Source organism: Camellia sinensis, chromosome 7 (genome assembly GCF_055761805.1).
Source record: "Camellia sinensis isolate YWXY chromosome 7, ASM5576180v1, whole genome shotgun sequence".
NCBI lineage: Eukaryota > Viridiplantae > Streptophyta > Magnoliopsida > Ericales > Theaceae > Camellia > Camellia sinensis.
Window position 1 is genome coordinate 106,571,731 of NC_138967.1, and position 72,089 is coordinate 106,643,819.

The 72,089-nt window shown below is 37.2% G+C and overlaps 1 protein-coding gene and 1 long non-coding RNA gene across 3 annotated transcripts; both read right to left on the reverse strand.

Annotated features, from left to right (window-relative positions):
* Positions 1-17,100: 17,100 nt before the first annotated feature.
* On the reverse strand, positions 17,101-50,014 carry LOC114300064 (protein ACCELERATED CELL DEATH 6). 2 transcript variants are annotated; one of them, XM_082878971.1, is made up of 4 exons: positions 49,155-50,013; positions 35,418-35,950; positions 17,577-17,792; positions 17,150-17,392 (listed from the first exon to the last, which is right to left on the reverse strand). In XM_082878971.1, exons 1-4 carry the CDS (start codon positions 49,906-49,908, stop codon positions 17,381-17,383), a joined length of 1,515 nt encoding a protein of 504 aa, XP_082735097.1. In that variant the 5' UTR covers positions 49,909-50,013; the 3' UTR covers positions 17,150-17,380. The 2 variants fall into 2 exon arrangements, with proteins under 2 accessions (XP_028100717.2, XP_082735097.1); XM_028244916.2 differs by having other exon boundaries at positions 17,101-17,792; positions 49,155-50,014.
* LOC145795240 (uncharacterized) lies at positions 43,179-46,992 on the reverse strand. Its single transcript, XR_014335831.1, has 2 exons — positions 44,196-46,992; positions 43,179-43,755 (listed from the first exon to the last, which is right to left on the reverse strand). It is a non-coding gene; the product is annotated as an uncharacterized LOC145795240 (long non-coding RNA).
* Positions 50,015-72,089: the final 22,075 nt, after the last annotated feature.

Consider the following 72,089-nt stretch of genomic DNA (forward strand, 5'->3'; position numbering starts at 1 on the left):
AAAGATTTGAAATCCCAACTCTGATTTGTCTCCAGTTGAAGGTTAAATCATCAACTGAGAAGGGAAGGTCCTTGATGCTTGCTTTCAGCCATAGTGCAGCTCTGACTTTGATAGTTTCACTCAAATCTGAAATATTTGGTTGAGCCTCTTCGAAAATACATTCGTTCCTACACTTCCACAACGACCAAAGAACAATGAGCGGGATAGCTCTCCAAATTAATCTATCAAAGTGATTGAAGTTTACTCTCATCCACCATTGAAGAAGGCCATCAACTGAATCTTGAATGCACCAAGAAAGCCCCCATTCTTGAATAATTGAAGACCAAATCTGCCATGAAAAGGGGCAGTGAAGCAAAACATGTGTAGCTGATTCAGATTCAAAGCCACAGAAGGTGCAACTGATGGAAACAGATGGGTCTAAAATACCAATTCTGTGCATAAATTCTGCAGACTTAATTTTGTTCTTCCAAGCCAACCAACAGAAAAATGAAACCTTAGGAGGGACAGCTCTGTTCCAGATATGATTACAAATTGGAAGATGAGAGCCAAGTGTGGAATTACTCAAAGAGTAAATTGAGGAAACAGAAAACTCACCTCTGTTTACAGTAGCACCAACCCAGAAAATACAGTCAGCTTTGTGTGGAGACAGAGAAGGGGCTGACGATAGGACTTCAATCAAACTAGCTTCTTCCTCCAATTCCCAAGAAAACATCGTTCTTCTAATGGGAAAATTCCAAGTATTTGGGCTGGTTTTCCTATCAAAGTATTGATGAAGAGAACCATCTTTATCAGTTGAGAGATTGAAAAGGAGGGGAAAATCATTCTTAAGGCAAGTGTTGCCACACCATTTGTCATGCCAAAACTTGATTCTGTTTCCATCCCCCACTTTAATTTGACAATTATCCACATAGAAATTGAAAATTATATTGCAATGGTTCCCAATAGATAAGATGTCTTTCCACACTCTAGAATGTTTGTAGGAGAAACTTACCGGTGGATTCCAACAAGCCTCATCTATCTTGTATTTGCTACATAAAGCCCTCCTCCAAAGAGAATTAATCTGAGTTCCAAATTTCCACCACCATTTAAGCAATAGACATGCATTTACATCTCTTATTCTTCTAATGCCTAAGCCCCCTTGATTAATGCTTTTTGCAGCCTCCCCCCATTTCACTAGATGGACTTTCCTTTTTAGGTCGTTTCCACCCCATAAAAAAGATGATTGAATCCTTTCAATTTCTTTGGCCACACCTTCTGGCATCTTAAATAAAGAGAGATAATAAATTGGTAAACTAGATAAGGTGGACTTGATTAGTGTTAACCTGCCTGCAAAAGACAGCAATTTTCGCTTCCACCCCGAGAGTTTGGATCTGAATTTGTCAAGCACAGGTTTCCATGTAGATTTTCTCCCGGGGTTGGCTCCAAGAGGTAGACCTAGAAATTTCAGAGGTAGGCTGTGGACTTGACAGTTGAGGAGCTTTGCAAAGGAGGGCAAGAGTGAATCATCCACACCAACACCACATACCACACTTTTGTGATAATTTATTCGTAGACCAGATAAAACTTCGAAGCATCTTAGAACTCTTTTAATAAGCACCATCTGATCCCAATCTGCTTCAGAGAAAATAATTGTGTCATCCGCAAATTGCAGATGAGACAAAAGAACATCCTTTGACCCAACAAGGACTCCTCTAAGTATTCCAAGATTAATTGCTCTGTTCAAAAGCATGTTAAGACCTTCAGATACAATATTGAACAGAAAAGGTGAGAGCGGGTCGCCCTGCCTAAGACCTCTTTGTGGTGAGAATTCAGTAGTGGGTGAGCCGTTCACAAGAATGGAGATCCTGACTGAGGTAATACAGGTTTTTATCCAGGAAATCCATTTGTTCCCAAATCCAAAATTGGACAGAAGGGAAAATAAAAATTCCCAATTCACAGAATCAAAAGCTTTTTCGAAATCTAGCTTTAAAATTATACCGAGCTTCTTGGACTTTTTCCATCCATCCACCACTTCATTGGCAATGAAAACCCCATCTAGGATATTCCTCCCGCCTATGAATGCAGTTTGTGTTTCACCAATGATGGAGGGAAGAATTGGCTTCAATCTATGTGTTAGGACTTTAGCTAGAATTTTGTAAAGGGAACTTACCAGGCTGATGGGTCTGAATTCAGACAGGCCAGTGGGATTGTCCACTTTGGGTATCAGACTAATAAAAGTGCTGTTGATGCCATAGGTCAGTTTGCTATTTGAATGGAAGTCTGCAAAAAATTGCATAATCTCGGGCTTCATGACCTTCCAAAATTTCTGATAGCACAACAAGTTAAAACCATCAGGACCTGGCGCTTTATTGCTATTGCAGTCCTTAATTGCAGCCAAAACCTCAGCTTCGCTGAATTCTGAGATCAGGTGTTGAGATACATAATCTAACCCAATGGTCTTGTAAACCCCTTCCAAGACAGGTCTTGTAACCCAATCCTCCGCAAACTGTTTCTTGAAGTGTTGATGGACCTCAAACTTAACCCTGTGAGGATCCTCATAAGATACCCCATTAACTTCAATAGAGTTAATCATGTTTTTGCACTGTCTGGCATTGGCAAAAACATGGAAAAACCTAGTATTCTTATCCCCATTGAGAGTCCAGTTCAATCTGGATTTTTGGTGCCAAATCCACTCCACCATCCTATGAAGCTTCCACATCTTGCCTCTGACCACTCTTCTTCTTGCCAATTCAGCTTGAGTCAGAGGTCTTTCTTCTGCCAAAATATCAATTGCATGAAGTTCCTCTTCGAAAACTTTAAGTTCAGATGAGACATTACCAAATACCTCAACATTCCATTTCTTCAGTGCTAGTTTCATATGTTTTAACTTTTGAACAAGTATGTAGCCAGCCCATCTAGTGACCAAAGAGCTGCTCCAAATAGCAACAAAAAGTTTAGAAAAGCTTGGATGAAGGGTCCAGGCATTTAGAAACCTGAAGGGTCTAGGTCCCCAATCTCTTTCATCTTCCATCATCAATAGTGGACAGTGGTCTGAAATTAATCTAGGCAGTCCCCATAGTTTCATTCTGAAATTAATCAGCCACTCAGGTCCAAGCAAAATTCTATCTATATGGCTCCATTTCTCTGATTCTTGGGCATTACACCAAGTGTATTTTCTTCCATGCAGAGGTAAGTCATTGAGCTCACATTTTCCAATGAACTCATTAAAATGATGCATCCCTCTATCCCTCCTGGAGCAGCCTACCCTTTCTCCTATATGCCTTATTTCATTAAAGTCCCCACCCATGCACCAAGGAGCAGGGAAATGGTCTTTGAGCTTGAGGATGTCAGCCCAAAGAGATGATCTAGCGCAGATATCATTTGGTGCATATATGTTAATTAAGACACACTCAAAAGAGTTGTACAGGGAACCAGAAAGCAAGATGTACCTCCTATTACAACAGCAACCAGAGAGTTGAAAAACGGCAGGGTCCCAGATACAAAGAAGCCCACCAGCAGTGCCTTCAGGATCCACAGACATGTATTCCATATTTCTGCAACCCCAGAGCCTTCTAACAGCATTATCAGAAGTTACTGCTTTCTTGGTCTCTTGGAGGAAAACAATATCAGCATGCTTGTCTTTTATAAGACTTTTGATTCTGCCTTTCTTCTCAGGTTTGCCCAGACCCCTAATATTCCAAGATAGAAGCTTCATAATTAAACATATTAGTACACTCAAATCACCCATCTGCAGTGACTTATTTCTGAGTCGTCCCCTCCTTGGTGATTCTGGCTTTATCCTTCATCTCAAGTTCGATTATCTTGTTTAAAACCACATCCTCCTCACCGTTAAAATTAACACCCAGTGATTTCCCCAATTGTATTGTAGCTTCGGCTTCATCCAGAAGATAATTGTTAGAAGATGATCCACTTTCAGATAAATCAGACTGAGCAAAGGTAGAAGCTGCCGGTCTAAAGATAACAGATTTGGAAGATTTCTTGAGAGCTGCTGCGGTTCTGAATCCATGGAATCTAGCAAAGCTGTTAAATCCCTCTATGTGAGCCTTCGTCTTCCCTTTTTTCCTCTCAGTTTGCAGTGGTTCTGTATAAGGAATAATAGATTTACCTTGGCCTTTTGGATTGAGACTTAACAAGCTTACTCCATTTGGCCCCAACCTTTTTGATCGCCCAGCAGATTGCAAAAGGGCCATATCACTGGATAGGGACTGGTTTGGTACATGGCCCAAATTAACCTCCAAATTGATACCAGGCCCAATGCCAGGCCCAAGGTCTCCAAAAGGTTCGTTGGCTAAAATGACATCCAGCTTAATACCCGGCCCACATCCGTCTATAGGTTTGCCTGAAGGAGCTTGCTGAATACGCTTCAACCTGCCATCATTATTTTTTGAATTTTGGTCTGATCCTTCCATCAAAGTCCCCTCAACGCTTGCTCCCTCTGACCTGATGGAGCCTCCAGGACAGAGAGTCTCTTCAACCACAGTTCCTAATTCCTCCCCTATGAGACTGCAACTAGGCTCTTTCCTTTGTTTAGTCTCGTTAGTGCAAACCAGATCAGTTCCGAGCAAAACACTCCATTGTGCCACCTCATCACCATCGTTTTTGACCCTTGCAGCTGCCTCTGGAGTGTTGCTAACCTCCTCACTGTTGCTGGCTTCTGTGAAGTCGGAGTCTTCCATTCTTGATGTCTTTATCCCATCAGAATCTGCTAGATGGTCTTCGCATACAAGAATGTAATAAGAAAGGCCCTTACACTCCAAGCAAATAGTTTTGTTTATATATTCCATGGATGCAGTAGCTACTCTGATTCTGGCGTGAGAAAAAGATTTAGGATGGCAGATATCACCATCTAGGCTGAGGATGGTGCCCCAAACCTTACCAATGCTGTTGAGTGTATTTCTATTCCATAGATGCAGGGGTATACCATAGCATCTCAACCAAACGCACCTCTCCTGCTGCAGATGGAGATTTGGCTTCCAAACCATCACAAATTGACTCCAGTCCTTCAGCCACTCTGTAATCTTTCCAATGTTTGACTGAAGCTCAACGGAAGATTTGAAGGATATTAATATATCACGACCTCCCCCTTTCCTGACTTCAACCTGCTCCAAACCTTGCTCTGCCAGAGCTTTCATAATGCTGTGTGTGGTAAACTCTGCATTAAATCTGACTATAACACTATCATAGAGCCAGCCATTGCCCTCTTCATGGACTTTTAGAGTTATATTTGAGTTCCCATCCACGATAGAGGCATCTCCTTTTAGTACTTCAGCAAAAGTTCTGTGGCCTACGTGTGCACCACTGCCCCTGATATTAGTTTTATCCATGCTCCTTTTAGTATCCTGAGGCTTACGGTTGCTCTGTTCGGGTCTGGTATTCCTTTCGTAGGTAGCCATTTTAACCACGAGCATCGTGTCATCCACAAACAGGCCATTCGCTTTTTGGATGGCAACAGATGCTGAGACACAACAATCATAACGGACAAACCCAAACCTTGTGTTCGTCGCTTTCCTTCTTTTGAATGGGATGTAAGCATCCTTCACGATCCCGAACTTGGTAAAGAGTTTGTACAATGCTTTAGCATCCATTATTGTAGGAATGTTGTCAACAAATACAGTGAAAAAACCCTGGCTTCGTTCCTTACTCTGAGCACCACCGCCTCTCCACTGACTCATCACCGGAGTCCAACCACCGGCGTCCAGCCGCCTCTTCACAGCCTTCTCCATAACTAGCCTCCCTATCTCCCAAAACTCTTAATAGTTGATCTCACCAAAAAAAAATGAAAAAACTATTCTGTGTGGATAATACATATAACTGTCTGGCATATCATATATTTATATATATAAGAATTGTTTCGTTGCTTGAGATTTTTTTATTTTATTTTTTATCCTTTCATTTTAAATAATTTATTAATAGTGGCCTATTTGTTGAGTGAATATTTTTTTCGTAATTATGCGAATATTCTTGGTCAATCATAAAATAGATTTTTTTATAACTACGAAAATATTCTTAATCAATTATGAAACATAAATATCTTATTGTTTTAACAAATTACAAATGCACCCATAAGGTTTGTTTAAAATATGAATCGGTTCTATAATACTAGAAATTACATCTATCGTTTATTATAAATTTTCATTTAACACAATAATAAAAAATAAAAATAAAAATAAATAAAAAACCAACTCTCCTATGTGATAATAAGTTATCAAAATTGTTTATTAAAAAATATCATTAAAAATTGTTAATTTACTTATTAATAAAATTAATCATTTGTTATGTTAGTATAATTTATGTATTAATAAAATTAGTTATATATATATATATATGTATTTTATTTTACTTCAATGTATTATCTTAATAATAGTATTTTTTTTAGATAAGAGAATTATCTTAGTATTTATTTTATATTTATCTATTAAGAAAAGTTACACACCATAATTTTGTTTTTAATATAAATTTGGAAGATATGTTAATAATTCACACTAATGCACAGTGAGGTATGAACAAACAACCACAATAACTGCACCAGACAAACATTATCATAATTAAAAAAGAAAGCTACCAATGCACCAGACAAACATTATCATCATTAAAGAAGAAAGCTGCCAATGCAAACATTATCATCATAATTATCGAGCTGAGGTATAATTTTCTCCGGCACCATAACCATTCAATTTAGAGCAACATGGCATTTTTCGTTAGGAAATTTGATGGCAATTGACAATATTGAACTTTTTTTTAATAGTTTACAATTCAAATTCAAAAAATTTAAAGCATGACGACCAAAGTGAAAATTGAGTAATACTTTAAAGGGTAAAAATTATAATTTATCCCAAAAAAACTTAAGGACTTAAAACTTCAAAAATATTTTGGTGTTTAATTGATGGGAGTTGCTATTATATCTAGTCATAAAAATATATATATATGGTATGCGTTTCATAATACCATCTCAAAATTTGGTAACATAAATAAAACTATGACATAATTTTGCTCACTACAAAAAGTACATATCACCGCTTAAGATTGTGATCCTCTCCATTGCATATTTGTAACGGAGAGGTTACATTCTATCATCCAACGATGAATATAATACTCTTTTTTAATGAAAATTAATTATAAATTTGCTTTCTTATTTTATAGTGATTAGTTATGTAACGGAAATCTTCTATTACATATAGGAAATGGATAGGAACAAAGTCCTACTGATTACCATAAAAAATATAACTTTTATTTTAACTTACACACCATTAATTCACCATTTGTAGTTTTTATTATAAATTGACACAACATATATTACAAACGTTTGTAACATTCACCACTAAAAATCATAAATTTCTTCTCATGTGGTGCACATGATAGATTTTCCCCTTAATTTACACAAGTCATCTAATCCCATATCAGATCAGGTTTGTTAAATCTGGTCATTATCTCCTCCCACAATTCAAATATTTGGTCAACCTTACAACTTAAGGTACAATTAGCAGCACAACACCTATTCTCAACTAAACAGAGTTACTACAAATTGAATTACACATACATGTGCATTCACAAAAAAAAGATTAGTTAGATCTGCTATATCTTTTTCATTTCCACCTTTTTCAATTCATATTATTATCTGTACACTAGCAAGTCATGAGGTAGGATTTGAAAATTGTTTCATGTTGGTTTGATTTCTTTCGGGTGTGTACATACCTTAAGCTGTTCCTGAAGGTTTTTAATGTACTCAACTGCCAAATCTAACATATCTTCTGTTTTTGTTTGCTGCCAATTGAAAGACAGTGAAGAAGATTATTTGAGTTTATAATTATGGACTACGTTTCTAGTGAAATCTGCATGGCTACTTGAATCTAGAAAGCAGCAGCTGGACAGTTTGTTTGGTTGAGTTTTGAGAAAAAAAATATTTTTTTTTTGGAATTTAAAAAAAAAATATTAACCAGTTTGACAAAATTATATTTTCAGAAACTATTTTTAAATGGATTTTTGTTTATCTTTATTGAACTTTTTTCATATTTTAGTCAATTATTTTAATTTTTTAGATGCATCTAAAAAAGTAAAATGTTTAACTAAATTATGAAAAAAATTCACTAAAAACAAACGAAAATCCAAAAAAAATGCAAATAATAATCAAGACAGAAACGCAAATGGAATTGAAAACTACCATCGATTTTCAAATTAATCCCGGATGGGAAAAGAATTGCTTGAGACATATTTGGCAAGTGCAGAATCAGAGCTCCTTATTAAATGCCATTTTGAATGAACTTAAAAACTTCTCTACACATGACACACTTCCACTACCAAAGGCATTGTATAATGGGTGGGCTTGGGGATCCAATTCTCAATCTTGCCCAAACATGTACGCCAACATGCGTAAATTCAGTTTACTAAGATCTCCATCATTCATTCCCATAATTTGGTCTTCTTCTAGCTGATTTTATTTGTTTTCTTTAAACATTTCTTTTTTCTTTTTCTTTTTTTTGGTTTTTTTTCCTATAAATTGGCAACTACCATTCCTCCCGTCTTCAGTGCAAAAGAAAAATGCATAAAAGTTGCGTGTTTTTTAAGCATGGCTATTCAGTATTTTCCATGGCATCCTTCCCTCAGATCCAAACAAAAGCTCAAAGTCAACTCATCTTGCCAAACAAAAGTTCCGAAAATCCTTGATACTTTATTTTTTTTTCCAGCTTAATTAATCTGTTTTGTTATGTAGTACCAATTCAAAAGTGTGAACAGAAACATTCAGGACCAAGTGAACACAACAGAAATAGGAAAAGTAGAATAATAACTAAAGTTAAAAAACAAAGGATGAAGATGTAGAGAACAATACCATTTCCAGCAGCAACGGTCAAGTTGTTGCATAAATGTAGTCAGTGTACCATAATTATTTCTGATAGTTGGCTTCCCGTCCCTTGTATGTATTTTTTTCAGGGTGTACGCTAAGTAGATTCATATATCTGCCCCTATCCCAGTGGGAACGAAGGCAAACTATAAGTTGAATAATTGTGTTTCCGTTTCTCAAACGGGGTATATCACGTGCCGGACAAATTCATATATCTGCCCCTGCCCCGGTTGGGAATGAATGCATTGAGATCGGCACAATGACTCCTGCTGAGTTACAGGCAGGGCAATGTGTATGCTGAGTAGATTCATATATCTGCCCCTACCTCAGTGAGAACGAACGCAAACTGTAAGCAAAATAATTGAACGCGATAGGCAGCGTGTTTTCTGAGTTCGAGTAGGTTCATATATCTGCCCCAGCCCCAGTTAAGAACGAAAAAATGATATGCCAAAAATGGACCGACCACGAATGATACGTATTCGCGGCACACTAATGAATAAATGGACGGAGCATACGTGGAGTCATTTGGATGGCATCGAAATTAGTGCCTCTATAATGAATATAAAGAGGTATGCTCAGCCAACATATAATTACTCTGGTTTCTTTAAATAGATTCATTACATTCGACAAAGAGGTTCAGGTCTTACGAAGGGTTCACCGGTGTAATAGCAAACGTAGAAAAACCCTTTCTGTCTTCAAAGCTCGCAGGATCATATATGTCAGGAAGGCTATTCTTCAATAGCAGAAAAGAGGAGAAAAGTTTGGTGGAGCTGGACAGGGAGATGAGTCAAGAAGCGCCTAGCGATTCTGTTCACAAGGGAACCGTGGGACTGGAGGAACAGAATAGACGTCGATCGCCCAGGCAACGAAGTAGATCTCCCAGAAGTGGGGTCCAGAAAAGAGGGAATAATAGAACCTCCAGTGGTCATGCCCCACCTCAGAATGAGCCGAGTAGGCCGCCACGTCCATTAAGCTTCTCATTTTTTATTGGGAATAAGCCCATGACCAAAGCCGATTCGATTGTCCACGACCCAAATGTGGCAATTGAATTCACGTAGCAAATCTTTCCTCCTAAAGTGCACCAATCAATGACCGATCGGGGAGACTATGAAGTCTTCAGAGAAGGGCTCCACAGAGCCATCAAAGGACTCTACAGTGCGTATGAAGTCGGCATGCGCCTTTTTGGCGCTTGAAAGAGGTTGAACAAAAAGGATGGGCATATTCAGAACTTGGAGAGCCGACTTGAGGAAGCCCAGGAGCGGATAGAGAACGAGGCACGGAAAGCCAGAGTGGCTGAGTTGAAGTCAGCGGGGACAACACCAAAAGACACAATTACACAACGCCTCATGGATTGTGCGATAGCCGATCGTGATACTGCAAGCATTTTTGCAAGAGAGGCCATAGAGACCTGAGCTTATAATAGGGGCTTCTTTGAAGGAAGAAAGATTGGTATTGACAAGATGATGGAGAAGCTGGCCGACAACGTTTGCCGATGTGAAAACCGTGACTTCAAGCACGGATGGACCAAAGCACTTCAAGTGGCGGGTGTAGATTCTACATCGCCATTATACCAGAGTTACGTAATGCTATTTGAAGCCTACAATGTTGAGAAAACAGACGATGAGGAGGAGGTCGCGAACCTAGAGAAAACATAATCAACATAATAAACTCCAGTTTGATTCTTGGGTTCAACTTTTGTAACTAGGATGCCAATCAGCCTTAGGATAAATGTACTCGTAATGTAATGATGTCTTCATAATAAAAATTCAATTATGTTTGTTTGCATTTGTCAAACCAATTATGTCTCTAAAGTACATACTATAAGTAAAAATGATGCTTTATAGGATGCTCCGAATTTGGAGGCTTAGATGATGGCGCTTTGTGCTGAACACAAAAAGCGCTCCGAATTTGGAGGCTTAAATGATAGCGCTTCGTGTCGAGCACAAAAAGCGCTCCGAATTTGGAGACTTAAGCGATGGTGTTTCATTCCGAGCACAAAGAGCACTCCAAATTCGAAGGCTTAAATGATGATGCTTCATACCGAGCACGAAAAACACTCTAAATTTGGAGGCTTAAGTGATGGAGCTTCATACCAAGCACGAAGAGGGCTCCGAATTCGGAGGCTTAAATGATGGCGCATCGTGCCGAGCATGAAGAGATCTCCCTCCGAATTTGAAAGTTGAATAAAAGTAAGGCAATCCAATTAAATAAACAAGAAAGTAAAATAACGTCTTGTATCATTGATTGACTATATGTATACAAGGTGGTAATACACACAAAAGTCGACAAACATTACTATGAGGGTTGAAGAAATTAACTTAACCATCAATAAAAATGATAAAATTTGCAAAGATAGTAGTATTCCAGGACTGGGGTAACTTTTTGCAGTTCATGTCTAAGAGTCGATATGCCTCTGCCCCGGTGATGGAATCGATCTAGTATGGGCAGTCCCAATTCAGGTCGAGTTCACCGTTTGTAGGAATCTTAGCAGTAGGGTAGTACTTTTTTAAGGACCAACTCTCCGGGAGTATACCGACGTAGATGCACTTGTTGATTGTATGACTTAGCAAGTTACTACTAATATCGTGCCATAGTCATAAAGGCTTGATCTTGGCGTTCTTCAATTAAATCCATAAATAAATAAAAATGGATTTTTGGCCATAACTCCTTCTTAGAGCTCATTTTTCTTGAAAATGACAAACTCTTAAGTTTTTGCCTTGTAAACTCATCCAAAATAAAGAAATCTTGTAAAAAAAACAAAAAATTTCAAATTTATATTTTGTGTGACAAATTTACCCCTTCACACACACATACACACTCTCTCTCTATATCTATCTCTCTCATCTTTCTCTCACTCAGTCTGTCTTAACTCTCTCTCTCTCTTTTACTCTCTTCCAGCATCACCACCACCACTACTATGACTACTACCGTTTCCACCTCTTCTACCGTCTCCACTACCACCGTCTCAACCACCGGTGTCGTTCGTCATCTCCACCACCACCATCTTAACCATCAATGCCATTTAATGTCACTATCATCGACAACCACCATCGTCATCTTTTGCCTCCAAGACATCAGATCTAAGATCCATCATCTGAGATCTATCATCTCAAATCTATATTCTCTCCCTCTCTTTCTCTTTGTCTCCTCATGATGCTCTGTTTTTCAGACAATAAAATTTTACTCTTATTTAAACCAAATCTGAGGCAATATATGTGTTTTCTCTATCTTTTTCTCTTTCTCTCTATATGTATATATTTTATTTTAGTGCATTTTTTTTTATCAATACCAGTTTGAATATTGATTTTGAGATCTCAAACGAAAATATTACTTTAGTACATTCAATAGCAAAATAATAAAATTTTACTTTAATATAGAGTAAAATTTTACTCTATGTAAGAGTAAAATTTTACTGTTAGCATTATTAATTCAGTATTCTGACTAAGAAAAATGGTAATAATTATAGTAAGTGCGGTGGTTAGTGATAACAATGGCAAAAAATCATTATTTATATGTTTAAAGTAAATCATAAAATTTTACTGTTCAAATTAACAGAGTAAAATTTTACTCAGTAAAATTTTATTGTCACTTGAGAATCTTGCTAGAAAATTTTTGGCCGATCGACAATGGTCGTTAGGAAATTGTAGCGAGGGTGATCAATGTTGGCCGGTGGTGGTCAGTGATGGCAGACAATGGTTGGTGGTGGTTGTGGTAATGTAAGAAAATGATAGAAGTTGAAGGTATTATTGTCATATTTTTTTAAAATATTTTGAACTTTGTCCTTTATGAATTAAATATTTTTAGCTCGTCCTTTTGGCAATATAGTTTGTCCTTTTGGCAAGATTCTCTGATGACATAAACTTGTACTCTATTAGTTAGTAAAATTTAACTCTGTTAATTTGGACAGTAGAATTTTACTGCTTACTTTAAACATATAAAAAATGATTTTTTGCCATCGTTATCACTAACCACCACACTTAGGCCTCGTCTGACAACTATATGTTTTAGCCAAAAAGTCAAAACACTATAAGTTGTCACATCACTCTCTCTACTTTTCTGCACATCTTTTCGTAAAATGTCAAAAAGTTATTAAAATAGCTTGTTCCTAAATGAGGCCTTACTATTATTATTACCATTATTCATATAGATATTAATTGAGAAATTCGTTGAAACATTGAATTAATAATGTTAACAATAAAATTTTACTATTTAGCTATTGAGCATACTAAAATTACATTTTCATTTAAGATCTCAAAATCAATATTCAAACTGATAATGGCAAAAAAAATTTCTAATATATATATATATATATATATATATATATATATATAGAGAGAGAGAGAGAGAGAGAGAGAGAGAGAGAGAAAGATAGTGAAATAGAGAGATAGAGAGATCACATATATTGCCTCAGATCTGGTTCAAACAAGAGTAAAATTTTACTATCTAAAAAAAGAGCATCATGAGGAGAGAGACAGGAATAGAGAGAGAGAGAGAGAGAGAGAGAGAGAGAGAGAATATAGATCTCAAATTTGACGTCATCAATTTCAGATCTGAGGCTTTCGAGGCGAATAATTACGATAGTGGTTGTCGGTGGTATAGTGGCATCAAATGGCGCCAGTGGTTGAGACAGTGATGGTAGAAACGTGGTAGTGGTGGTGGTGACGAACAACATCGGTGGTTGAGATGGTGATGGTGGAGACGGAAGAGGTAGTGGAAACGGTAGTGGTCGTGGTAGTGGTGGTGGTGTAGACGATGGTGGTGGTGAGGAGAGAAAGAGTGTGTGTGTGTGTGTGAAGGGTAATTTTTTCATACAAAATATAAATTTGAAATTTTTTGTCTTTCTTACAAGATTTTTTTATTTTTGAGGAGTTTACGAACCAAAAAAATTAGAATTTGTCATTTTCAAGAAAAAAAAAAGCTCTAGGAAGGAGTTATGGCCAAAAATCCATTTTAATTTATTTATGGTATTAATTGTATCTTCTAAGTTTTTAATAAGATATAAATGTCATAGAATAAATCGCAAAAATTAGATTAATGATAAAATAAAAATGCATTATGTTCTATAAGTTTTTTAATTTTAGTTTATCCCATGTCAAATTTCGCCCAAGGATAAAAATATTTTATTACATATAACTCACACCTTTGACATAAATTCAAATCTTAATATAATAATAGTTTTGATATTATGTGACTGTTATCATGACATTTTTTGCTTAATTTTGAACATAAATTAATTTTAAGCGTAATTGGGATAAACTTCAAATATAAAGAATCAAAGTAAAAACATACAAACTTTAAGAGACAAAATATAAAAAGTGACCAAACATAAAACGGATAAAATTTATCCAAAATTATATGTAATCCACATTGAGTAGTCAATTAAAGGAAAAGTTGCAACCCCCAAGATGGGAAACTTTTAGAAACAACGGTATTAAATTATGAGTCTGCTATTAACACCCCATTAATTATTTTGAATCCTCATTTTTTTGTATTCCTACTTATAAATTGTAAAACTCTTAAAATTTCTTTTCTCTCCTCAAATAATACTAAAATTATCCTTGTAAAAATATTCCACCCATTTAAATGCACACCCTCACACCCCAAAAAGCCTCTCTCTCAAAGCCCTAACAAAACCCACAACGATGGAACCTCTCAAAATTAGTAAAAAAAAATTATGTGATTAAGAAGTTTTTTCTTTACTTCATTACGAGGTTTGTCAATCTGTTTAATTTTTTTTTTTTTCTATTACCACTTTTTACACACACAACACAATCTACTTTCATGATTCTCTGGCTAGTTTATATCATTCATCCATGATCTCACTGTACTTGCATGCTATCTGTATGAGCAAAATTTGGTAGGATTTCACCCTCCGGTCAACCGGCCAAGGGTGGTCCGACCTTCTTTGTTTGCCTGCTTCTGCTGCTACTGCTACTACTGCTTCAGTCATTAGTTCCTGAACAAATAAGAAATGTTCGGTTACCTATTCCTGAACAAATAAACAATGTTCGGGTCTGTATTCCCAAAATTTTGGTCATACATTCGGGAGTTCAGTCCCGAAAAAATGACGAATAGTTTTTATTATTTTTGTCATTTTTTTTCAAGAAACTTCACTACAAGAAAAAACACTTTTGGCGACCACCTTTTTTTTTTTGGTTGCAAATAGTGCACTTTTTGCGACCAAAATTTAACTTTTGGCGACCACAATTTTTTGGTCGCGGAAAATCACCTTTTGGCAACCAAAAAAAAAGTTGGTAGCGAAAAGTATACCCATTGGCGACCAAAGGCTTTTTTGGTCGCGGAAGATCACCTTTTGGCGACCAAAAAAAAAAGTTGGTCACAGAAAGTATACCCTTTGGCGACCAAAAAAAGAGTTGGTCACGGAAAGTATACTATTGGCGACCAAAGGCTTTTTTTGGTCGCGGAAGATTAGTCTTTGGCGACCAAAAAAAAAAGTTGGTTGCGGAAAGTATACTATTGGCGACCAAAGGCTTTTTTGGTCGCAGAAGATCACCTTTTGGCGATCAAAAAAAAAAGTTGGTCGCAGAAAGTATACTATTGGCGACCGAAGGCTTTTTTGGTCGCGGAAGATTACCCTTTGGCGACCAAAAAAAAAAGTTGGTCGCGGAAAGTTATGGCGGGATAAATTTAAAAAAAAAATGATACTACTATAATTACATGCTATTTTTCTGTTTAGGCATTAAAAGTTTTATAAAATAATATATAACCGAATTTTTATGGGTTATATATATTTTTTGCGAAATATGAACAAGAAGCATGATAATAGTAGAGTGGATTGAGTGCATGGTGACTCCTTGGTCAGGAGTTCAAGTCCTAGGAAGCACAAAAGAATTATTTTTTTTGGGTCAAGGCGTTGACTTTTGGCGACCAACTTATCTTTGGTCGCTAAAAGTTTACTTTTGGCTAATATGAATTGGACTTTCCGCGACCAAAAAAGTTAGTCGCGAATGGTCACTTTTAGCGACCAAAGGCTTTTTTTGTCGCAGAAAACTATCTGTGACGAGGCTTTAGCGACCAACTTGCGACCAACATATTTTGGTCGCGAAAAGGTTTTAGCGACCAAATATGGTACTTTTCGTGACCAAAATGTTGGTCACGGAAAGTGTTTTTTCTTGTAGTGCTTACTCTTACAAGGCTCATCTCATCTGAGTTAACAACACCATCAAAACTATGAATCTCTTCTAAGCTTTTATTGTTGTATTCCTCTCGTCTCATGGAGTTGTGGTTGTTGAAAAAATTTCACTCATTATCATTGTCGGAGAAGTGTATGTAATCAAATGATTGCCACCGTTACAGTCGGAATATTGTCGCCAAAGGATTTTCAAAGTTTTGAGGGTGAGTAGGTTTTGAAAGTGTGATTTAGGGAAGATGGATAGATGGTGATGGATGTGAGTGCTCTTATAAATCCTAACTCATAATGTAATGGGTATGTGAGCTTAATTGAGAGATGAGATGTCCCAAAATTATTGATGTATTTTTTAATAATTTCACTTGAGATTATGATTGTAATAAAAAATAAATAAATAAATAAGTAAAAAAAAAAAACACACTAAAAAATAGGGGTCCAAAATTATTGATAGGGCTAATAGCAGCAATCCAAATTATATTACTTATATATTTTTATTTACAGTCAAAATTGGAGTAATTTAGATAAAGTTGACTGCTAGTTATTTGTTAGGGGTAATTATTTGAAGGAATAGTTAGCACGATAAGGTCCTACCCATCTATGCAAAAGCAGAAATCCCTCTTATCCAGAAAAATTTATTAGATTTTAGGCCAGATCATGATTGTATGGTTGAGGTTGAAATGATATTGTGTAGTGTCATTTATGAAAAAAAAAATTAGAACATAAATTGATAATTTTGAATAAAATTCTGAATTTATATGATTACTGATTTAAAAGCATGGGATAGGAAACTCCCAATACATCATATAATTTTGGGAGTGTTGATCAATAAAATTGAATGCTTAAACAACATGGTTTGAGATAATTCATGTTCCGTTGCGATAAATAATACATAGATTTGATTGGTGCAAAATATCAAGTTCTATACCCAAAAGACCCCACCCAAATGTATATATCGTACAATTTTTTATCAGTCACAAGTGTGTATTGTTTACGCACTCTGTTGAGTGTTTGAACAAAATCAGACTCAACACAATTCTCCAAATAGTTCTAGCACAAAATGTAGACAGTATATCAAACAAACTTTCAATACATATATATTTGAAATAAATAATGGAGTGCCAAAAGGAATGATGTGGTTGTTACAATAATTTTACATACTTTTTTCGTTTGAAAATATTAAAAGAGAGTCTTCCAATACCAACAGACCAGACATCAACACCACTTTTTGCTGATTAATAGCAAAAGAGAAAATGGATAGTAGAAGATGTAGCGTAGCATGCGATGGTTCAGGGAAGTTGGTAGAAAGAGTAAAATCAACAGCGTGGAAAGGGCAAGGACAAAGATTAAGCCCATGATCAAAGTAAGATAAGAAAGCCAATTAAGGTTGCTCACCACTAGATAAACACCTGTCATGAATGAGATTGCGATAAGAGCTCCTCTGAACAATGGCAAAGCCAATTTCAAGGAAACACGAATGAAATTAAGATCTCCCAACTGTGCCCATATGAGCGAAACAGCAAGAATAATGGAACTATACATAGCTACAGAAGCATTAGCAATCACGAATACTTGAAATGCAAACTTTTTTACCATAAGTGCCATGCCCTTGTGAGTTTCAGAGTAGTCATATCCACCTGGAACAGTGATGCCAGCCGCAAAGGTCACAGTGATAATGATTGTTGCCACCAACAGGAGAGTGTTAATCCTATCCTTGTAGGCCGCAACAGTCGAATTTTTTTTCGTTTTGATGGTCTTTGGCTGCCCTCGTGGTGCACTTGCATGTCTCAAGGCTATCCATGTTAGCCGCTGCAACATTGGAGAGGGTTAGATTCAACTCATGTGATCACTCAACAATGATAACATGAAAAATTCAAAATAACTAATTTAGTTCAATATCATATGGAAAGTTTGTTATTAAAGTGGAAATAGAATTTCACGTGAGTTAAGAACCTTGAGATGTTTAAGTGGATCATCAGTGAGTGTAAAAGAGAAAGCTCCTAAATAAGAGGATGTGAAAATATAAAGCCCAAGTGAAACAATAAGGAAAGTAAGGCCCACAAGAGTATAAAGCCTAACCAAAATTCTTGTGACAAAAATTAAACAAAAAATATCTGAGAACATATGGAAATTGGACCGGCATGGTATTAGAGTGTTTTTGACCATATATCGAGTGTGAAATAGAAAGGCAGCAAAACCTAGAGAAGAAAAGTTTGGGATGGAATAAATAAAGAAAGCAAGATTTGAAAATGAAAAAAAGAAAAGAAGGGGCAAGTGACCATGTTTTGTGTCTAGCAACACTGGAGAAAGAAAAAATAATTTTTTATTGATTCATTGCATATTATAAATTTTCAATTTTCGAATGTCGAAACTCACATAAGTATATAAACTTTGCCGATGGAAAAAAAAAAAAAAAACATAAGTATATAAACTTTGGAAGCAATTGGAAGGTATAAATCTCCAGGTTGGGCATGGATAAAACTTGAATTTGTTTTTCAAATTGGAGGCAATCTTTATCTAATGAAATATAGGTTACAAGATTTAGATGAATTCAAAATGAACAGGTTGAATAAAAGTTCGCAAAAAATAAAAAGAAGAAAATTATATGGAGGAAAATGTTGAAGGTGTATGTGTGGGCAAAAAATCTGTCACACTGGTCGAAGTGACAATAATTGGAACCCGCTCCTTTAACTCTCTTTCACTTTCTAAACTTGTAACAAAGACGGTGAGTCCTTGCCAACTAGGGTATTCAATCGGGGGCATTATGATACTTAGTAGATTATTGGTGCAAACTCTTAAAATAACAGCATGAATGCTCAAGAATATTGCGTACTTCTACCCTTAGGCTGAATTTCCTTCTTGTATTAGTTGAATTATCCGTTGAGAGAAGGATTATGCAAAATATCGTCTAATCTGTTAAAATTTCCTAATCTGCATCGATTCACCCATTAACCATGGGCTAATTTGATCTGTAGTTTAAAATTTATATTCCGCCTTCAAAATCAACCAAACCTGCCATAGTTAGTACATATATATATATATATATTTACTTTCAATAAAATATCAAAATAAAAATTACTGTAAGAAAATCTAAGATGTGAAATTTGGTAATTATAGTAGGTTGAAACCGTCAAACCTCCCAAACGACAATTTGATTACGAAATATTAAATTTGTCAATAAGTTATACACGATTTGATTTTGATTTTTTTCTCAAATCATACCGAACTACACCGCGCATAGTTGAGAGTTTTTCCTAGTCACTTGCACATAGTGGCGGAGCCAGAAAATTAAATTAGAGGGGGCACTTATTAATTACAATATCGAAAAAATTTACAAAAATATTTCACGCAAGTTTTTACGATTGATTTCGAGAAATATCAAAAAAATAATTTTATTTATAACAAGTGCATCATGGACAATATAAAAAAAATATGGATATAAGTCTTAAAATAAATTATAGGGTAAATTACAAATACACCCCCTGAGGTTTGATTAAAATACGAATCGCCCCCTGTAATTTTGGAAATTACATTCCACCTGTTGAGGTTTCTAATTTCATAACAAATCGCTCCTTTTATTAATGAATCATTAAGTCAATTAACAGTTTTTAATGATATTACAAATATGTTTCAGTTAATAATTTAGGTAATTTTATTATTATATATAAGAACAATTATGAATTTCATTTTTTTAGTTAATTCTGTTATATAAAAAATACTAACAAAGAGGTATTTTTAATTTTCCAAATCACAGGGGCAATTCGTATTTTAAGCAAACCTCATGGGATGTATTTGTAATTTACCCTAAATTATGTAATGATAAATTATTTTTTTATGCAAAATTTGATTAAAAATTCAATATAATGGTAATACCACGTCATCATTAATATGTGATATCACCAACTAATAGTAAATAAACACATAGAGAGTGGATCTCACATGTCAAATATAACTAACAATCCAATAAATTTCATATTTTTATAGTGAAATTACTTATACTTGCATGTCAATAATAATGATATCACCGTTACATTTAAAATTTTTCATAAAATTTTCGTAGATAATATAATTTATAGTAGTCTCTTCATTTTTAATCAAAATAACTATTATTGTTCTCATAATTTTTAAAATGTCATTGACATTTCACTCTAATAATATTTTTATAATTTTTTTTATTTAAAATATTTTTTTTATATTTATAAAAAGAAAAAAAAAATCTTAAAATTCAGAGGGCATGTGACTCCCCTGGTCCCCAAATGCCTCCGCCACTGCTTTGCACACATTGTTGTGCCTTTGACAGGATCAATGTCGCTTATCCACTGATTTTCTTAGAAGAGATGGCAATGAACCCACACTATGTGGGCTCAACTTTGACTTAGTCCACCCCCTTGCTTGCGCTTGGCCGTTCAATCAGCATTAGGGATGGCCACGGGTGGATTTGGGGGCGGATTTGTCATTTTTCGCTCCGCTTTTGCCAACAAATTCTACTTCTGCTCCCATCCCACCCTTACAGGTGGAATTTTTCAACTCCACCCCGACCCCCGCGAATGCCCGACACTCACAGATATCCGACCACATTTTAAATAGTCAAAAAGAATTAAGAATCATTTAAATTCTTAACATACTAAATAATTTTTTTATTTTCATATATATAAACAGTGAGATTTTTAAGATTATTAGTTATTTATATTTAAACAAGATCATAAACTTTTAATATTATTTTCTTATTTCTAATTATATTATATATATTATTTATATATTATTAATTATATCAGGTCGGGTTTGGATCAGGGGAAGCGATACCTACTGCCGCCCCACCCCGTTGTCGGTGACCAAAATATAATCCACTCCCGTCAGTATCGAGACGGATAAAATCTGTCCTATTTAAATAGGTATGAGTGACCCCACAGAGTAGATTTAAATCCCTAATCAGCATACTTGTCTGGACACTTGACCGAATGCATTGTCTGGTCATTTGGCTGCGCTGAATAACATTCCATAAATGCCCTCCAACTCCGACTTTCCATTTGTTTCCAAGCAACAATTGTAGTTTTTGTGATGGGTCATATCTAATTATTCGAGCCTTTGTTTGCAATTCAAATGTTATAACCGAGTATCCAAGCGTTTGCTTGGACTTCAAATGTTTTTGAGTCGTTTAAAGATACCTCTTTAATATTTGCCCTTTCAAGTGATGCCTTTTTGACTGCCTCACCACGCGGCAACACACCATTGGCTTGCAACTGTCATTTTCCCTAAAAAGATGCATTCCATCAATAGAGCTGCCAAAATTTGACTTTGAATAATGTTATATTAGTGTGCTAACTAGTATATCAATTGATGATGTATCATAATTTAAGAGATTTTTAGTATTTGTAATGTAATTAATGAGTGAGATTAATAATTGTGTGGGTGAAAATCTGACCACACTGCCTGCTCAGTGATCAACTGGAGAGCACAGGCAGAATAGACGGCTTCAGTAACCTGTAACAAAAAGAGAAGGCTCCGGCGGTGGTTCTTCCACCCGGGAGCACTCCGACGATCAAGTCAGTATATCTCTCAAAGATAATCAAGTGCTAAACTTAATAGTCAAAACATAAATTACATCCCTTAGACCCACGGGGGTGCCTCTCTTTTATAATATACTCAATCCAAGTCCCACTAGAAGTATGACTTCTATGAACTCCAATTCTGTGCTTACTTTGGACTCCTCAAGAGATAAAGATAAACTCCCTAAGAGCTTTATCCTTATCTTGGTTAAGTCCCGTCTTCGTCTTAGGACTCTTGTCCCTTATTCGTTAATCTCGGACTCCGATATCTTCGGAGATAACCTCGGCAACACCGAGATCACCTCGGCCTAACTACCACGACACGTGGCACCTCGGCTGACACGTCGGCGTCACCATGCCACGTGTTGGTATCAGAAAATATATCCCCACAACTGCCCCCTAGGTTCTATTACCTCGGCATTCTGAGGTGATGGAACCTATTTTTGATATTTCTTTCTGCGTTGTGGCCAAGAAACTGTTTGGCCGAGATAATTCTTTTCCAAGCCGATGTGTTCGCTTCTGAGAACAAGAATTCAAATGTACTCCATCACGCGCATGAGCTGTCATGCACATCTAACCGTTCCTTTCACGTGTTTTGTTTTCATTGGAGCGTGTTTGTGACGTGCCTGAAAGCTGTCTGTCATTTGTCTGCGCCGTCTGACGCGTGCGTTGCTCCAGGCATAATAAATGCCCTATTTTTGCCGCCGTTTCAAGTTTTGATAAAACTTTTCTTTGCCTCTTTCTTGCTTTACCTTTTCATTCTGATTCCTTGCTCTTTCTCTCTCCGAAAGCTCTTTTTTCTTCGAATCTGTCATTGCTTCAATCTCTCTTCTGCAACTGTCTTTAATCTTCCATTCTTGCGAAGCTTTCTTTGCTGTCACAACCGACATTTGATTTCGGCGAATACTGCTCCGGCTTCATTTGTTCTGCTAAGATTCTGTTCCTTTTACTTTTAGTTCTCTTTATGTGCTTTCGTCTGCCTGTTGTCATTATTGCTTTGTTCAAAGCCTTGGATTCGTTTGTATCTTGAATCGTGGCTACATCTTGAATACTTGTATTATTTCACCACTTTTCTTGCCATAATTCTTGACTTTTAACCCTTTGTATTCTTCGTGTTTCTGATAGCCCATCGTTGTTCTTGAATCTGAAACTTTGCCATTGTTTTCTTGTTTTCTCATATCTGTTTCAGATCTGTGCCTTCGATTTTGATCTTTATAGTTCTTTGGCTTGGGAGTTTGTGTGTAGAACCTTCAATTTTTTTAGTGAAAACTGAAACAAGCCTTGTCAGTCCCTCCCTAGGTCTTTGCTGAGGTTCTTGCAACCCTTCTTTGAACGCCCATTTTCTGAAATACATTCTTCTTTTGTTTAAGTCGACGTAATGGGTATGTGGAGGCATAGGGTTAATATCCTAACAAAACTCGAATACTTTAGGCAGGAATTCTCTATCCCAGCCGATGTTCACCTTAAGCTAGCTGAGGATAATGATATCATTATGCCTACAGACCATACGATGCCCTTTCCTATAGTAACCTTCACTGAATGTAGACTTCGGCTTCCACTGAATCCCCTGTTTCGTGAAGTCCTTTATTTCTACAAGCTGAACCCCATGCAACTTACTATCAACTCCTATAGGGTGATTAACGGTATTATAGCTTTAGCTAGACAAGAGAATCTTAGGATCACCCTGGCCGACCTTCAGTACTGTTATACAATGTGCCCCCTCAACCTGAAGGAAAGGGGCTTTGTTTATTACCTTAAGCCGAGGTCTACCGAGTTCAAAATTGTGGCCGACCTCCCAGACTCCAACAAGGGGGCTGGGGATGACTTTGTTATTGCTTCGGAAAATTGGGAATTTGGCCCAGACGAAGATGTCCACTTCTACCTTCTTCCTCGAACAGTTAAAGAGGGCAAGGGTAAGAGCCCAGTGCCGACGCTTAGTTGTTTTTATTTAAGTCTTTAAAATTTGGTCTGTTTCTAATGTCTGTTTTCTTGTCCTGAGATCTTCATCAACCACCCAAGAACTTTCGTCAATCCTTCTTTCCTGGAAAAGACTTAAAGAAGTTTCTTGGTCTTCCTATCCATAAGCGCAAGGCTCCCTTGTTGCTAAATTTTATTCCGACTTATAAATCCACTTTACCAGACGTCCCAAAAAGGAAGAAAAAGAGCCTTTCTCCACCTTCTGCCACAACTCCTTCCATTGCTTCTATATCACGAGCAGACGAAGGATCCTCTTCTGATCCAGCCGATCTGCCATCTACTTCGGCCCCCTACTTAATACCAATTCCAGAACGTAAACGTCGACAAAGACTTGTGAAGACTGCCGAGATGGTTCGTCCTAGGCCTGTCGCTCAAGATCTTCTTGCCGACCTTCCAACCGACGCCGATGCTATACCAACGCATGCGATGCCCCCACCAAAGCCGAAGAGAGTAAAAAAGGCTCAGCCCAAGGCCAAGGTTACTGATGCCGAAGCTGAGGATGCTTTGCCTATTTCTCAGCTGGCAGAAAGCAAAAAATCAACCTCTGCTTCCACCAAGAGGTCTGCTGAGGCCCAACCCTCAGGGTCTACACAATCAAAAAAGCCGAGGTCATCGTCTGTGACGACCTCGGCGTCCAAGAAGCCCGACGTTCCATGGGCCCTTCAACTAACTCTGGAGGATAGGCCTATTATGGCCAGCGAAAGTGCCGACGATATCAACGTTGGTGTCGCCGTCAGCACTGCTCTTCTCCTTCTGAAGGATTTGGAGCGAAATGCTAAGCTCAGTGAGTATGAGAATTACGCTCTCATGCTCCAACACTCCGTTCAAGTAAGTGTCCCTGTTTGCACTTGTGATTTTTTCTTCTGTTTCTTACTGAGAATATTTTCTAATACTTCTGTTTTTTCTTCAGGCTATCCAATGCGCCCATTCATTTTCAATGCAATCTTTTGAAAATCGTCAAAGATTGGTTGATATGAAGAGGGAGGCGTCCTCTCTGAAGAAGGAGATAAAGTCCCTTGAATCAAAAATGAAAAAACTGGAGGATCAGGCCGAGGCCGCAACTAAAGCCCAAACTTTAGCCGAAGAGAAAGCCGAATCCGCTGAGGCCGTCAAGAAAGTTGCTGAGGCCGAGAAAAGAGAGGCCGAGGCTAAGAAGGCCCAAGCGGAGAAAGAGCTCCAGCAAGCTCTGGCCACCAAAGAGGCCGAAGTCAAAGAGGCCGACGAAAAGGCCTATGCACAGGGCATGGCTGATGTCACTGAGGACTATAAACTTCAAGTCAGGCAGGCATGCAACAGGGGATTTTCCCTTGGCTGGATGGCCCTGATAAAGAAGCTTGATCTTTCTGCTGACTCGCCATTGCGCCAGGCCGACGCTATTCCTCTACCATTTCCCCCACCTCCACCTGAAGGCGAATCAGAGTCTGAGGCTGATGCCGAGGATGAAGATAAGGAGATCAATGAAGAAGCCTTGGTGAGAAAACCCAAGGATGCCGCCGAAGCCAAGTCCCCTCCTCCACCTGAACAGGTTATGGACTTAACCTTGGATGAGGAGGGTGATGAGGTTGAGGAGGCAGCCAAGGAAATTGTTATTGGGCAGTTATCGTCCGATCTTCTCTTGGTAGAAAGAAGTGTTGAGAAAACATTAGCAGAGATTGATGCCGAGATACAAGCGGAAAAAGTGGCCGACGAGGTTCCACCAGAATCGTCCGAGGTCCCAGTCCCTGCAGCTGCTAATACTGAAGAGTCTTGATTTAAAATGCCTTTTGTACTTTTTTTCTTCTTTTTCTGCACTTTGCACTCTGTACTCTCTTTTAATTTCTGGACAATGTAAAACTCCTTCTTATGGCCGACGTAACTTTTTCAATATGTAACTGCAACTGTTCTTTTTATAGATGTTTTTTAATCTTGTGATGTTCCGTTGATTGCTTCTGTGTAATTCTATACTTAGAAATTTTTGCATGCTTTTCCATTTTGCTTCCTTTGTGCAATCTTCTCGGGGTTACATACCTTGGGTATAACTATAAAACTTTTACTTCGGCAAGATACTGACCTGCAAACCTTGCACAAATTTTAACAGGTATAAAACATATACTACTCAATGTAAACTTTGCAAGCTTCTTCTCAAGTTTTCAACAAGTATTAAACAGTGATCTCGGTTTAACCTACTTGTAAATTGCTACAAATTTCAATAAGTATTAAAACAATATACTTAGCCTTGACTTCAACCTGTAAATTTCTGTATACCTCTGCGGGTGATCATATGTCGGCTTAACATAAACTTGTAAATTGCTACAAATTTCAACAAGTGTTAAGCATCTTCCTTAGGGTTAAGCAACCCACATATTGCTTGTGAGACTTAAGCAATAACATCGGCTTAACTTCAACTTGTAAATTGCTACAAATTTCAACAAGTGAAGATAAGGAATCAGCTTAATTCCAACTTGTAAATTGCTACAAATTTCAACAAGTGAATTAAGGAATAGTCTCAGCTTAACTTCAACTTGTAAATTGCTACAAATTTCAACAAGTGAAGATAAGGAATCAGCTTAATTCCAACTTGTAAATTGCTACAAATTTCAACAAGTGAATTAAGGAATAATCTCAGCCTAACTTCAACTTGTAAATTGCTACAAATTTCAACAAGTGAAGATAAGAAATCAGCTTAATTCCAACTTGTAAATTGCTACAAATTTCAACAAGTGAATTAAGGAATAATCTCGGCTTAACTTCAACTTGTAAATTGCTACAAATTTCAACAAGTGAAGATAAGGAATCAGCTTAATTCCAACTTGTAAATTGCTACAAATTTCAACAAGTGAATTAAGGAATAATCTTTGCCTTTTCTTTGCCCCCAATGTGAACCTGAGTTTGACTTGGGTTCATATTAATTATCTCTTCAGTAAAAATCAATGCATAACTTTATCAATCATATGTGTTGAAAGAATTCTTAAAAGACTTTATTGATGATATTGGCCAAAAAATGATGCACATCTAATGATAGAAAAATTTCAAATTACAAGTATTCCAAGGTCTGGGTAATGCTTTGCCCTCATTGTCCTCGAGCCGATAAGCTCCATTGCCTAATACTGAAGTAATTCTGTAGGGTCCTTCCCAGTTTGGGCCAAGCTTGCCTTCCCTGGGATCCTTCTTGTTCCCGACGACTTTTCTCAGGACTAGGTCGCCGACTTGAAAATCTCTTGGATTGACCTTCTTGTTGTAAGCTCTGGCAAGTTGTTGCTGGTATACTACAAGTTGAATTGCAGCTTTCTCTCTTCGTTCTTCCAACAAATCCAGATTTCGGGCTAAAAGTATGTCATTGGTGCCATTCTCTACTCCCTGGGTTCTGATCCCTGGGATGCCGATCTCCAATGGGATGACCGCTTCTGTGCCATAAGCCATGGCAAAGGGGGATTCTCCTGTTGATCTTCTCGGCGTAGTCCGATATGCCCAAAGTACGTTGGGCAACTCGTCTACCCACTTTCCTTTTGCTGCCTGCAGTCTCTTCTTTATTCCATCCAGAATTACTTTGTTGGATGCCTCTGCTTGCCCATTGCTTTGAGGAAAACTTGGTGTTGAGAAATAATTCTTGATTTTGAATTTTGCACAAAAGTTCTTGATGAGTTTGCTGTCAAACTGTGTTCCGTTGTCGGCGACTATTGCTCTTGGAATCCCAAATCTGGTGATAATCTTTCTCCATATAAAATTCTTGACGTCCACATCTCGGATTTTGGCAGGAGGTTCTGCCGCTATCCATTTTGTAAAGTAGTCTGTTGCTACCAGCAAGTATTACCTCTGCCTAGTTGCCTGGGGAAGTTGTCCAACCAGATCCATGCCCCATTGGGCAAACGGCCAAGGGCTGGATACTGGGTTTAGGTCAGCAGCTGGCTGATGTATCAAAGGTGCAAACCTTTGGCATTGTTCACATTTCTTCACATAGGCTTCGGCATCCTTTTGCATGTAGGGCCACCAATACCCCTGGGTAATGGCCCTGTGGGCTAATGATCTGCCTCCAGCATGGCTTCCACAAATTCCTTCATGAATTTCGTAAAGAAAATCTTCAACCTGCAAAGGGTGTACGCACCTTAAAAGCGGCCAGTGAAGGACCTCCTGTAGAGATGGCCTTCTGCTGTTAGACTGAATCTGGCCGACTTCAGTCTGATTTTATGTGCTTCCTTATGATCCTCTGGCAGCTTCCCCTCTTTTAGGAATGCAATGATTGCATCCATCCAGCTTGGCCCCAAGTCCACGCACATTGCTTCTTGTCCGGTGCTCTGTTGATCTATGCTTGGGGCCGACATGTAGTCGATCATAATTGTCCTTGTTTTTCCAGTTTGAATTGAACTGGCCAGGTTAGCCAACGCGTCGGCGTGGGTGTTGTCATCTCGGCTAACTTGGAGTAATCTGCAGTTCTGAAACAGGGCTGCCAATCGGATGACTTTCTTTGCATATGCCGACATTCTTTCGTCCCTGGCTGCAAATTCTCCTATTGACTGGTTAACAATGAGTTGTGAATCACAAAAAACAATTACCTCATCTGCTTCTGCTGCTGCTGCCAGCTTTAGCCCTGCAATTAATGCTTCATACTCTTCTTCATTGTTTGAGGCTTTGAACCCCAAACGGATGGACTGTTCTACTATTTCTCCATCTGGAGATATCAGCAGTACTCCTGCCCCTGCTCCCTGGCGGTTTGAACTTCCATCGACGAATAGTCTGAATGAGTCGCCGATGTAGATGCTGCAGGGTCTGAGCATCTCATTCTCTTGCTTTTTTGTCTTTCGCTGGGATTCTTTTTGCTTGTTGGGACAATGCTCATCTTGGCTCGACGGAGCCCGATGTGCGATGGCTTCAGGTGTGAGTTCTGCGACGAAGTCAGCCAAAACTTGGCCCTTTATTGCTGTTCTTGGCCTGAACTCCAGGTCAAACTGGCCCAGGGTTACTGCCCATCTTGCAATCCTTCCTGTTAAGTCTCTTTGTTGCAATAAGGACTTCAGTGGGTGCTCTGTTAGGACCACAATCTTGTGTGCCTGAAAGTAATGGTTCAACTTTTTTGAAGCCATTACTAAGGCCAGCATTAATTTTTCCAGTGGTAGGTATCTTGTTTCTGCGTCGACCAAAGTTTTACTTACATAATAAACGGCCTTTTGCTCCCCTTTTTCTTCTCGGATTAGCATGACATTGACTGCGTGTTCTGAGACTGCTAAGTACAAGAACAGTTCCTCCCCTGGTACTGGGTTGGAAAGAACCGGAGTTGTGGTCAAGTACTTTTTTAGGTCGGTTAAGGCGGCTTCACATTCTTCTGTCCATAGGAAGTCTGTGGCTTTTTTCACCACGTTGAAGAAGTGTCTGCACTTATTTGAGCTTCTGCTGATGAATCTGTTTAGGGCTGCGGCCCTTCCAGTAAGCATTTGAACTTGCTTTGCCGATGTCGGGCTCTGTAGTTCCAGGATAGCCTTGATTTGGTCTGGGCTAGCCTCAATGCCCTTTCTTGTTACCAGATACCCTAAAAATTTACCTGATCCAACTCCAAAGGCGCACTTCGAGGCGTTGAGTCGGAGCCGATATCTTTTGAGTATGTCAAAGACCTCTTTTAGGTCGGCAAGATGACCCTTTGACTCCTTGGTCTTCACGACCATGTCGTCGATGTAGACTTCTACTGTTTTGCCAATCAGGTGTTTAAACATCTTTGTCACTAACCTCTGATAGGTTGCTCCTGCGTTTTTCAACCCAAAAGACATTACCTTGTAACAGTACAGGCCTTTAGGGGTGATGAACGCGGTCTTCTCCTCGTCTGGAGGGTACATGGCAATCTGGTGGTACCCTCTGTATGCATCTAAAAAACTCATCCTTTCATGTCCTGAAGTGGCATCTACCAGTTGGTCGATCTTGGGCAGAGGAAAGCTGTCTTTGGGGCAGGCTTTGTTGAGGCTGGTAAAGTCTGCACAAACCCTCCATTTACCATTCTTCTTTTTTACTACTACTGTGTTGGACAGCCATGTTGGGTACTGAACTTCTCGGATGGCCCTGGCCTCTAGGAGTCTATCTACCTCCTCTTCTACTGCTTCGACGTGTATCAACGTCGGTCTTCTGGCTCGTTGAATCACAGGTTTTGCCGACCTGTCGACATTCAGTCTGTGGCAAGTGACCTCGGGGTCAATGCCTGGCATTTCATAAGGTGTCCAGGCGAACACCTCTATGTTTGTCCTCAAAAAATCTTCCAGTTCTCTCTCTTCTTCTCTAGCTAAGCCTGAGCCGAGAAGAAAGAAACGCTCTTCGTCGCCCTCCTAGACGAAAACCTTTTTTAGTGCCTCTTCGCTCTTTTCGGCTGGTTCTTTCCCGACGTCTTCTAGGACCTCCATGTCCTCATCTTCAACTTCTGCTTTCCTTGGCTCTCGTATACTACAGGTGGACTTCATTGCTGCCATGGAGCAATTTTTTGTTTGCAGTTGATCTCCTCTGACTTCTTCAATCCCATGCTCTGTTGGGAACCGCAGTAGTTGATGCAGCGTTGAGGGAATTGCCCCCATTGCATGCAACCACGGCCTTCCCAAGATGATGTTGTATGACGAGGGTGTGTCAATTACCAGAAATTCCGTCTGGATCTTCTTAGTGCCGGCTTGTACTTCCAAGTTTGTTGCGCCCAGTGGCCATGTCGGCGTTCCATTAAAGCCGACCATCGGGCCGCTGGATTGTTCTAAGTCATCAGGGTGAAGGCCCAGCTCCTTGTAACATCTGACATACATGATGTCACAGGAGCTGCCTTGATCTATTAGGATGCGTTTCACTTGGTACTCCCCAACCTGGAGGGATACTACCAAGGCATCATTATGCGGATGTTGGACCAATTCCAGGTCGGCTTCAGTAAAGGCTATCATCGGCCCTTGGCATTCTTCTGGCCGATGTCTCTTCTCCCCGACTTGGTAGACATGCTGTAAATGTCTTACCCTCTGGGTCTCCCCTCTGACTTCGTTTTCGTTGACCCTTGAGTGGATCACATTAACCACCCTTGGTCCTCCTGCTTGTGGTAGCTGTGCTGGGAGAGGCGGCGCTGCTGGTGCTTGAGGCAACCTTGCCTGTTCTTCCCTGGTCCTGGCTTCATCGACCAGGTCCCTCAGAAAGCCTTGTCTTACCAGGTCCTCCAAGTGTGCTTTCAAGGCTCTACAACCTTGAGTTGGGTGCCCTTCTTCATTGTGGTAGGCACAACGTCTACCAACGTTCCTTCCCATGAATTCCCCTGGTGCTCTTGCCGGAGCCCTGAAATAAGGTTGGTTTCGAATCTGATCTAGGACTTTATGGATTGGGATTCGGAATACCGTCGTTACCGCCTGTTTACGTCTCAACTCTGTTTCTTGTTTGGTCGGCCCATTGTTGCCTCGGCCTTGCTTCGGCGAGCCGTTCGCCTTTTCTTGCTTTACATCTTTGTTTCCCGATGTATCTTCTTCGGCTCTGGCGTACTTCTCAATTCTTGCCATGAGTTCTTCCATGCTTTTTGGCAATGTTTTTGCCAAAGACTTCCGTAGTGGGCAGTCATCTTTCAGGCCGTTCTTGAAAGACACGACCGCTACCTCTTGGTTGCATTCGGGTATTCGATTGAACACCTCGTAGTACCTCTTCGCATAGGCCCTAAGGCCTTTTTCCTTGGTGATTCTTAGAGCCATCAAAGCATCAACCCTCAGGGGCTGCAGCTTGTTGGTCACGAACCTGGTCACAAACATCTCGGCCATGCCTTCCCATGTCTTTACACTTCCCTTTGGTAATTTATGGAACCAATCAGATGCAATTTTCCCAAAGGATGAGGGGAAAACTTTGCAGAGCAACGGCTCGTTTCCGCTATATAATGCCATTGAATTCAGGTATAGTCCATCATGAAAGTTTGGATCTGACTTACCATCATAAATTTGAAACCTCGGCATACTGAATCTCTTTGGTGGTTCGAATTTGTCCAGTTCCACCGAGAAGGCTGTCTTTGGTTTTACTGGGGAGTTTACCTCGGCTTTAGCATTCTGTTGTCTCCTTTTGAGGTAGTCTCTCAGGTCTTCTTTGCTCCTCCCTAGAGCTCGGCTGTCTTTGGACTTTAGTCTTTTTGGTACACTGCTTTCGGCCTCGTAGTAGGTCCGTTTGGATCTTTTTCCATGGGTTGTGTCAAAGAAGAGTGCTTGCCCTCGAACATGCCGATGTCCTTTGGGTTCTGGATTCTTCATGTGGTGCGTCCTTCGGGACTCTTCTTGCCTCGGCTCTTCTTGTCCGACTTCCCTGGAAGGCCGGTGAGAATGCCTTCCGCTCCTGGTATGCTGAGGGACCTCGGGGATTGTTTTTCTTCCGCCCTTCTGGGTGTTGGTTGCTGGCATCGGCGTATCTTGCAGCGGGTATGGTGGCTGCATAACATTATTCTGCATCATGAAGTTGACGACCGACTGAAGGTCTGCCAACTTGTTCGCCAATTCTTTTACTTCCTCATCCCTCCGTAGGCACCTGTCCCTCCATACCTGGAGGTTATCTTCATTGTAGTATTTTCCTTGGTCTGTCCTTTTTGACGTATCGCCCTCCTGGATGACGTCTTTCTCTCTGTGACCCTGGTCACGGGCTTCTGTATTGTGGTTGTCTCCTTCAATGTCAAGGTCAATTGGTCTGCCACTCTCAACAGGAGCGTTGCCCCCAATGTTTTCCCTTTCTCCGTCACTGGCCATCTATTCTTCTTCGATTCCCACAGACGGAGCCAAATTGTGTGGGTGAAAATCTGACCACACTGCCTGCTCAGTGATCAACTGGAGAGCACAGGCAGAATAGACGGCTTCAGTAACCTGTAACAAAAAGAGAAGGCTCCGGCGGTGGTTCTTCCACCCGGGGGCACTCCGACGATCAAGTCAGTATATCTCTCAAAGATAATCAAGTGCTAAACTTAATAGTCAAAACATAAATTACATCCCTTAGACCCACGGGGGTGCCTCTCTTTTATAATATACTCAATCCAAGTCCCACTAGAAGTATGACTTCTATGAACTCCAATTCTGTGCTTACTTTGGACTCCTCAAGAGATAAAGATAAACTCCCTAAGAGCTTTATCCTTATCTTGGTTAAGTCCCGTCTTCGTCTTAGGACTCTTGTCCCTTATTCGTTAATCTCGGACTCCGATATCTTCGGAGATAACCTCGGCAACACCGAGATCACCTCGGCCTAACTACCACGACACGTGGCACCTCAGCTGACACGTCGGCGTCACCATGCCACGTGTTGGTATCAGAAAATATATCCCCACAATAATAATAACATAACTAGTATTGGTATACTAATTAGTATACTAATTAATACATGTAGCACTACCGTTTGACTTTTGATTCTTTTCTTCTTTGACATTCCATTGTATTTATGTCTAGCAACTGCAGCGTAGAATTGCCTTCCACAGCGAAAAAGTAGCCAAAAAAAAAAAAAAAAAATGAGTTGAACTCTAAACATGAAGAAGCGTTCATAAACTTGGCACTACCCATGTCTAACCTTAAGGGAGAGTGACAGTACCAATTACTATGTTTGGAATGAAAATAATACTAGTTGTGAAGCTGAAAACCAAATTGAGGAACTGAGATTCTCTCTAATAATTATTTTCACAATAATCTTGCAATAGCAATTTAGGTAGGTGGCTTAAGTACAAAACATAGTTAATTGTGTTTAAATAGATGGTTTAACATGGATAACACAGGAATTAGTCAAGATGTGCACAAGCTGGAATAAGAGCGACCCAATCCTTGTAGGGACTTAAGGTAAAATTTCAACATGACACTTTTTGACATTTAAATATTATTTTTCATCTAAAATTAATTTTCTTTCTTTCTTTTTTTTTTTTTACATATAAAATTACTAATTAAATTTTCATTATCAAATTTTTCTGACATATCTTTTTCAATTGATAAAATTGGTAATCCACTTATATTTTTTGTGATATAATCAACGTTAAAATAGAAATTTTCTAAATTTTAATTTTGAAAAACTTTTTTTGTAGAAAAAATAGTTACAAGTATTGTTAATAATATTTTGTATCTATTCTCCTATTTATAAAATAAAAAAATAAAAATTGTAATTCAAAAACATATAAATTATAAATACAATGAAATCATCATGTTTTAAAAACTCTATAAGATTAATATATTGTACAAATTGCCATCCTCTAGTGATTTCAAATTTTCAAAATTAAATTAAAAATTAAAAGAATAAACAGGGAAGAGACTAGAGATTTTCAAGACAAATATTTAAAAAACATGAGTAATACTATATACCTTGAATTATTATTGAGAATTTTAACCAAAAATATCAATGTGTGATCTAATTCATTTTATATATGACTCTCACAATTTACTAATTCAATCTCAACCACACCTTTACATTCTAAGTTTTTTTGATAGAATTTCTAGATAACTAGTTTTGTTGGAACAAATATAAACGTTGTCCTATGAGAATTGTTAAAGAAACTTGAGATGACTGTACCAATATTTACAAAATATGTACGGTAAAGAATGCACAATCTTTTTTAATTTTCTTACTCAATATTAAAATACTCATTAATAAAATCTAAAAATATATAGACATTACAAAAAAAATAAATTACGCCTCTTCAATTTATGGCAATGGTTAATACTTGGGCCAACGTTTAGCTACAGTAAAAAATATTTTTGAAAGGTATAGGAATTCTAAAATAGCATCATAGTTTTCAAATAGTCACATAATGAATTGTACAAACGGCCCTGATACAAGAAAGCGTATCGAAAAGAAGAGCAAATAAGAAATCCCAAATAAATCCGAATTAGAAATACTCTTTTTACGAATGAATAATATTGAAAAAACTCTCTATTTTTATTAATCAAATATCAACTATATTGTCTTAAGACTTACATCTTTATTTATACTAAAATAATTCTTACTAATCAAGAAATCTGAAAAAGGAAAAGAAATATTCTTGCTAGTCAAGAATATTTTAACAGGAAAATACAATATTAAGAAATAAAAATAATTCTTGTGATCAAATAATCCTATTCTTGTTAAATAAAAAAATAAACGAAGTAGGAAACTTAAATAAATAAATAAATAATTAAAAGATCCTAGTCTAATAAAATAAAATATATAGTTTTTAAAATTCAATCTGCATCAACTGATGCAGGGAAGCATATTGGAAAGAAGAGCAAACAACAAGATCACGAACAAATCCGAACCAGAAATACTCTTTCCACGAACGAATAATATTGAGAAAACTCTCTATTTTTATTAATCAAATATCAAATGTATTGTCCCAAGGCTTACATCTTTATTTATGCTAAAATAATTCTTGCTAATCAAGAAATCTAAAAAAGAAAAATATATATTCTTGCTAGTCAAGAATATTTTAAAAGGAAAATATAATATTAAAATAAAAATAATTCTTGTGATCAAAGAATCCTATTCTTGTAAAATAAGAAAATAAATGAAGTAGGAAACTTAAACAAATAAAAAATTAAAAGATCATAGTGTTAAGTTATAATCTTAATCAAATACTAAAGTAATAAAATAAAATATATATATATATATATATATTTCTTATTTTAGCTAGTAAAAAATAAAGAGAATGATTGGAGTTGCTCTAAACAATATCCAAAATAACCCTTAATCATATGATTTAGTGGACGTAGGTTATGTTAGCTAAACTAAGTTAAACTTGACAATTTTTCATGGTGATGATTTTTTTAGTTCTATATTTTTGCCTACATTTATTTTTTGATAATAATTACGTCAATAAAATAATAATAATAATACAGCACCCTCTATATCTACACAATTTTTATAGTTTAAATTCACACTATTGAAATTTTTATCGGTAAAAGTCTCATTTGAGCAAATTAAGACGGAAAAAATGATATGAATGAATCATTAATCATAATAATAATAACAATACCTCGTGAATTGAGTGAGTGGTCCCCTCGTAAGTGAGAGCAGCATCTAAAGCGGTAAAGCCTTCGCCATTCTTTATCTCTAACCTAACTCTCTTGTCCCATGTCAAAATGCTCACTATCTCAGCACGAGCATTCTTTGTGGCCAAAAGCAATGGGGTGTTTCCATCTTCGTCTGTGTCATTGATAAGCATCTCAAGCTCAGGGGCCTTAAGCATATAACTAACAATGTTGGCTTTTCCACTCTTAGCAGCAACGTGAAGAATATTTTGCCCTTCTTTGTTTAGCAACTCTCTTGAATCTGGAAAACGTCGTAGAAACTCCTTAACAACTTCAATATGGCCTTGGCTCGATGCCTCATGAATGGGATAAGACCCATCACCATCTCTTTTGTATGTGTAATCAACAAATGTGTCCAGGATGTAGCAAACCCCATCAACATAACCTATGGATGCTGCATACGAAAGAGGTTTCCTCCCTCTTCTGTCAGGTGCATCTATAAGAGATGACACATACTTCAATGCTGTCTCAAGAATAACTGCAAATTTTTTTAAAAACAAAGATTGAGACCCCAATTCACTGGGAAATAAAAATAAAATAAAATAGAATGCAACATCACTAGGAGGAGGAGTCAGTTTTAAGCTGAACCAAAATAATGGCATTATGGTTAATTGTTGAATAATATTTAAATTAACATAGAATAGTCCACTTTACTGCAGTAACATGCAATCATAAATCAACAGCTATGTTATATATCATCATTATCATTATTTTTTTATTTTTGGGCAAAATCGGTTTTTACGATTTAGGCGAGTTGTACTTTACCTCCTATCATTTAAAAATAATCGATTATCTTCTTTGTAGTTTGATGCCTTTGTGGTTTGATTTGAGACTAAAGTGCAACTGTTATCTTTTCTATCCAAACTAACATAATTTATAACACACTTGCCATGTTCCATAGTAGGTCTATTTTTCTTTTTAAATTAAGATAAAATTAAAATATAACAAGACAATTATACCCTTCTCTTCAGCTTCAATCACCAAACCCATATTTCATCTTCAATCACCAAACTCAAAAAGATCAGTGAACCATTTCTAGATTTTCTCTAGAAAATCCTTGGTAGCGTTTGGTAGAGTTTTAGCATTTAAGTTTGTGAGTTTTGGAATGATTTGAATGTGAAAAATTTGTTTGGTTATAAGTTTCGAAAAGAGTTTCAAATTGAGTTTGAAATAAATGATGTGATATTTGATATTTGATTCAAAAATTTAGAACTTATAACCCAACACACAACCTAAAATTCAATTCAAAGCTTGTAAAAAAATTTTAAAAAAAAAATTATTTAAAATATAAAAATAACATGTGCAAAAAAAAAAAGCCGAACACTGTTTCAGTTAACTGGCCGGACGTCCGGGGGGATGACCGGATAGACGTGTTTTAAAGTGGGTGTGTGTAGACACCTCTTTTTTGACCGCCCTTAAGATTTGAACTCCTCAGGTTGATCACTCGATGATGAAAGTTATACTGTACAAACATTCGATTTCTTCAGCAAGATGAGCTTAAAAAAAAACCTTACACCCCATTTTGACCAAAACTATTTTAAACCTTAAAACCCTCTCTTTCAAAATATTTTTTAAAGTGTTTCTACGATGTTCCGAGACTCGCATTTCGTTAAATGTTGCACTTTTCGGTAAACGAGTAAGGACAAAGTGGAAATAAATGGAAGAGAGGTGAACTCTTTGAAAAATCTTTTAAACCTCTTATTTATAGGTTTGGAGTTAAAGAAAATTGGAGGAGAGGGAAGAAAACTAGATAGGGAAAAGTAGGGCTTAAAATCGTTGAGAGAGAACTGAGTAGCCTTCACTAAATTAGGCATATCTCTTTGTAAACTTAGACTTTATCTGTGAGGCCACCACCATTGGAAAGTGGACTTATGGGGCTTCATTTTAGACTCAAGAATCTCCTAAAGCCGAGTCTGAATGAGGGAGATATGGCTGTTTGAAATTAGGCATCAATTCGGTTAAGATAGAAATGAGCAACCTTCACTAAAATAGGCATATCTCTTTGCACACTTAGAATTTAGTGTGAGGCCACCTCCATTGGCAAGTAGACTTCCGAGGCTTCAATTTAGACTCAAGAATGACTTAAAACCGAGTCCGCATGAAAGAAATATGCCCATTTGAAATCGGGGTAGATTTTATGTGGCCGGCAGGTGGCCGGCAATTCACACTTCTGGCCTGCCGGGCCACTAGTGAAAAACCTAGATATTTTTGGCCAGCTGTCCCCTAAAAGCTCCAGCTATTCCAGGGTTGATATTTTCGACCTGAGGGGCTGATTTTCTATATATATGGAACCTTCCTTCATGGTTTAAGGTTGAAAAAAATTCCAAAAATTTCAAAACTTGAAATTCTCTCTCTATCTCTATCTTGAAACCTATACACCCTCTCTCTACACTTTCTAAACCAATATTGGAGCTCTCTTTGTTGAGATTATTGAGTCCAAATTTCAGCCCTTGAGGGTGAGAACTTATTGGTTTGAGCAAAAGAGTAACCTTGCTTCAAGAGGTATAATTTTGAGTATCTTTACACTAATTGTCTCCCATATTTTCTTATTGTTTTTGAACTATTTTTCAACTGTTTTTATGCGCTGAAACTTGTGGCTTAAAGCTACCAAAAGTAGAGGGGTTAACCACCATTCCTTGAACCTTATTCTCTAAGCTTTTGCCTTTGTGGTTCCCATTCTTTCCTCAACCTTTTTGAACTTTTTACCACTGATTTTCAGAGTTTTTCAGAGGCTAAAAAAGTGATTTTGAAGTCCCAAAAATAGAGGGGTTAGCCACCCCTCCTTTGGCTTCTTTACTAGTTAAATTGCTCAATGTTTTAGCTTATTATTTTAGCTACTTTTGTCTTCATTGCAACACATTTTTCTAACTGTTTTTAGACTATAAAAACTCTGTATTTTTGGGCTAAAACTTGGGTTTTAAGGCCAATAAAGGTTGAGGGGTGGTTCACCATTCTTTACACTTTGTTTTCAAGGCCTTTACCCTTGTGTTTCCCACATTTGCACTATCTTTTTTTGAGATTTTAAACAATGATTTTCAGATCTATTTCAGTAGCTAAAATCATGGTTTGAAGTCCAAAATTGGAGGGGTTAGCCTCTCCTCCTTGTGTTTTGGTTACTAGCCTAGCATGTTCCATGTTTTAGCATATTATTCTAGCTATTTTTGTTTTAATTCCAGCATGTTTTAGGACTGATTTTAGCTTGTTTTAGCATTGTTTTTGGTTGATAGTTGCATTTGAGCTTTGTTTTGCATGCTTGTAGTGTAATTGTCCTTATGAGTTTGATGTTTTAGGCCTTAGACACCATCTTGTTTGAGTTGATTGCATTTATTTATGGCTTTCCATACTTATGATCACTCTTAATCACCTCTGCAACCTCCCTCCTTTCTTGGTTTTTGTTTTTCTTTGAAAATGGTTCGAACAACTTGTTTGTTTAAAGCATGAGATTTAGATGTCATGCTTAATGGTTTAATCCCTTTGGGGTTCATTACCAATAGTATGATGTCTCTTTCATGCCCAAGATAACACTTGGTTTGAGCCTTGTTTCCATTTAGAGGACTTAAACTCACCATTGGACTTAATGAATTAAAGAATGGATGATAATTTAAAATGGAGTAATTAAAATTGAGGCTAAAAAATGGATCAAGCTAATAAGTGTTGTGTTCAATCGGACGTTAATTGAACACATGGAAGCTTGAACCATTTCATACTCATTAGTGATGAAATGATTCAAGGTTCTATGGTCACCACTTCCCTTGGTCATTCATAATAGGAAGGTAGTTTTGAGAGTCTCATTTTGTTGTATTTATTGAACTTGCACACTTTGGTTCACAAGCCATCATGTAATGAAATTGCTTGAGTTGGTGGTTTGTGGCTTAAGCTCACTACTCCTTTGATTTGTTCATGAAAAGAAGGGGTAAGTCGTGCAAACAAACCCTTAAAATACTTTGTGCATTGCTCTATTTGCTCTTTGTTGTAGCAAGGTAAACTGGGCAGCTATGGCCGGCAAGCCACTTTTTATGGCCAGCTGATTGGCTATCACTAGTGGCCAGCAGGCCTCATCACTAGCCGGTTGGCCACTGATGCAAAATTCAACAGTTTGTTTGTAAGGCAAAGCAGAGTTATTCTAGAAGTGGGCAACAATGCATGTGTTCTCTGTGCAACAGAGGCTCTCCGGAAGCAAAATAGTGGCCTTTTTGGGTGAAAACCGGGCATGTGCATGAATATCCCTCGCTTCTCAAGGCGTAGTAGTTAGCTTAATGCTGAATTGTTTAGCTTACTTACATCTTTTAATTGCACTTGTGTTGTAATTATTTAATTAGTTAAAGTAGTTAACTAGTTGTGATGTTGTAATCATTAGACAACTAGAATAGTTAGTTAATTCGGTTTGTAAAAATTAGTTAAGTAGTTTAGCTATTTATTCATTTGTTTTGTAATAATTAGCTTAGCTTTAATTAGTTAGTTAATTAGCTTAGTTCATTCGAACTCTTCTTCGTGAGAGCGCAATGTAATAATGTATATGTCTTCCAGCCCCACGTCTTTGTCGCTTTTATTTAAACTGCTTATGATGGTTAGTTTAGGGACATCATGTTTCAATTAGCATACTTCATGTTAGCATCTACTTGTATTGTATGCACCGAGGTTCGGTTCATCATTCTAACTGCATTGTTAGTTTAAATACTTCTTTGAATGCATGCTTTGACTGCATGCTATTTCATTGATGCATATGCCATATTAGTAGCCAAGCCTAGTAATTGCATATCGCATATGTTGCATTAGTCATATCGCATAGTTAGGAATCATGCATTTTTCTAACTCATGTTTATTTTTGGCTTGGAGTACTAGGTGAGCCTTTACTCGCTTTAGCATATCGCATGAATCTTGATGTTGCCATTTCTAGCATGCTTGCCATGAGGCTAATTGCTTAAATGCTATAACTGTTTGCATGCCTGTGGATGAAGGCTTGTTGCTTGAATTAGAATAATTTGAGTAATGTTTATATACGATCACTTTTTCAAATGATACATATTCGAAACAATTTTCAAAACAAACATGAATCAAGTGTTCCAATTCTTGCACATTAGTCTATACTTGTGTGTGCGCATCACATAGTAATACTAGCCTAATAACTGAAACAAAAGTATATAATGTAGATAAGATTCATATCATGATTAATAGAGACCAATCTTTGATCGAGCGAGCGGGGGTGCTTAAATTCATTCATAACCTTCCCCATTCGTACTTAAGTTCCCGAGTCGAGACAATTTTGGTGATGACGGACACATGGTTTTTGGTACGAGTCATGGATTTCCTAAATTTCTCAAAAATAAAATATTTAGGTGGAGACTCTGTATCTAGCAAAGCAGTCCATTTTTGGCAATTTGATTCAAAATCGATTTTTCAAAAGATTTGTTGGATTTGGACTCTTTAGTGATTATCTATTTCGTATTGTACTTGTGGAATTAGATTCAGAACCGCGGGAGTCTGAACTGTAGGGCTTATTTCGACTTCCAAAAGGGGGCGCGCAAAAGTCGAACTACAGTGTGGAATCAATTTTTGAAAGCGCTAACCAAACACGACACTTAAAGCAAGGGGTGGAACTATGATTCCTGAGCTCTACCAAATAGAGCCCTTATTTTTCAGAAAAACTCCCACTTTCTCATTTGGGTTGGGGGTTTCTCAACTCACTATCTTCTTTCAAAACCCAACCTTCCATCTTCCTTTCCCTCTCCATCTCCCTTCGTCTTTGCTCCAGCTGTCGCAAAAACCTTAATGTTGTGTTTGGTTATGGAATTTGAAAAGGGATTTATAAAGGAAAATGGAAAAGGTAGATGAAATATGAATAAAATATACCGATATTTCACATAGATTCACACATATTTTCTCTTTCCTTTTTTAAATCCCTTCCCAAATCTTCTAACCAAACATAACATAAAAAACAAAAAAAGATTTGAAACAGATCAAAAGCAAACTCGATGGCGATGAAGTGGACGACGACGCTGTCTAAGGCGAAGATAGAGTGGCAAGTGAACTAATCGAAGGTGGGAATGGAGAAAGGGGTTAATTGGGTCTCTTTCTCGATCTCTCGATCTTCACAAGGGTGAAAAGGAAGTAGAGAGAGTGAAGAGTTGGCCAGAGTGGATGAGGAAGAGAGAGATAAAAGGGGCTGGCGCCGGTGGTGGGTGTGTGACGAGGAGACAAGAAGGGGCTGGAATGAATGGGGATTGCCGCCAGTTGAAGTTGGTGGTCACTATTTTATTCTTTGTATCCCAAGACCCATATGTTCTCATCCCAATTTCTTGAATAGAATGCTCATTCATAAACCCATGAAGTTTATTAGGCCTCTGTTTGGGAAGTTGAGGTTGGGACTTTTTTGGCTAAAATAGCCACAAAAAAGCAAAATAGGCTTTTTAGCTTAATAAGTCAAAACGTCACATCTAACTCATAATCATTACATTCTTTCTCTCACAAAAAGTCAAAAAAGCCAAAAAAATCCTTCCCAAACGAGGTTTTTTAGCCTCAAACTAAAATAGTCAAAAAGTCAAAAAATCAACCCACTTCCCAAACGAACCCTAGGACAAATGAAACATTCTGCCCCTTTTTTATTTTATTTTATGTTTTTGTTGCCTCTGTTTGTTGACAAGTTTTGTTATTTTTGAAAAGGTAATCAATCGCATAAGATCTTTGGCTATATGTATACATATATTAGTTTAAAAGGATCCATGTAAGATATCAGATATTATTATAGTATTGTAACTCAACTTTTCGTGCTTCTTTCGGATACGACTAGCCCTACAGTTTGGATTCCCATAGTTCTGAATCTGATTTCACGAGTGCAATGTGAAATAGATAAACACAAATGAGTTCAAATCCGACAAATCTTTTGAAAAATCGATTTTGAATCAAAATGCAAAAAATGGACTACTTTACTAGATACAGAGTCGCCACCTAAATATTTTTGGAAAATTTAAGAAATTCGGGACTCGTGCCAAAGGCCACTTATCTGTCATCACCAAAGTTGTCTCAGTTCGGGAACTTAGGTACGAAGGGGGAAGGTCATGAATTGAGCACCCCACTTGCTTGATCAAAGATCGGCCTCTACTAATCATGATATGGATTTTATTTACATTATATACTCTTGTTCCAATTATTAGGCTAACTTACTATGTGTTGCACACAAGTATAGACTAACTTGTAAAAATTGAAACACTTTGATTTCATATTTGTTTGAAAATTGGTTCGAATATGTACCACTTGGAAAAGTGATCTCATATGCACATTACTCAAGTTATCCCAATTCAAACAATTAGCCTTCATCCACAAGCATTCAAGAGTTATAGCGCTTAAGCACTTAGCCTCATGGTAATCATGCTTGACATGACAACAATCACACGCATGCGATATGCTAAAACAAATAAAAACTTACCCTAATTCTCGAGGCGAGCCAAAGAGAAACTAATTAGAAAAATGCATGATCCTAACTAATGAAAGATGCCTAATGCAACACATGCAAAAATACAATTAATAGGCTCGGTCACTAATTATGACATGTGAATCAATTTGATAGCATGCGTTTTAACCACGTATTCAACGAAGTAATAAACGACAATGCTTGTTAGAATGATGAACCGAGTCTCGATTCATGCAAGACAAATGGATGCAAACATAGGAAATGCTAAAAGAAACATGATGTGCTACATTATCCATCATAAGCAAATAAATATAAGGGAGAAAGACATAGGGTTGGAAGACATACACATCATTAGATATTGGCCCTCGCACAAGAGGGCCTGAATGAATGCCCTAGCTAATTACTATGAATTAACTAATCTATTACAACCCAAATGAAATAAATTAACTATGTTAGCTAATTATTACAACACCACAAATTAATTAACTACTTTTGCTAATTAATTAAGTACAACACAAAACTAACTAGCTATTCTAACTAAACTAACTAATTAGTTACAAGTCCGCTACTTTAAGTACAACACACCACTATTACAACATTATTTTAACGGATCTCGAGAATCGAGGGATGGTTCATGCATGGATGTGGATTTCTACCCGAAAATGCTCTCCATTTCTATCGGAATGCTTCTGATGCACAATCAGGAGATTGCACTGATTTTTCACCTCAGTTTTTGCTCTGTTCTGTAGGAAACAATACACTGCCTTGTTGGAAAAAGTAGGCGGCAGGCTAGAAGTGGTGGCTGGCCGGCCACTAATAGTGGCCTGCTGCCTAGTAAAGGTGCTCTGCTGGCTACTGATGTTGGATTTCTCCTGCTGTAGTAGAAAATAAACAGAGCACAAACAGAGCATTCTTAGGGGATGGTCCACCATGCCTCTCCTTATCATCAAACAGCTCAAAGGAGAGGTAGACTCAATTCGCAAGTCATCAATCGGTGCAATTTCATTATGTCATGACTTATGAACCAAGGGATACAATTCTGATAAATGCACAACAAAAGACTCTCAAAACCTCTTCCCTATCATGGATTGATCAAGGGAAAGGGTTGACATTGATTCTTGAACTGTTTTCATCACTAACAAGTATGAAATGACTCAAGACTCAATCGGTTCGATTAACGTCCGATTGAACCCAAATCATTTTATTATCTTGTTCCATTTTTAAGCCATTGATTACCCTTTTTTTAGATTACCTTTCATCCATTAGTCAATTAAGTCCAATAATGAGCTTTAAGTCTGCTAAAGGAGGGAAGTACCAAACCAAATGTTGTTTTAGGCATAAGAGGGAGATCATGCCGTTGGTAATGAACCTCCAAAGGGATTAAACCATGAAGCACAATATCCCCCTTCAAGCTTAAACTCCTTTTAGAGCAACTCTCAAAACAAAGAGAAAAAGCCAAGAAAGAATGGAGATTACAGAGATGCTTAGAGGTGAACATAAGTATAGAAAGCAAGAAATAAATACTATCAATTCAAATAGGTTGGTGGCTAAGGCTTAACTCACTAAGCCTATGAGGACCATTACACTACAAACAAGCAATACAAAGTATAAATGAAACTAACACATAAAAACAGTCCAAGGTTAGCTCAAAACAATGCTGGAATTAAAATAAAAACAGCTAAAACAATAAACTAAAAATATGAAGCAATTAAGCTAGGAAATAAGCGCAAGGAGGGGGGGCTACCCCCTCCATTTTTGGGACTTCAAAACATGATTTTTAGCCTTTGAAAAGCTCTGAAAATCAGTGGTAAAAAGCTCAAAAAAAGATAATGAAAATGTGGGAAACACAAGAGTAAAAGCCTAGGAAGCAAGTGTTAAAGAGGGGTGGTCCACTCCTCTACCCTTAATGGCTTTAGACCACAAGCTTCAGCCCAAAAAAACAAGGTAAAAATAGCCAAAAAACAATAGGAAAAGAGAGTAAATAAATAAGGTAAGAAGGCTAAGAATTATACATTTTGAAGAGAAGTACCCTTTTGAGTTACAAACCAACAGTTCCACACCCTCAAGAGCTAAAATACAAGCTCAAACACCTTAACAATGAACCCACAAGGTTTCGTTTATAGTGTCTAAGCAAAGGATAAGTTACAACGGAGAAAGAGGATTGTAGAGAGAGAGAGAAATATTTTCCAAACTTTTGTTCCAAAATTTTCCAACCCTAAATTATGAGAGAGGGTCAAGTATATAGAGAAAATTTGGTTTGGCTCTCGGAAATATCAGTATACATACAACTGGTATCATGCATGCACCTGTGGAGACAGCTCGCACAACTGGCAAAAAGATCTAAAATTTTACACAAGTGGCCGACAGGCCACTAATAGTGGGTGGCAGGAGTCACAAGTGGGTTTGCAGGCATAAGTGGCCAGCAAGCCACTAATAGTGGGCGGCTAGAGTCACTAGTGTGTCTGCAGGTCCCTGGATGGTTAGGCTTGAAAAACTACTGTTTTGGTCCAAAATAAGACACAAGGTTTGTACGCTCAAAACTGAGGTTTCCTACTGAGGACATCGCGCATTTGGACAAGCGTATGCATTCATCATCGGGTTAGCAATCGGTGGCGCTCAAATCATAAGTGCAATAAAAAATGGAGTGTCTACAAGTATATTTAAGTTTTTTTATTTTAATAACTTTTTAAAAATAAGAATATTGTTCTATGAAATTGAATAAAATAAATTATTAGATATATGATAGAATTATATAAATTGCATTATAAATAATAGCAATTAGAAAAGATATAATAAGTTCTATCATTTTAATATAATTATGTTCTTTTCTTTTTCAGTAAGACTAAAATGACCAAAATTATTGTAGAGGGTGTAAAGACACAAAGATAAATAAAATAAAATTTACATTTTAATATAAAAGAGGTAAAAAAAATTTATTTTATATCGATATAACTAATGAATTACTAATAAAAATTGAGTTAAGTGTTTGTTCATGACCACTTGTGCTATAGTCTAAATGCATATCAACTTCAAATAGTCACCAAACTAATTATTCAATAATTTTTGGTTTTATATAAATGTATTTTGGGTTAGTTTATTTTGTTATTCCATACTTATTTGATGTGGTAAGTTTCATCAGTAGTGTTCAATTCACTGCAATGAAAGTGGGATAGAATCATCAATTAAAATGTTAATTCTCACATATGATAAAAATGCATTAAAAATGGATTATTATTTACTATTATAAGGAAATGGCCATTCTATTTGAAGACTATTGAATAATCATTCAACTTTCATTAATTGTGAATTATGATTTTGAAACTTACATATCATCCTTTTAAATTTTTAAACGCATAAAAAATGACCAATTTCATTAATTAACCAATATGACAGTTAATAGTTTTTAATGGTATCATAAATATATTTTAATTAACAGTTCTGGTGATTTTATTTTTGTATAGGAGAGTAATTAGGAGTTTAAGTTTTTCTGTTAAGTTTAATCATTTGTTACACACCCAATGATATAAAACCCAACTCTCTCATCACATTGTTGGAAAATGTTTGAGACTCCAAAAGATCACACAATTCTATATACAATTACATGGTATGATATGCATTATTTTTTGATTTGTTATACACTCAATAATGTAGACTTCAATTCTATTACCATATCATTTTGGATGAATTTATAAGTCTTTAAACATTTCTTCACAATTTATAAGAATAATAAAAAAATATATAGTGAGTAACTTTTCTCAACAGATAAATATAAAACAAATACTAGCATAATTTCCCCATCTAAAAAAAAAAACCTACTAAGATAATTCACTAAACTAATAAAGAATTAGAAGAAAATACATATATATATACAAATGACCAATTTTATTAATAAGTAAATCATTAAGTAAATTAATAATTTTTAATGATATGAAAAATATTTTCCAGTTAACCATTTTGTTAATAAATAAAGCATTACGTCAATTAATAATTTTTAATGATATGAGAAATATTTTTCAATAAATAATTTTGATAATTTATTATTGCATAGGAAAATAGTTATTATTTCCTGATTATTGTGATGAATTAAAATTTATAACAAACAATAGTTTTAATTTCTAATATTATAGAACTAATTCATATTTTAAATAAATCTTATGGGTGTATTTATAAATTTTTTTAAAAAATAAAAGATTTATATTTCATAATTGACCAAGAATATTTGTGTAATTATGAAAAAACTTTTACTCAACATATATGCCACTATTAATAAATTATTCAAAATAAAGGACAAAATTTTAATAAATAAAAAAAACAGCCATAAACAGGATAAAGCTTCTTTTATATATATATATATATATATATATATATATATATATATATATATATATATATATATATATATATATTCAGAGAATTAGATATATATACATATATAAAATATACTTATATTTGTAAGATATATGTATATATTTTATTATCTTATATCATACATTATATTTTTTTTATAATGTAACATGAGATTAAATTAGAAATAGAGTTATAAGAAGTTAGAAAAATTATGTGATTAAATTAAATTAATTGTATAATAGAAGAGATAGAATGAGAAAATATAAAGGCAAAGGAAAAAAATAAAAGGTGTTAAGGTCTCAGTCCAACAATCACAGTTCATTTTTTACCTAAGGAATTAATCATGTATGCCCTTGTAATCAGTGATACATGATATATAGCAATTTTAATTTGACATAGGCTTGACTGGAGGTGTAATCATCTATTTTAATTTGACCCATCTACTTCAAATGGGTCTCAGTCCAACAATCACAGTTCATTTTGCTAGGTTATGTGTATCTTATAAACATAGCTCATCATTCCATCAAATTTCTTTTCAAAATAAATAAATAAATAAATGATTTATTTTTAAAATTATTTTTATCGTTCAAAATTTTATTATGAATATCCAATCAATATAATTTTAACATGTATGACTTAATAAAAATGAATGATTTAAATCAAAAGAACCTCATGATGGACGAGAAGAAATTCAATGAAATAGTTATACTGTTATTTTAGTGATATGATATAACAAATCAATCATTGCCTTCCATGTATATGTATTCAGGCCTATTGTATATATATGTCAATAAGTAGGATGAATTGAGTAGGTGGTTACAATTACATAGCGGGAATCACTTTTTTTTATTGGGTATATTATTATTAAATAATGATATCACGTGTAAATGATGACGTAATATATCATTGTTGTATTAAGGTTTTGGAATCTGAGATCCCAAATTAGGGTCCTAAAATGGGTATGTGTAATGAAAATTAAATTAATAAAATATGAGATACACAAATGGAATGGATTTAAGCCATTAATTCTTGTTTTTAGGTAAATTGGGAGTAAATAATTCTAAAATTGTAGTATTGTTGCAAAGTTTTATTCCGTCATGGACCTCAACATCACTAATTATTGTGTATAGAAAAATTTAATAGGTTAGATTCAAACACCTGTTAGCTTTCATTTTTTTATATATAGGTTGCAAATATATTGTGTGTTTGAAAAGTGGCTATTTTAGAGGCTTATTGATTTTTTAGTTATTTTAGTAGACTATTTTAATTTTTATGTTTGGGAAAATATGATGGATTTTTGTTTGAGTTGGTGTTTTGAAAAATGTGTTAAAATAATGTTTGAAATTAGTAGTTTGGGATGATCTAAATAAATGTATTTTTTGACTTTTTATGAAATATAGGTTGGGTTTAAAGTGATATGGTAGAGAAGTGATGTGATTTAAATAAGATGATGTAATTTAAATAGGATAGTGACTTTTTGACTTTTTATTTTTTTTCATGGATGCCAAGCCACAAATTTGTCTCTAACCTCACATTTTTTAAAATTAATCTAAATGGGCAAAATTGTAATTTACCAATTTATCACTATGACAGCCCACTGCTGGCCTTTTCTTTTTTTTTTTTAAGGATTATTTTAGCCTTAAAGTTAGGTTCCCAAACACAGTACTATAAATTAATTGGCTCTGATTATCTTCCGTTCATTGTTGGGGGATAAGATAGTACTATAAATTAATTGGCTCAGGTTTATCTTCGGTTCAAATGCTTCAAATCATCGAAATAAATTCAGTGATGAGTCACGAAGCCCAACAGTACCTTATGTGTCCACCGGAGAAAGGCTCATTCAAATTAATTAGAATCAATGAAATTGAGTTATACAAAACAGCATGTTGTATATAAAGAAATAAATAGTGGTAAAAGATTGAATTACCCTTGTTCCTTGTTGTAATAGCAACGTGCATGAGTGGTTGGCCATCCTTGAGCATATTTTGAGCGTCAACATTCGAAGCAACGAATTGCATCATAAGCTCAAAGAGCTCCTCATGCCCTGCTTCGGCGGCCATATACAAGGGTGACTTTTTTTCCAGATTAGGAACACATGAAGTTATTTGACTTCCAGGCCGCTTAAACAAAAACAAAGCCACCTCGTATTGATGATCCTTTATGGCCATATGCAATGGAGTATTCCCCTGTTTGTTTTGCCCCTTTATGACATCTAAAATGTCCTGCTCTGCTCCAGTTTCTCTCCCAGATAGATGACCACCAGCTATAGTGATCAAAGACTGGACTATATATACATGACCACCAGCTGCAGCAAGATGTAGAGGATGATCATCGTTGTAGTTTTTGCTCTTGACAAGGTCTGGGCATCTACTTGTGATTGGTTCCACTAGATGGTGATGGCCTAGTCTTGCGGCGATATGAAGAATCGTGTCGCCTCGCGGGGTGAGTTGGTTGAGAAGATTGAGTTGGGAGTCTTGTTGTAGTCTCAGGCCATTGATGTCCCCAGCTATAGCTACCCTGTATATTGCAGCTTCCATAGAATTAGATCTCCCAAAATCAGACGCCTTATATTCGTATGTGTCGTGTATCCCCAAATGTCTTCTCCTGCGTGCTTCCATCTGTATATCATCAGTTAAAGACGAAGCCAGACATCGAGGCTCATCTGTCGCCATTGTATCCATTTCAGTGTACGGCTTGCACCTCTTTCTCTCTCTCTCTCTCTCTCTCTCTCTCTGTGTTTGGTTGTTGTACCCTGTGTTAGTGTTTCTGTGCGGTTAATATAACTCTCCGCATAATATATATCTATATATATATAGAAAAGTTAGGATCATAAAATTTTTTTCATGAAAATGATCATGAAAGATTTATGATCCTTGAATTACTTTAATTAGTGTGTAGTGTTTTATTCTAAGTGTAATACAAGGATCACAAAACTTTCATGATTATTTTCATGAAAGATTTTTTATGATACCTAGCATTGCTGATATATATATATATATACATAGAGAGAGAAAGGAGGATTCCATCCCCGGGCTGTGTGGGTCCGTCCATTACAATAATCTGAACTGTTTATTTTGTTGAGTATTCGTTTATTTCTTTCACAAAAAAAAAAAAAAAAATTAAATCGATCTAATAATTAGAACTTGTTCAACCTATCGTATTTTTTTCAAAAAATAAATGACAATTGTGCTTTTAAAAAGTAAATCATATATTTTTTTTTATGAGAAAAATAATAAATTGAACAAGTTATAGTTAAATGCAGCTGCCAAAGGTTCTGAAATTGAACCCTTTCTTTTTTTGTTTTGAAGCAAGTCTGATCCTTTAGGTAGAGATGCATAATCTGCTTTTTTTCTTACATCCAATTGTTGTTGAGCTCGTATTTTTTCTGCTACTTCATGCTCCTTTTTGAGTGTTTCAAAAACATCAGGGTGTTTTAGGAAGTTGATAAAAAAAAACGACTTTTTGGTTTTTTAACTTATTTTGTCTTTTTGTAGATAAATTATGTGAGAGATGATGTGACCCAAAATGGACAAAAAGCTAAAAGCTGGCTTTTTATCAACTTCCCAAAAGACTCCATCATCCTTTATAGCTTTGCAGGCTTCCACTCCATAGTTAAGAAACTTCAACAAATGAGCCTTGACTTTTGAATATGAATCTGTTACTTTCTTATTGCAATAATTACTCCATAGTTAGGAAACTTCAACAAATGAGCCTTGACTTTTGGATATGAGCCTATTACTTTCTTATTGCAATAATTGCAGGACCAACATCTATTTGCACCACTACCTAATGGTATACAAAGAACCTTCACATGGTTCCACAATGGTTTATCATCAAACTCAAATCCTTGAGGTTTCGTTGGACATTGGACAACAGCTTTTCCTTTTCCCTTCTACTTTTCCTTGCCAGTCGAGGATGACATTATTTATATCTGTAGAAGCATATGTATGTACAAAAAATTAGGTGACAATATTTATGATTATTATGTGATTCTAATTCTTTGTAAAAACTTTGTTTATTGTAGCTTTTACAATTTAATTTTTGAAATAATTTTTTGTGTTAATTTTTTTGTGAAATTAGCTGAAAAATAAAAACAAAGTTCCAAAAATTTCAAACAAACAGAGCCTTTATGATTATTATATGAAAAATATATGATTGTTATGTGAAATCAAAGTTAACAATACTTCCTTGGTGTTGTTAAACTTGAGGGGAAAGAAATAAGTAAGAGAGAGAGAGAATTAAAACATGTCTTTGCTTGATTTTTCTAATGTACCTTTAAATTTTTTTGCAGGTAGTTGAGGGAGCTTTAAATCCTTCTCTGAAATGGAATTTGAAGCTTTAACTCCTCTGAAATGGGAAGTAGAGGTGTAATAGAAGAAAGGAAGAAAAATGGTTCAGAAAGGTAGATGTGTAATAAAAGAGATGAAGAAAATGGTCTGTAGAAGCATATCTATGTACAAAAAATTAGGTGACAATATTTATGATTATTATGTGATTCTAATTCTTTGTAAAAACTTTGTTTACTGTAGTTTTTACAATTTAATTTTTGAAATAATTTTTTGTGTTAATTTTTTGTGAAATTAGCTGAAAAATAAAAACGAAGTTCCAAAAATTCAAACAAACTGACCGTCATGATTATTATATGAAAAATATATGATTGTTATGTAAAATCAAAGTTAACAGTGCTTCCTTGGTGTTGCTAAACTTGAGGGGAAAGAAATAAGAGAGAGAGAGAGAGAGAGAGAGAGAGAATGAAAACATGTCTTTGCTTGATTTTTCTAATGTACCTTTAAATTTTTTGTAGGTAGTTAAGGGAGCTTTAAAATCCTTCTCTGAAATAGAATTTGAAGCTTTAACTCCTCTGAAATGGGAAGTAGAGGTGTAACAGAAGAAAGGAAGAAAAATGGTTCAGAAAGGTAGATGTGTAACAAAAAAGAGAAAGAAAAATGGTTCAGAAAGAGACCAAGGGCTAGTTTGGCATGTTTGAAAAAAGTCAAAAAGTCACTATCCTATTTAAGTCACATCATCTTATTTAAGTCACATCACCTCTCTAACATATCACTTTAAACCCAACCAAAACTCAACCCATATTTCATAAAAAGTTAAAAAGTACACTTATTTAGATCATCCAAAAAAAAAATTCCAACAACCTATTTTAAAGAAGGCAATAAGCTTCCAGAAGAAGGTGGAGGAACTGGCTGCAAACCATTGTGGAGAGAGATTTCACATTTTTTTTTTGGATAAGTACAAAAAGCTTGTTTGTATCGGAGCAGGTTAGAGCATTAAATAGAGATGACAATTTGCTTCTTATTGTTTGCCGTGTTGATTTGTCAATTACTAAATGAATATGGTAATGTTAGGGATATCAAACTTTTTATTAAATAAATTATCAAAGGTGTCACATGAGTATGAGGTCTATATTTTGTGGACCCTACACCGATGTGAGACATTTGATCATTTTTTTTGGTAGAAAATTTGGGACCTATATAATTTTTTAAATCAATATGGTAATGAATATCAAATTTTTAAAAATGCACTAAAAATGGAAAAAAAAAAGTAACAAAATTTATGATTAAAATGGAAATTATTTTTATAATTTTATAAATAAAAACAAATTTATTTATATTTTATACTTTATTTTCCTATTCAAATTTCTCAAAAATTATATTTTAATATTAAGAATTCTATTTCATAAATATATATTGTTTTGGTACTATTTTATTTTTTTAATATAATTTTTTTTAGTATAAATATTATTATACTATTATATTTTTATATTAAAATATTTTGATAGAAAGAATGGTTTAGTAAAAAAAGGTGGAATAATTAAAAAAAAAATGATAGAGAAAAGACCATACTAATCAAGAAGAGTAAGTAAATTAGGTATGATAATAGAGGGTAAAATAGTAAATCCCCCTCGAATCCCAAGAGATTGTTTTTCTAATATTATCTCTCATGGGGGACTACTAATCCCATCCATGGAGGCCAATCATAGTCCCAAGGTATTGTGAATCTCCTTTTGCATTTTGCAAACAAACACAATATTAGTGAACTCCACATCCATCCTAATCCAATCCCATCTCCTATAACCCAAAACAAACGGATCCCATAGTTAGTGAGAGAAATTAGACTTCCAACAGACCATTCTGTAGACAATGAGAGATATTAGACTTCCAACAGACTATGATATTCAAATAAATAGTTTAGGTAATTCATTTGGCATGTTTCTGGAAAGTAGGCTACACATATGATTATTATGTTATTAGTGTGATTAACAAAAAAAGAATACATATAGATTGTTTTTGGAGTTAAGTTGAGTAGGAGTGTTAATGTGTACATTGTTAGGAAGGATATTATCCAAAAGTCCTATCATCTCTCAAAACAAACAGGCCCTCGTTAACAATAACTTGTGAGAGATATTAGACTTAAGAGAAGAGAGTAAAATTGGGTACACAATGAGTTATTGTGTGATAGGTGCAATTAACATAAATGAGGACATAGATCAGTGTTAGTAACTAGTGTGAGAAATTAGACTTGTGTAGACACCCCATTTTTGACCGACCTTAAGACTCAGACATCACCGATTGAGCGCTCGGTGATGTTGCATATCGTGCTCGTTCAGAAGTCTCAGAGTCGCGGCCGTGAGCCCTGCCTCCGGATTTTCGAACCCTCTTCTGTGCCTTGTCTCGGTTTGCGAACCAGACTCGGTTTTCTCTGTTTCTTTTCCCGAGGGGAGGGAAAGGTCCCGTAGACCATCTCTCAGTGGCCGTGGGCTACATTTTGTGGCCGCAGGCCATTTTGCCCATTTCGGAGTCCGGTTTCCGATTTTTCGGGACCGTTGGCCGTGTGCCTCGGTTCGGGACCGCTTAACCATTTCCATTTGCTCTGATTTTTTGGCATACTTCTTATTTACTCCCTTTTAAGGGACACTGGGGTCTGAGAGACCCACTTCGTGGCCGAACGCCACTTTCGGTGCTTAACAGGCAATTTTCGGGACCCCGAACTGCGTGTTTCGGCCCCCGAGCATTCGTTTTGCATCGGTTTTCGTTCATTTTTGGCAGGTGCCTCTGTTTTATCACCAGGAAGGTCACTGGAGGATGGGAGGCCAGCAATTATCTCGGCAACCAGTTATATTCCATTTTCGCCCTCCGACACCCGTTTTTCGCACTTCCGAGCCAATGTTGAACACTTTGGGGCCACTTTCTTCAACCCGAAACCACATATTTGTGATGTACACACATGGGAGGACCCTAAAAGTTTATGGCCGGCCATTAATTCCATTTGAACCTTTTGAACCCCTCCTCAAAATGGCTTGTTCTCTTTCCAGTTTTAGAGTTTCCAAATTCGAACCACAGGATTGTGAAGAGGAGACCTGAGAGGCCACCTTTTTGTGGTGGCTGGCCACTAAATCAAGTTGACCCTTTTGACCCCTAGCCCGCCGGCTATGGGAGGTGGCCGGCCGGCCACCTGCAAGCCCAAAAGGTGGCCGGCCATGTTCCTTATGCTTGGTACTTTACAGCTGTATGGCTGTTTCCCCCAGAAAAGATCTCAATCCGGGGGATATTTTGTGGGGGAAAGCCTTGGTCCTTTTCCCCCACCCTTTCCTTCCATACTCCCTCTCCTTTTGATCCTTATAACCAGCCTCCAACACTTGTATTAGAGGTTGGAAAAAATCACCTTCAAGGTTGCATACAAGAATCCCACTCTATCTCTCTCATTTCCTAGAAAAACTCCTAAGTTCCACTCCATTTTCTTCATCATCTTCAAGCTCCACCACCACCACTCCATTTCCAGAAGCAGGAAGGTGTTCTCCAAGGCCTAAGGGTGCTGCAAACTCAAGCCAAGAAGCATCCAAGACTTGTCTTCAAAGGTAAGTCCTATTTCCCCTCTCTTGAGCTTAATTTTGCAACATTTCTTAGCCATACATGCTTATTGATTTGAGCTCCGACCAAAACTGAAAGTAGCCTTCTTTTGAGCTCATTTTCTTGTTTCATTAAGGGCTCAACCCTTTTTGAGCCCCCCATCTTGCACTTGCTTCAATATCTTCCTTGAATGCTATTTTCTTGCATGCTTTGGCAGCCCATTATGCTTCCATTTTTGGGCATTTTACAGAACTAAAAGTAGGCTTATTTTGAGCCCCTCTTCAACATTGAAGAAGGGATAAATACTGTTTGGGACCTCCATGCTATACTTGCCTTTATATCCCTCTTTGGTCCCCATTTTTGCATGTTTTGGTAGCCTACTATGCTTCGGTTTTTGGCCTTTTTACAGTACTAAAAATAGTTTTATTTTGGCCCATTCTCCATGTTTTATTAAGGGTCTTTGGCTGTTTGATGAATATTTTGTATACTTTGTGTTATAGCCACTTTTGAGCCTCATTTTGCATTGCATTTCTAGCATGTTTGTATACTGTTTTGGGGTTTTTACAGTTCTGTAAATAGTCATATTTTTGGTCCCTATTCAATGTTGTAGAAGGGAATTTTTCAGTTTGGGCTTTGCATATACCACTTGCCTCTTTGGCCACCTTTTGGCCCTTTTTCTTGCATAAGAGCTTAGCCATATCTATGTTTGTTTTCAGGGTTTTTACAGTTCTGTAAAGTAGCTTATTTTTTGCCCCTCTTCAATGTTGTTGAAGGGCCCTAACCTATTTGGAGTTAGCAGCTGTGAGTTGCTTCATAATCTCATGTTTAGGGCCATTTTTGCATGCCATTGTTGCCCTATCTTTGCTTGCTGTTTGGCCATGATTTGTACTGTAAAAATGCTTATTTTGAGGCTGCCTTGCTTCTGTCTTTTCATCTCATGTACCAATTATGCATGCTTTGTATAGCTGTAGTTCAGTCTATGCGCCTAATTTGCATTTCGGGAGAGATTCCATGCATCGGGTGTGTTTTCGCCTCATTTCGGGGCTGTTTTCCCCCACATTTCATTGCTGAAAATCCATTAGCATGCTTTCATATCATTTTCCATGCCATTGCATTGCGTATGCCATTGCCTCGGTTTGCGTGCCCGTGTGCACGCATTTCGAGGCACTCCATTTTCATCCACCGGCCTCTTATATGAGTGTGGCTGAGGCTCTCTCACGTTAGTATAAGTCCATGTTGCATTCTATATGCCATTTCCATGCCATTGCATTACGTATGCCATTGCCTCGGTTTGCGTGCCCGTGTGCACGCGTTTCGAGGCACTTCATTTTCATCTATCAGCCTCTTATATGAGCGTGGCTGAGGCTCTCTCATGTTAGTGTAAGCCCACATCATATTTCCATGTCATTTACATTGCGTATGTCATTTTCTCGGTTTGCGTGCCCGTGTGCATGCATTTCGAGGCATCTCATTTTTACAACATAATGCATACTAGGTTGTATCTTAGATCGCATTCTGTCATTTTCTCAGTTTGCGTGCCCGTGTGCACACATTTCGAGGCATCTCATTCCATAGCATTGTGTATGTTAGAATTGTATCTTAGTTGCATTTCATGCATATCATGCATATTGCATCGTGTTCGGAATAGGAGTTAGCCCGGGCACGGGAAACGAGGTGCATTTCGTACTCCGAGTGACGGAATGTGTCTCAATTCCCCAGTCACCGACACTCCGGATCATCCATGATGGAGTTAGGTCTTGTTGTGTTTTCATGTGCATTCATTCTATATTGAGTTGTGCAATTCGACTCATCGGCCATCATGCCTCGGTATGCGTGATTGGTGGCACGAGGATCGAGGCATGCATATATTTGTGAAAATACATTGCTATGCCCCTTTCCTGCTCTCTGTTGCAGCAAAATGAAGAATCAGCAACTTTTCGGGACTTGGCACGCGTTTCAAGAATAACTGCTAAACAGAGGCTAATTGGGGCATCCCGGTGGATTTCCGCGCAAGACAACCCGGACATGCATCATCTATCAGAAGCAAGGCAGTCCCTGGCTTGCGTGCCAGTTTTATTTATTTTCTTAGTTGATTTGTTAATTAATTAGGAATTTGTATATTATTCGGACTGTATTATTTGGACTGTAATATTCTTTTATTTGGGACTGTATTATTTATTCGGACCCTCTGCGCGAGGGCACAACTGTAATAAGTGTGCCTGAGTGTGATGTATGTCTTCCAACCCCACGTCTTTCTTCCCTTTTATTTATCTGCTTATGATGGTTAGATTAGGGCATATTTCAATTAGCATACAGTATGACAGCATGTTTGTATCATTCATCTGTATTGCATGCACCGGGCTCGGCGCATCATATTAACTGCATTGTACTTTCAATTCAAAATTGAATACATGATAGTTGTAGCATTTCATATGCCATCCTAGAATAGCCGAGCCTGCTATAGTTGTATTTTTGTATGTGTTGCATTAGGCATTTCTGTGTACTTAGGATCCATGCATGGATTTCTAATTAGCTTTTGTTTTGGCTCGGAGTACTCGGTAAGTTTTATGCTTTAGCATCCTTGCATGTGTGTGAGTGAATGCCATGATAGCATGCTTACCATGAGGCTAATTGCTTATGTGATATAACTGTCTGAATGCCTGTGGGTGAAGGTTGGGTTACTTAAATTGGAATAAATCATCAAATGTTTTAAGTCTCCTTGCGAGTAGCAAACCATATTTCAAATAAATAAACATGAAATGTTTTGTTCCAATTCGGGCGACCCAGTCTATACTTATATGCTGTGTGCATCACATAGTAACCTAGGCTAATAACCGGAATAAGAACACACAAAGTTTTCAAAAATAGATATCATGGTTAGTAGAGGCCGGTCTTTGACCGGGCGAGCGGGGGTGCTCACGAAGTGACCTTCCCCATTCGTACCCAAGTTCCCGAGCCGAGGCAACTTTGGTGATGACGGATACGTGGCCTTTGGCACCGAGTCAGGGTTTCCTAAATTTCCCATTTTAAAAACATTTAGGTGGCGACTCTGTATCTGGCAAAGCAGTCCATGTTTGGCACTTCTTTCAAAAAATCAGTTTTCTCAAAACGATTTGCCGGATTTGGACTCTTTGGTTCAGACTTAGAACCGTGACAAATTTGGAGAGTCCTGAGCTGTAGTGACCCCAAATGAACAGAACGGGAGCTCACCCTCCCGGGGCGTTCAGGGACGTCTACAACTTGTAAGTGCAATTAACATAAAGGAGAACACAAATCGGTGTTAGTAACTAGTGTGAGAAATTAGACTTGTAAGTGGAATTAACATAAAGGAGAACACAAATCGGTGTTAGTAACTAGTATGAGAAATTAGATTTGCAAGTGTAATTAACATAAAAGAGGACACAAATCGGTGTTAGTAACTATTGAGTGAGATTAACGACAAACTAACAAAATTTTGTTTAACTAATCGTTTTCTTCGTAATGGTTTTCATGGAACACAAATCTTTCTTTTTTGTTTTGTCATAGTAATTTTTTTACCAAGTAAATAACATCTTCCTATTTAGCAAATAAATATAAAATAATAATTAATCTTCATCTAACAGATAATTATATATTTTATAATTCATTCATTTTCAATACTAAATATTTTTTAATCGTTTTCTTTGTAATGGGTTGCATATTTTTGTTAAGTAAAATCGATAGAAAAATATGTAATGCCCTAAAAATAAACCCATAATTCATACAATATTGACATGCTCAGACATAAAAGAAATAAGCATAATTATATTTCATCAGAGTATCCATTACAAAATGTATTACATGCTGACAACAAAAGTAAACGCCCTATAGGCTTACAACTTTCCAAGTCAACACTTGGGTTACAAAAAGAGAGTACTAACTCAATACACAAAATAAGCCCTTAGCTTGATATACATGTAATACAAAAATGTAATCACAAAAGATGTCTCAGCCACTAAGCCTCTCAAGCTATGTCCTTGGAGGTGGCATGCTACCTGTACCTGAAAATGATGTCCCATATAGGGTGAGCCACAGCCCAGTAGAAATATACTAAACCAACCATAAACAATGACTAAAATAATAACATTCGATAGATGGTCCACACTTATATTCCAACTTATATCTTATTACGATTTCATGACAGCCATGTCCATGTTACAATTCATTTTCCCTTCCTTATTCGACTCTAAGTTTGAAAACAAAACTCAGAACTTGGCCAAACAATTTAATGAGATTATAACTCATCACTAAAATAATTTCGAAATTCATGATAGATACACGTTTTGGTGCTGTATCAATAACACATAAAATCACTTCCATACTTCACAAATGATACACATTGTAGTGTTGTACCAATAAAATAAGAAAACTTCCATACTTCACAAATAATACACATTTTGGTGATGTATCAATATATCATAGAAACACTTCTATACTTCACAAATAATACACATTTTAATGCTGTATTAATATCAAACAAAAACACTTCTATACTTCACAAATGATACACATTTTAGTGCTGTATCAATATCAAACAAAAACACTTTTATACTTCACAAGTGATACACATTTTGGTGTTGTATCAATATCAAACGAAAATTTGGTTTAGAGGTCCATCCCCCATCTTCCAATAAATCGTGAAGTACATCCCCCATCTCCTCCCACACAAAACAATGTATATAAGCAATTATCATGTACAAATTAAATCAATCAGTACAAAATTTGATGTATTATACCAACCGCTATAATCGATAGCATACTCAATTGATTAGTTCTAGTTTGCCTAATCCTTATGCATTGTCTATAACAATCAAGACTATCCTCCACCGATAGCCCAAAGCAGTTATTTCTAAACAGAAAATAAATGCACCAAATGGATAAAATATCAACATTTTGTCTAGGTGAGCGATAAATTAATCGAACTACACCCTTTAATCCCATAATTCCCCAATTCCAATATTCTCAATTCAATTTCTCATATCTCAAAATTTATTTTTTTACAAATAAATTTTACCAAACTAATTAGGGCATTATCCCATAATTCACATAACAACCCTAAGGTTCCATTTTCATCAACATTCCAACATTAGCTCCTTTTCTCAATGTATTACATACATATAGGTTTATATATACGAAAACCCCCTCTTTTGTAAATTACACAAAGACCCCAAACTTTTTCAAAATTACATAACAACTCCTAACATATCAAAATGTCAAAATTTAAAGACAAAGCTCATAAGATGGAGTAGGATATCCCTACCTCGAAGTTAGAGCTCAAACGGAGAAGAAGGCCAAAACCCAAAGTGCTCCAAATCCGAGATTGTTCAGATTAAAACAAAGCCCTCGCGATCCTCTACCTTTCTTACAAAGCACTAATGGTAGAAACACACTACAAATAGATAAAACCCTAGAGAGAAGATGTTTAGAGAGAGAGAGAGAGGACGGTTCTAGGGTTTTGAATCAAAAAGGAAATGAAAAAGTGAACCTTTCCCCGCTGCTGCCTACTGATATAACACAGGCTCGCTCGAGCGAAGGATTGGTCGCTCGAGCGACCAGACACAAAGAATCCTCGCTTGAGCGTAGAAAGACTCGCTCGAGCCAACAAATCGAAGCCTTAGGTCTGCAACCCAGAAGCACACTCGAGTGCAAGAATGCTTGCTCGAGCGAAGGAACCCAAAACATACACCTCGCTCGCTCGAGCCAAGAAACACAGCTCTCAGGTCAAAATGAGACGCAGACGCACGCTCGAGCCACCAGACACAAGAACTCAACTCTCGCTCGAGCGAAGGAACCCTGGCTCGAGCGAAGGATCTAAAACACAGAGTCTCGCTCGAGCAACAAAAGTCTCGCTCGAGCAAAGAACCAAAATTCTGGGCAGCAACCATTTGCTCCCAATCACTTCCAACCTGAAACAAACCTGCCCAACACATCCTATAACTCAAATACAAAGGATTGAAGAAAAGAAACAAGATATAAATAACATCAACTCCACGGAACCTAAGTCCGGAATACAATAATCAAAGGAGAAAGAACCGGGATCGCTATAACCTCCCTCCCTTAAGGAATTTCGTCCCCGAAATTAAGAACACGCCAAAAGAACAAGGCCAACTGATCACACAGTATCCAACACCCGAGTACTAGGGAGGATCCTAACCTCACAACAAATTCTCGATTTACTCTCACAAAAGGAAGGGCTTACCAAGGGAACACGTTCCGAAAGAAAACAACACTCCGGCATACAAAAACTCCAACAAAACCAAACCCCTTCCAAGATAAATCACTAAAACGCCCGGCTAGCGCTCCAAGCTAAGTCACTACTCAACAATCAAAATTTCAAATAGAATAACCAACACAATTTTTTTTTTCCTTTTTTTTTATATATATATGGGAATTTTTTCTGTGGTTCATGAGGCATTTCTCAAAGATAATCAAATTTTCAATGTTGACATTCCGAAATAAATTTTGCATTTTCCATGCGAAAGTTAAAAGTTTTGTAAACGTTTTTCATAAACACGATGTTATCCATAACACATGACCATCCACAATTTGTTTGCCAAAGACTCCCCATAGAAATTTCTCAACAATATTACAATTCAATATTCAACAACCTGACCCATCACCGGTCACTTCATCTCTATTCAAGAGGCAATTTACAATATATGCTACAACATGCATTTCTTCAAATCTAACAATTTCCAATATACATGGTTCATAATTCCATATCATAGTCAGTGTTCATGATATATTTCCAGTTCTGCAATACATTCAACATATGCAATGCTACATTAAGCTTTCATTTCAAGGCAAGTTTCAAAATACTTCCGTGAACCAAAACATATGCAATGTTTTTCAATTTAAGACATATTCAATGCTCTTAAAGTTTAGCAATACAACCAAAATACAACACATGCTCAAACATCCACAAATAGATCCAGATATTTCTCTCGGACCTGAAATCCACTTACCCAAGTGGTTTTTCCCAACCCCATCACGTTCCCACAACACCTCAGTTAATGGAAGAGTCCCGTTCTCCAAGACCCAATAACAATGATAATAGTAAGCCACATGCAACCACTACAGTGTTCTGAGACATCCATTACGTCTCGACTACCAACAATACCTAAACCAGTATTTAGTACATACCACCCCAACATAGGAAACATGAAATCATTCGTACACAAAGCTTCCGGTTGACTTTCACAAAACAGGAATGCAAGACGAAGCAAGGGTAAGGAACAACATTACGGCACACTTATACCCTAAAATTTCAGGGTCTTACCAAAGACACACAACATGTAACCAGCAACTCAGGCTAGGTCAAATCTAACTTCCCACAAAATATTCCATTCTAGTTAAAGAATCTGCTTTATTTGCTCCGTTTGTTTCAAAGCACTCGGTTTTTCCCAAAGGTATTCAGACTTATACCGTCACCACTTAACCAAACCAAACCAAACCAAGCCTTAAGTCCCATCAAATGGGGTCGGCTACATGAATCCTTCTTCTCCACGCGGCCCTATCAAAGGCCATTTCACTAGTCAAATTAAGTAGATTCATATCTCTATTTATAACGCTAGTCAACGTTAATCTAGGCCTACCCCGTCCCCTAGCACTTCCATCTATCGTTACAGCATCGCATCTCTTCACTACTGCCTCTGTTGGTCTCCGTTGAATATGACCAAACCATCTCAAACGATTCTCTCTCAACTTATCTTCTATCGGTGCTACTCCTACCCATTCCCGAATACACTCATTCCTAATCCTGTCCTGTCTAGTCTTACCACACATCCACCTTAGCATTCTCATCTCAGCCACACTCATCTTATCTACATGTTGTTTCTTGGTTGCCCAACACTCCGTCTCATACAACATAGCTGGTCTAATAGCCGTTCTATAGAACTTACCTTTTAGTCTAGTGGGTATTCGTTTATTGCACAATATCCCAGACGCACTTCTCCACTTACACCATCCTGCCTTAATCCTATGGGCCACATCTGCATTAATCTCTCCCGCTGTTGTGATAATCTACCCTAAATAACGAAAATGTTCACTCTTAGGCAGTTCTTGGTTCTCAATCTTCACTTCTCCTCTGCTTTCATTATTACTGTTACTAAATTTACACTCCATGTACTCTGTCTTAGTTCTGCTTTTCCGAAATCCTTTAGATTCAAGAGCTTTTCTCCAAACCTCCAACTTTGTGTTAACTCCTTCTCTAGTCTCATCCACTAACACAATATCGTCTGCAAACAGCATACACCATGGCACGTCATCCTGAATATTTATCGTCAACTCATCCATAACTAAAGCAAAAAGATAAGGACTTAAGGTAGATCCTTGGTGTAACCCTACAGTGATAGGAAATTCATTTGTTTCTCCAGCTGGCGATCTAATAGTGGTCACCACCCCTTCATACATGTCCCTAATCACGTCAATATAGCCTTTTGTCACCCCTTTCTTCTCTAACGCCCACCATATTATATCTCGGGGCACTCTGTCATATGCTTTCTCAAGGTCTATAAACACCATATGAATGTCTCTTTTCTTTTCTTTATACTTTTCTATAACTCTCCTCAAAAGATAGATCGCTTCCATTGTTGACCTACCAGGCATAAACCCAAATTGATTCTCTAACACCTCTGTTATGTCTCACAATCGATGTTCCATCACCCTCTCCCACACTTTCATTATATGACACATTAGCTTAATTCCTCTATAGTTGTTACAATTCTGGGCATCACCTTTATTCTTATAGATTGGCACTAAAATACTCTTCCTCCACTCATCTGGCATGTTCCTAGTCAACAAAATTTTGCTAAACAACCTAGTCAACCAAGCAACTCCCTTTTTACCCAAACACTTCCAAGCTTCAATAGGGATATCATCAGGTCCTAAAGCCTTATTTGATTTCATCTTCTTAAGTGCAATCTCTACTTCAAAGTTCCTAATCCTGCGATAGAATCTATAGTCTTGGTTTATCGTATTACTGATTATTTCTTCCCCTATTGTCGTACTTCCATGTTCCTAATTTAACAATTTCTCAAAATAATTCTTCCGTCTTTCCTTAATCTCATCATCCTTCACCAATACCTTAGAATCCTCACTCTTGATGCACTTTACTTGATTAAAATCTCTTATTTTCCTCTCCCGTATCTTAGCAAGGTTGTATACCCTCTTCTCTTCCTCCTTACTATCTAGTCTAGTGTATAGGTCATCATAAACTTTCAACTTAGTCTCTCTCACTACTTTCTTGACCTCCTTATTAGCCAATCTATAGCTCTTAAGGTTTTCCTCAGTTCTATCATTCTGCCACTTTTTAAAGCACTCTTTTTTTGTCTTAATTACTGCTTGGACCTCTTCCCTCCACCACCAAGTTTCCCTAGAGCTGGGTCCCGTTCCTTTCGACTCTCCAAGCACTTCCCTTGAGATTCTCCTCATACAATTGGCCATCGAATTCCACATAGTGTTAGCATCACATTCTAAGTCCCAAGTACCTTCCTTATCCATTCGATTCTTAAATATTTATAGTTTTTCCCCTTTTAAGTCCCACCATCTTGTCCTACAACGCCCACCATCCTTCCTAACTTGGTATTGCCCTCTAAAATATAAATCTAGTATCAAAATCCTATGTTGAGAGACCAGACTCTCACCAGGAATCACCTTACAATCATTGCATTTTAGACAGTCCACTTTTCTCACTAAGAAATAATCTATTTGGCTCTTAACTAATCCACTCTTAAAGGTTATCAAATGCTCCTCCCTCTTCTTATACATAGTATTGGCCACCACCAGGTCAGAAGTCAACGCAAAATCTAAGATTCTCTCTCCAGCCTCATTTCTGTCACCAAAACCGTATCCACCATGCACCCTTTCATAACCTACTTTATCTATGCCCACATGGCCATTAAAATCTCCACCTATAACCAGGTTCTCTCCTACGGGTATCTCCTGTAAGATCTCATCCATTTGCTCTCAAAAATCCCTCTTAGTCTGATCATCTAACCCTACTTGAGGGGCGTAAGCGCTAATAATATTCACTATATTCCCTCCAATAACTAGTTTAATTAGCATAATCCTATCTCCTTTCCTAGTGACCGCCACCACACTTTCCACAAGACCCTTGGCAATTATGATTCCTATCCCATTTTTGCGTCTATCCTTACCACTATAATAAAGTTTAAAACCAGTATCCTCAATTTTCCTAGCTTTTTCTCCCATCCACTTAGTTTCTTGTATGCAAGCTATACTAACTCTCCTCCTAATCATAACATCTACCAATTCCATCGTCCTACCAGTTAACGTTCCTATGTTCCAAGTGGCTATCCTAAACCTATAGTCTTGGACTAGCTTCTTTACCCGCGCTCGTCCTACCACTTAAACACGTCATTTACAACTGGCCACAGCCGAACTCAGAGATTCCCCTCGAATTATTTTCTTAAAATAAGGATTGCAAACTTACGTTTTAATTCAAAATCATTTTAGTTTACGAAGAGCACTTAATGTCCCTCAAGCGAATCACAACGTAACCAACCCACAAAACCCGCCATATTCACAGTAATGACGCAATTCTCAAAAACAATACTTTTACGATAGGGACTCCTAAACGTTTGAAATTCCCAACAACATAACAACATAAAGGATAACTTTATACACCCCGCACTTTACACCGCACAGACAAGACTGAACAAGTCGAAACGACTCTAATAGTGTGCTACACTCACTTTACACAATTTCGCTACCTCACTCGTATTACCATTATCCGAACTGGACGACGGACACTTATATCAAAGTGACCTAACTTTACCAAACCTCAAACCACGCGATTCCATCAGTAACCACACTATAGCCTTACCAAGGCATTCGCCTGGGATTCCCTAGATTAATCCCCTTCTACACATCATCTAATAACAACATACAAACCACACACCATCACGCATCGCACTATGCAAAACTCCCTCATTTAGAGATTTCATTCACCACCTCGATTGAACTCGAAGTAATATAATTTGCATACCCCTTCCCTCGTATCGAGTTAACTAACAGGGTTTGCTACACCATGACATTTAACATTACCAAGTAACCGTTCGTACTAAACATAAGCAAACATAGCACCTTCATCCGTCAATGACCTATAGGGTCCACTCTTTATCCCACATCCTGTTTGTCGCTCATCCCGAGAGTACAACCAAGACACTAGGTCTCCGTGCCCAACAACCAGCCATTACTACTACTGAACAACTGTCTTGCACCGAACCCGGCACAGTTGCATGCCGTCGACAAGGCTTCCAAAGACACACCATGCTAACCTTCCAGAAGAGTAAAAGTCCTCACCCTCCTTGCTATTATCCCAAATCTCCAGTCGCAAACACCATACCACTGTGACTCCATCCACAGGTCACACTCTAACTACGGGCTATACACCCAATCAACCCTTCCGATAGCATCTTCTGACCTAACCAGTGCTAAGGTACAAACCTATCGCATTCGATCATAATAAAGGAGCCCGAAAACTTAGGAAACACCCATATACTACTACTCGAGATATAGCACCAGCAGCTCACCACACACCACTCCCCGGTGCCAACAATCACACCCTTATATAGGGACTAACACTCCCTCAATTGAAACGACCAGTCAGTACATATGCAAATTTGGCAACGTTACCTACCACGAAGGTACAAGTCTATTCCTAATAAGATTATGCACTATGCCCTCGAAAAATACCATGTTAAATACATACTACACCTAGTATTAATCGCTGACTTCACATCCCCTCGAGGAGTTCCCGCGACAGTAGATCAACATCACTTTCATGCATATAAGATCAATTAGATAACACTAATGAAATTCCGAACATCCGGCAAGTATAACTGTTCTCGCCCCCTAGTAATCCTGACTAAGGTACGCATCCCTCAGTAATCCTTCCAAATTTGAAGAACATGGCTCACCAGCCCTCATTTTTCCCAAACCAAATCACATGCACATAAATGAATTATTACCAAAAATTTTATGGTCTCACAACAACTTACTACATTAATAAAACTTTTTAGAGCCACTACATGCTCTAATTTGCCCTTTTTAGAAAATGGATAAGCACAGGCACACAAAACTATATATATAGAAACAAACAACCTTAATGTTCCAACATTTCCAAAACACATTGGTTACACAACAGAACCCAATGATTACAAAATGATAATTCACCGATTACAAAACGGATTAATCAAAACAAAACTACCCCATCAGCATTACCACCACTACCGTCCCTCGCTGGACCGCTAAAGTTGGTCATCCTCAGACCCAAGATATCCTATGAGCTTACAAGCCACGGACAAGAACTACGGATGTGCCCCAACCGGCCACACTTGGAACAACTGCGAACTTCCCCAACTGAGGCTTGGGAACTCGAATCTCCTGAGGCCCTCGAAATCTGGCCTGATTGTCCCCCAAAACGATACTGCCCTTACCCAGTCGAATAAAACTGAGCCCGACTAGGTTGCAAAACCCCCCAAAGAAGCCCCTGGCTGAGTACAGAAACGTTGGACATGACCCAGCTGATTACACACCCAACAAGTCCCGAGCACGAGACTGGTTTAAAGTCTGAGTTGATGAAGACCCCAACGATTGCTTCCCCACTGAACATTCGATCAGCCCAAAACCTGGTTGGCTAGATGATTCTGGTGGGGCAACTACTGGTCGAACTGCCAACCCAGCCCTCTTCCTCTGTGGGCAAGCTGGGGACTTGTGGCCTAACTGACCACATTTGAAACAAGTGACAACCTTTCGTTCACCATTTCCCGAATCTAGACTCGACACTGGAAAAGTAGAGCCAGGCTGAGCTCTATGAAATTGTTGTGGATTAAAACCCTTCTGCCTCTTAAAAGGCCTACCAACACTTTAAATCACAAGAGTCGCCGAAATGGCCTCCTCCCTATTTTGGCCCTTAGCTAGCACTGCTGCCTCCACATGAGTCGTAGCCCTAACAAGTACACTGTATCTCCTATGCCAAGACCCCGCAATCCTTTCACGGATGTCATCACACAGCCTATTCTCAAATTCTGAACAACGCATTTCCTCCGTCTCCACCAATTCTGGAGCAAACCTCGACAGGTTAGCAAACAATGCTTCAAACCGCACTAAAGGTGTAGTACCTTGGTGTAACTCCACAAACTGTTTCCGTAACTCTTCCCGTGCGGAAGGAGGGAAATCACAACTCCCTCGTCTAGGCATCCTAGTAAAAATAACAAAGGTATTAGCACAACAACCAGGGTGCCGAAACTATTTCACTAGCGTCCTAACACGATGGACAGCTGTAATTCATTCCACGTAAGCACATAAACACATAAGCACGTACGAATTTCATTCCCGGATAATGATAGTCCCGAGGCGTTACTAGAGTTCCGGTCAGAAATAGCATTGATCAAGTGCTTTTCCAACAAGACTCGGAGAAACCAAAGGATCCAATCAACATCTAGAAACTAAATCCCATACCCATATAGTCACATAAACATGTTATCACATAAGCATATAACATTACATCTAAGTCTCTAACAAGCGAGACAAATCCATTGTGATACTAATTACTTCCCACGTACCCAAAGTATTCAAACCCGGTACGCTCTGATACCAAGTTGTAACGCCCTCAAAATAAACCCATAATTCATACAATATTGACATGCTCAGACATAAAAGAAATAAGCATAATTACATTTCATCAGAGTATCCATTACAAAATGTATTATATGTTGACAACAAAAGTAAACGCCCTATAGGCTTACAACTTCCCAAGTCAACACTTGGGTTACAAAAAGAGAGTACTAACTCAATACACAAAATAAGCCCTTGGCTTGATATACATGTAATACAAAAATGTAATCACAAAAGATGTCCCAGCCACTAAGCCTCTCAAGCTATGTCCTTGGAGGTGGCATGCTACCTGTACCTGAAAATGATATCCCATATAGGGTGAGCCACAGCCCAGTAGAAATATATTAAACCAACTATAAACAATGACTAAAATAATAGCATTCGATAGATGGTCCACACTTATATTCCAACTTATATCTTATTACGATTTCATGACAATCATGTCCATGTTACAATTCATTTTCCCTTCCTTATTCGACTCTAAGTTTGAAAACAAAACTCAGAACTTGGCCAAACAATTTAATGAGATTATAACTCATCACTAAAATACTTTTGAAATTCATGATAGATACACGTTTTGGTGCTATATCAATAACACATAAAATCACTTCCATACTTCACAAATGATACACATTGTAGTGTTGTACCAATAAAACAAGAACACTTCCATGCTTCACAAATAATACACATTTTGGTGCAGTATCAATATATCATAGAAACACTTCTATACTTCACAAATAATACACATTTTAATGTTGTATTAATATCAAACAAAAACACTTCTATACTTCACAAATGATACACATTTTAGTGCTGTATCAATATCAAACAAAAACACTTCTATACTTCACAAGTGATACACATTTTAGTGCTGTATCATTATCAAACGAAAATCTGGTTTAGAGGTCCATCCCCTATCTTCCAATAAACCGTGGAGTACATCACCCATCTCCTCCCACACAAAACAATGTATACAAGCAATTATCATGTACAAATTCAATCAATCAATACAAAATTTGATGTATTATACCAACCGCTATAATCGATAGCATACTCAATTGATTAGTTCTAGTTTGCCTAATCATTATGCATTGTCTACAACAATCAAGACTATCCTCCATCGATAGCCCAAAGCAGTTATTTCTAAACAGAAAATAAATGCACCAAATGGATAAAATATCAACATTTTGTCTAGGTGAGCGATAAATTAATCGAACTACACCCTTTAATCCTTTAATTCCCCAATTCCAATATTCTCAATTCAATTTCTCATATCTCAGAATTTATTTTTTTACAAATAAATTTTACCTAACTAATTAGGGCATTAACCCATAATTCACATAACAATCCTAAGGTTCCATTTTCATCAACATTCCAACATTAGCTCATTTTCTCAATGTATTACATACATATAGGTTTATACATATGAAAACCCCCTCTTTTGTAAATTACACAAAGACCCCAAACTTTGCCAAAATTACACAATAACCCCTAACATATCAAAATGCCAAAATTTAAAGACAAAGCTCATAAGATAGAGTAGGATATCCCTACCTCGAAGTTAGAGCTCAAACGGAGAAGAAGGCCAAAACCCAAAGTGCTCCAAATCCGAGATTGTTCAGATTAAAACAAAGCCCTCGCGATCCTCTACCTTTCTTACAAAGCACTAAGGGTATAAACACACTACAAATAGATGAAACCCTAGAGAGAAGAGGAAAATAGGGCTAGAGAGAGAGGGGGAGAAATTTCGAGCAAGAGGAAGTGAAGAAAATAGGGCTAGAAGTCCTATTTTAAAAGACCCGTGGCCAAATGACTGAACTGCCCTGATACAGGAACATTTTGCCGGTTGACCACACTCTTTGCCGGTCGGCAAAATAGTGTGCTGATGGAAATTGTATGATGGCCGATGGACGGCCGGTGATGCATTCTGATGGCCGGTGGGTATCCGGTGGTCTCTTACAGTGGTTTGGGAACCTCCTACATCCTTTTTGGGGTTATACGTGTGGTCCAGGGCACCTTAATCACTCGAGACAATGTGGGAAAGCACACATTTGAAACGTGAACCTTCGAGTTGACCTCAAGCCACAACTTCTATGAGCGATGCTCGGTACGTACGAAGAGCGTCCCCTCCCGTATCCTTTTCATGTCTTGTGGATTCCACAAATTGTTTCAATTGTGCTGTGTTACAGTACTTTACATTCCAGCATCGTGAATAACATGTTTTTACTTACATGTGTACATTCAACTCTTCTCATACACACTGCTTGCGTAGACCGCATGTTTTGCTTGCGTAGACCGCATGTTTATAATTAATCACACTACTTGCGTAGACCGCATGTTTATATTGAGTTTCATTATTTGCGTAGACCGCATGTTTTGCTTGCGTAGACCGCATTCTTATGTTCAATTTCATTACTTGCGTAGACCGCATGTTCTGCTTGCGTGGACCGCATTCTTATGTTCAAATTCATCACTTGCGTAGACCGCAATGCTTTACTTGCGTAGACCGCATGTTTTGCTTGCGTAGACCGCATGTTTGTAATCAATTTCATTATTTGCATAGACCGCATGTTTTGCTTGCGTAGACCGCATGTTCTGCTTGCGTGGACCGCATTCTTATGTTCAAATTCATTACTTGCGTAGACCGCATGTCCTGCTTGCGTAGGCCGCACGTTTGAAACCAATTTCATTGCTTGCGTAGACCGCATGCTTATGATCAATTTCGTTGCCCGCGTAGAACGAGTGCTCCACTTATGTGTCTGTGCCTTCACAGCATTGTTATGCTTCCCACTTGCTTTGCGTTGTCACGCATTTTCAAGTACATTAATATGCATGTTGTTAATAACATTGTACCTGTTAAGTTTGCTTTCTTTGCAAGCACGATATTGTATGTACGGTTCATTTAAGACAGGTGCAACCTGACGAACTAGACAGGTATGGTATACTCCGAGTGAGACATATCGAGAATTTCGACGGTCTAGGAGACCCTAAATCCTCTGAAGGTGCAAGTCCTTCGGTGTTTGTCGTGCCCGAATGACTTTTGATAAGTTGCATTATACATGTATTTCAAGCGACTCGCGTCGTCGCATATTCAAGTTCACGTGCATCGTAAAAGTCGCGCATTGTCGCGCACTTCGAAATCATGCATCATCATGCATTTGCATTTCAAAAACAAAAACAAAATAAAAAATATAATTGCATTGTCATGCATCATCGTAAATAATTGTATTGTCATATATCATCGTAAATAGTTGCATTGTTATGCACCATCGTAAATAGTTGCATTGTCATGCATCATCGTAAATAGTTGCATTGTCATGCACCATCGTAAATAGTTGCAT

Excerpts from the sequence above, each read along its gene's own strand:
- LOC114300064 (XM_028244916.2), bottom strand. The coding sequence starts at position 49,908 with ATGGATACAATGGCGACAGATGAGCCTCGATGTCTGGCTTCGTCTTTA. Across the intron at positions 35,951-49,154 it reads TATTACAACAAGGAACAAGG|TTATTCTTGAGACAGCATTG; the intron begins GTAATTCAATCT and ends AAAAATTTGCAG. Across the intron at positions 17,793-35,417 it reads CCACTCACTCAATTCACGAG|CGGCTAACATGGATAGCCTT; the intron begins GTATTGTTATTA and ends CCAATGTTGCAG.